Below are 69,482 nucleotides of genomic sequence, written 5' to 3' on the forward strand. Positions count from 1 at the left end.
GGGTGGGGTTTTGCTCAAGAAGAATTAGAGAAGAATTAGAATGTGCAACTGGAAAAGCAACAAAAGCAGCACTAAACTCCCAAACCAGGGAAAAAGTTGAAATATTGACAACATAATAATGATGTCAGCTATTAAACCCTCTAGTGCCAAAAAAAAGCATTCCACTCTCGCCTGAGAAGCCCAAGACTCCTGTGCTTCTGTAGCGAAGATCATGATTGTGGCTGAATAGAAGAACAAGGCCCTGTACTACGATATACCCAAAACACTCAGAGAAATCAAGAGGACCTGAAAGACACCTGGAAGACCACAGTCTCTGTGAATGCAGAATGCAGAGGTATTTCATACAGGTTTGGTTTTTTAAAAAAAATTAGATAATGTTTATACGGTACAGGCTTAGCTTTTAAACAATATCTGACATTACTAAAATGCTCATCTAAATACTAGAAAGGCAAGTGTGAAGCCAGCCCTTAGGAAGGTTCACAAATTACACAGCCTTATGTCTCTTGACAAGAAGTGCCACATTAGAGTGTAAAGCCCAGAAAATGAGTAGAAAGCAAGGTTTTCAGTACTGCTTTCCAGAATGTTTGGGTCACCACAAGTCAAATATTCTCAAGTGAAACCATAACTTGGTCAAAAACATGGTGTGGTAGGCCTGGGGAAAGGAAACGATTTTGTAACATCGGTGAAAAGTACAGGTTAAAGTCCCTGGTCATTGACATGAAAAGGAGTATAGCCCTTTAGAAGGTACTTAGACAAAAGAGCAATTTTAATAGATCAATGTTTAATAGATCAAAGTTTTATGTTAGCAGAATTGAGAAAGCCTTGAAAAAAAATCTGCATCGCCAAAATACATTTGCTACCCACAAAACTTAGCTAATCTTAGTGAATGGCAGCAGTCAATATTGTCCATAATGGTGAAGAGTAAAAAGAGAAACTATTTGTATGTCACAATTTACCTACCACCATGTTAGAAGATAATATGAACCTTACATAAAGAAGAGAGCCAAACAAAGGATTTGAGTATATTCTGGTTTAGTTTCTTCCAGGACAATATGGGGTTTAGTACAAAATTATTTAAAATATTTTTATATAGTATACATACTGGGTACCTGGTATGTACAATTTACCTCTGTAAAATATTATCCATGGCAACATTTTCATTACAATCCTGCATTTGGCTGAAATCTCTGAAGCTTGATCAAAAATCCATGGGGAATGGAACTGCCCAGCCTTGCTTCCCCTTTCTCTGGGGAACCGCCTCTTTCTTCTCCCACTTCCTGCTTGTGATGGTGCAATAACTGTGCACTTTGTCAAGTCCAGCAGAGTCCCAGGGAAAGTTTATAATTCAGATCCACAAAAGCCTGATCTTGTAGGAGACTGCATAAGTCACTTGTTGCTTGCAAGTCTAGGAAAGAGCATGGTGGTCATGGTAGCTAGGAGTGTTAGAGTGCACCAGGATGCAAGAACTGGGCAAAAGGTATGCAGACGTCACAGTGAGGGGCTGGGGCTGCTTGTATGAAACACCCCAATCTGTCCTCAGATACTAAACACTGTGGAAAATTATTAGCAAGGATGGATTACGTAGTGGAGGTGAGGGCAGGCACACCACTCTTGGAGGTCAGAATGATCTCTGGAGGTAGATACAACTGGGGTGAGTTTGTGAGTGACCCTGATGGACGGTCAGAAGAAAAGGCCTGTCTGGTACAAGGCTCAGGAAGAAGTTGCTTTAGCTCCATTTTAATTTGGCAAATCCCTTGTTATTGCAGGGTCCTAGGCTACATGTGGACAGCATCATTTGTCTCTCCTGCTCCCTCCTTATGGCATGCTGTAGGTATCATCTCTTGTGCTACAGGCGTTCAGCTCCCTGTGAGGTTGGGGAAGTGTCTGGGCATGAAGCAGAAAAGTCCCGGAGCAGATGCTCTGTGGGCACTATTAGAGGAAAAGCTTTGCTGTGAGGCTTCCTGCAGTTTTAGGGAGAGTGGTGTTGGTGGTTCCCATGTCCTTTTCTCATCCTGTGTGTGTGCCAATATAGTTCAAAACACAGAACTAGTTTGTTTTATCTAGACCCCCACATTCTACCTTTTCTCAGCCTCACAAAGAAATACAAACTATCATCTTGGTTGCTGGAATATCTTGCTGATGTAAAAGTATTAAGCCAGACTAAATGAAACTAGAAAGAAAGAAATCTCCAAGTCCCCTTGCCAGGCCCTTCAAATCATTTAGTCTTCGTCCTGTAGCAGTAACAATTTATATGTCACCCAGAACATCCAGGTAAAGTGGATGGTGAAAACCATGCTGAGGAAATACTGAGAGGGATCCTTTTCTCTTGGGTGGTTTTGCCTTCGCTTATCTCTAAGGAAAATCCTTTTGAATGCTGAGCTGGGACCAGAGAATGATGTTGAAGAGTAAGGTCAGTAAATCCTAACTTTTATAAGGAAAGGGAGCAAGCACAGAGGTAGAATCAAGTTACTTTGGGATAACTTCCCTGATGTCTATGAAAGTTGCCATGTACTGAAGCAAGAACACAAGAAGAATGTGCTTAAAGAAATGCAATCCCAAGGGCTGAAACACAGTCAGAAGACTAAACGGAGAAGTGCTGTAGGGGTCAAGCAGACAGAACAGTGTCTACCTGACACCTTTTCAGTACTGCCGATAATGTCAAAATACTATCAGCTCCCTGCTAACCCCGTTATTTTAGTGTCCAGCCTCCAAATCAGGCCTTTTTCCATATATAAGAAGTATAAATGCTTTCTGATATAGCCCTTAAGTTAAGGGTTAACTTAGGGTTATTTAAGTTAAGGGTTAACTGTAAGTCTTTTCTAAACTCCAGCTTCCACACCTGCCTGCTGCCTACCCCAAACTTCTCTGAGGTTTTTGACCCCAGACTTCAACCCATCAGTTCTGACTGAACCTCAGCTTCATTCCTTCTCCAAGTACTCTTCATTCTGCTCTCCCAGGTCATGACAGGCCTTAGAAGGACCCCCAATTTCCTGCCTAAACTAAATGTAAAAGAAGAAAAGAGCAGAGAAATTATGATTGCTGCTTGGCAGCTACGTGGACTCCCTGACTGCTCAGTTCTTTCTGCTCTTTTCTCTTGTGCTCCAGATGAGAGCACAGCATGGGGGAGGAGGGATCAGTTCAGCATATCTCTCTGGCAGACTTAATTGGATGCTTCTGCTCTGAAAGTGAGCAAGTAAGGTAGCAGAAGGCACTTAAGAAAAAAAAAATTAAACTAGACAGTCTCCAAAAAAGGAGAGGCAAGCTGAAGGTCCCAGTTCTGATCAACATCCCAAACACTTAAGAAAACTCAAAACACTGACAAGCTAGCCACCTTAATCAGATATTCAGGAAACAAGGGTCAAATTTAGGTCTTCTCAGGAGGAGCAATCAGGCTCCTGGCAGGATGCAAAAACATAGCCAGAAGCAATACTTCATCAAGGACTTTCCACACAGATCTGCTTTCATCCAGAGAGCAGTGCCATTCAGTGACCCCACTGCCTCTGGCAGAAAAGGATGAGAAAAGAAATACCACCAACACTGAAAAAGACAGGAAAAAAACCCACTTAACAGTGCAAAACCAAGATAGGTGGTGAGGAATGCTGTAGAACCAGTGTCCTGAAAACGGATTAAGACAGCATCTTCCACTGTGTGCTGAAAAGCAGCTCTCCAGCATCTTTGACAACATGCATATAATGGTTGCTGCAGATAGGACTTTTCCTTCATATCAAATATTTCTGCCTTACTGGGTTTGTGAACAAAGAGTTAAATTTTTGTTCAAAAACTGAGCTTGCTAAATGCTTGTGTAGAAAGCAATATCTTTTGTTAACGATAGAAACAATGAAGCCCAATAAATCAATGAACAGGGCAACTGGTGCAGAGTTTACAGAATTTAAGCTAAAAAACCAAAACACACAGGAAATTACTCAACTTTCCCTACAAAATGTTCTCCACGCTGTGTACAAAATATGCCACTGAAACTTTTCTAAGCCATCTTTGATTCAACATCTATATCATGTAGCTTTTCATTTGTGAAGATCTTTAAGAACTTTATTTTGCAATTTCCAAAATACTAGTTACTAGTGCTTTAATTAAACATCAACCATATAACAGAACAAATCTCACTTTTACAGAACATAGTGCACATCAATATGCTGTATACATCATTCATTTCAGTCAGTCAATCAGAAAATTGGGCAGCTGAAATGTGAAGTAAACATTCATTTGAGATAAAACTGGAACTGGTAGATTTACATTTTAGTCACAATGCTGCACTTTACTGTGATCTTTTCTAAAAAATACTAGTACTCTGCCCATTTTCAAAAGTATGTACTTCATTTCACTTTTAAATGTACTAGTGTTTACTCTTGTAATTCAAAAATGAAGAACATGGAATTACACAGAAATGCTCAGAATAAACTCAAGAAAATTCCTTGGTAGAAACATGTAGCAGAATACAATCAGCAGCTTCTAAGAGTGGTAAGTCCCTCCATATTAGTGGTGGGTTGACCCTGATTGGACACCAAATGCCCACCAAAGCTACTCTATCGCTTTCCCTCCTCAGCTGGACAGGGGGGAGAAAATATAGCAAAAAGCCTTGTGGGTCAAGATAAGGACAGGGAGAGATCACTCAGCAATTACTGTCAAGGGCAAAACAGACTCAACTCAGGGAAATTAGTTTAATTTATTGCCAACCAAATCAGAGCAGGGTAACAAGAAATAAAAACAGATCTTAAAACACCTTCTCCCTACCCCTCCCTTCTTCCCAGATGCAATTTCTCTACCTCCTCCCCTCCAGACGTGCAGGGGGACAGGGAATGGGGGCTCCAGTCACACGATATGTCTGCTGCTCCTTCCTCCTCACACTCTTCCCCTGCTCCAGCGTGGGGTACCTCCCATGGAAGACAGTCCTCCATGAACTTCTTCAATGTGAGTCCTTCCCACAGGCTGCAGTTCTTCACAAATTCCTCCAGTGTGAGTCTCTTCCATGGGGTGCCGTCCTTCAGGAACAGACCAATCCAGCATGGGTCCCCCATGGGGTCACAAGTCCTGCCAGCAAACCTGCTCCAGCATGGGCTCCTCTCTCCGCAGGTCCACAGGTCCTGCCCGGAGCCAGCTCCAGTGTGGGCTTCCCATGGGGTCACAGCCTCCTTCAGGCATCCACCTGCTCCATGATGGGGTCCTCCACGGGCTGCAGGTGGATATCTGCTGTACCATTAACCCCCATGTGCTGCAGGGGGACAGCCTGCCTCACCATGGCCTTCACCATGGGCTGCAGGGGAATCTCTGCTCTGGTGCCTGGAGCACCTCCTCTGCTCCTTCTCCACTGACCTTGGTGTCTGCAGGGCTGTTCCTCTCACATATTCTCACTTTCTTTCCAGCTGCTGTTGTGCTGTACTCCCCCCCCCCTTATAAAATCTGTTATCCCAGAGCTCAGCCTTGGCCAGTGGTGGGTCCATCTTGGAGCCGGTTGGCAATGGCTCTATCAGACATGGGGGAAGCTTCTAGTAGCCACCCTGCTACCAAAACCTTGCCATGCAAACCCAATACAATATTTTAGGCCTAAATTAGGGGCAGCAGCATATTAAGGATCTGAAATTTGAGTTATGGCTGCAACATGTTAATCTAGGATGGAATTCTTAATCAGGTGTCATAAAAATTAGTTCTTAACACCATTCTGAAAAAAAGGATGACATCTTTTTTTCCTCCTCAAAATACAACTGCTACTGGAGCTTAAGTGATTATGGCATTCAATATGCTCCTGAAGGAATTAATCACTGTGTGCACATACACAAATTGTTCTGAGACAAAAAGCCCTGGAGCCTAATGCTGTACCAGTCCAATACTCCTTGAAAATAAAATATAGACAACCTACAACCGAAGTCTGACATTTGGGTGGCCAGTAAATTTCAGTCCTGTGCTGAAATCACAATTGGAAAGGTTGCATTTTCTAACTGAATGGCTCTCTTGTCATTATACTAGTAGTATAAGTACTTCTGGAAAAGTAAGAGTTTGTTCAGGAAGGAACGAAACCGTAATATATTAATGGCAAGAATGAAAATAGCAGAAGGATTTCACATTATGCTGTGAACATTTCAAATTTTTAATCTGTCCTGCTGACAGAGAAGTGTTCAAATGGGGGGCAGAGGGATGACTGTTTAGGTTTGATTAAAAGACCATTCAGAATAGACTGAACTCTAAAAATGTCTAGGAAACAGCATGAACTTTGAAAATAGATATATGACTGTTTTAGTCACAAAATTCAATTTATCACGCCACCTGAAGAACCAACAATGTGGTATCTGTTGTAGATGAATTCCCTTAAAAAGCTGTAATTTAGAGTGGTAACAAATAATCTCTGCCCCAAATACAGACAACTTGCAAGGAGCTATTTCAAGTAGGACAGAAAAGAATTACATTTGGTTAATGCAAAAGAGATCTCATATGACAGCTAAATAAAATGAAAGGAGAACTGTAACCATGGATGTTTAATTTGTCTCTATATTGAAATATACAAAATGGATTAATAACTATTCCATTTAGCTTTTGAAACTACGATTTTACTACTGCTGTGATCTCTTTCCAAAACCTAAGTGGAATGCAAAACTTAATAGTGCTCTTCTTATCAAGTTACGTTTCAACTACACACGCATGATGGTTCTATGATGAAGGTTAGACCCATTAATAGATTACATAGAGGAATGGAACAAATTCTGCTTAAATTACAAATTGCAGGCAATTGTTTCTGCATGTTATGGCCTTCCCTCTAAAAATAGCCCTTCTTGCTATTAAAAAGTGAGAAGAGAGGGACAAGTATCCAGCTAAACAAGAGTAGATACAAGAAACCAAGGAAGGGAAAAAAGAGAGAAAAAAAAAAAGAAAAAATAAGAAAAGGAAGAAAGCAGAAGGAACCAATCTATTACACTGTTGCACTAAGCTAGCACACAAGTAATGTTCCTGTTGAGAAGATGAGATCCAGGCTAGAACAACTGGGACTGGAGTTAAAAGTAACTATGTCCTAATAAAAAAAGCCTATTGGCTTTGCAGACTTAGGAGCAATGTTAAGGGCTGCAGAACAGTGGGAAGATAAGAATCTACCCACCCACACCCCCCAGACAAAACCAAAGGATCTTGCTGGTGAAAGTGCTAGTGAAAAGATAATTGTAAAAGATGGTAGATCCTTACACTTTCAGCAACGCTTTTCTGCTGAAATAAGGTCATGTCACACAAGAATAAAGGAATTTACACTGTGGCACCAAGACTAGGTCTAGTATTTCCAGCCAGTGAGCTCAAGAAATTTATGGAGTGAGTTCCTGCATATTAGGAAGACCTAGACTTGAAGAGAAAATTGACACCAGTATTTCTGTTGCTTTGAATTATTTATCAAGGAACAGAAAACAAAAGTGAACCATTTTTAACTATCCATTTTATGTGGATAAATGCTAGCTTACATATAGCATAAGAATCTCCTTGCATGAAAAAGCAAACTAGCAGAGCCTGGAAAGGGATGAAGCATCAAGCCTTTCCACACTTCATGAGGGAGAAGCTGCAACAGGAGTGGACCACGTGGCAGCTCAGCAGCCGCAGCCGCTGCTCCAGGAAGGGTAGAGAAGCCAGGTTACCACCCAGCAGAGCACATATCAGAACAGACCTGTGACAGACTTCTCCGCAGCCACCCCAGCTACCCAGGCTGCCAGGTGCTGCCTCCTTCAGACATCCAGAGCAGAAACCCATTAGCCTCTTCTCTGGAACTGATCCGTGCTGAGGACTCCAACAAGCACAGCTAATGTAAAATATTTGAAACTATTCTCTGAGAGTAAAGCCTAGCTTCTGGCAACACCTTCACTGCACGCCCGTGTAGCAGGGCACATCACACAAAACTTCTGCAGGCAGCCACATCCCTTCATTTTTCTCATAGGATAGCTGGGAATCTCAGTTGGCTGGAACCGCCCACAGAGGCTGGCAGATGAGCTGGTTTCAGGGGATGGGCTGTGCTTGGTATTGCTGCTTCATTTTGACAAACAAGCTGCCAGGGAGATCGAGATAATGCTCTCAATGACTTCGTAAAGTCCAGATCGGCATTATTTTAAAGGCTGTTTATATAGGTGCTACGTGTGGAACTAAGTACAGTGAAAATGCAAAATGAAGCAGGATTTTCTTCCAGACAGATATATTGCAAACTCAGAGCATGCCATGACACTCGGATAGAGGTGGCTGACAGGACTTTTTTCCTAATGTGTGCTAGAATAAATTTGTGTACACATCAGAACAGACTGGAGGTGTTTTCTTTAGAGGAATACTTTATTAAACTGCACTTTAACAGAAACACAATACACCAATTACTGTGTAAATTCTTGCCAAAAATGTTTTAGCATTAATTTTGAAGGGCCTGGCACTAAGAAGAAGAAATGAACTCATACCAATTTATAACGCTTGAATTACACTGCAGAATTCCTTGGCTATCAGAGTATTGCTGTATGACTGCATGAAGTTAGACACCACAAAGACAGCAACTACAATGCACTATTCTTTTTACATCACCTCATTTATTGTATTTCAGTGTTGAAAGTCAAACAGCTGAAAGCACTAATCAAGCAAGTGACAGTGCTAATCTATCTCTTCATCTGAGTTTTGAATAGAATATGCCGCCTTAATGATCTCAGGCTCTCAACTCGATTGTTACTGAAAAAGCATGTGTGAGACAGTATATTAATTATGATCTGGAACTGTCCATGTACACCAAATAAGCGTCTGTTTTATAATTTGCCCTTAATTAGCTTACAGAGAAAGCAGAGTGTATTATGCAGCAAATCCTCTAATTTTTCAGAAGTTTACAGTCATTTGCTAGCATTCTATCAAATTGATAATTAAGCCTGGAATAACAGCACAGCATTACCGGGCTGCAGTAAGGCTTTTACAAGTAAGCTTCATCAGAGAGTTTAGAAACCAGCCCAAATGCTGTTTAGTAGACAGGCAACTAATCTTCTGTATGTGGCACACAACTGCAGTCCACTGGACGGAACTCTGGACTAAAATTCCTGGATACCTGGGTTCACTTCATGACCTTCAACAAAGCACTTCATGTTTATGTAGAAGAAAACCAAAAATGCTTGGCTGCTTCTGAGCACTAAGATTAGAAGACAAGTTAAACAGCAGGAAGGCTGCTACACTTTACTAGCTGAAACACCCCTTTTCACTTCAATACAAAATATTGCCAAACCTTAAGCAGTCTATTTCCATGCTTCTTCTCTGCTTCACTCTCTTGCAACTTCTACTCTCCCCACTCTTGCATGCAACTTGAATGTGGTATCATTGAGTTTTTCTGCACCTCCCCCTCATCCCAGATGAAGCCTGACTTTTGCCATACGCAAGATGGAAAGATTCCTCTACTGGGAGTGACCCGCTGAAGTAGTCTTCTGTCTGTGGCATGCTCGCACCCTTCATTACAGGACTTGGAAAGGTCTGTACCAAATGAGTCTCAGGACTGCAGGAGAGAGGATGGTCATGGTTAAGGCTGTGTGCTGGTTTTAACTGGGATAGAGTTAACTTTCTTCATAGTAGCTTGTATGGGGCTGTGTTTTTGATTTGTGCTGGAAACAGTGTTGATAACACAGGGATGCATTAGTTACTGCTGAGCAGGGCTCACACAGAGTCAAGGCCCTTTCTTCTCCTCACCCCACCCCACCAGCGAGCAGGCTGGGGGTGCACAAGGAGCTGGGAGGGGACACAGCCGGGACAGTTGACCCCAACTGACCCAAGGGAACTCCCACACCATGTGACATCATGGTCAGTATATAGAGCTGGGGGAAGAAGAAGGAAGGGGGGCACATTCTGAATGATGGCGTTTGTCTTCCCAAGTAACTGTTACGTGTGATGGAGCCCTGCTTTCCTGGGGATGGCTGAACACCTGCCTGCCCATGGGAAGGAGTGAATGGATTCCTTAAACTGTCTTTGTCTCAACCCATGAGTTTTGTCACTTTTATCCTTCAATCTCTCTCCACCTCCCCACCATGGGGGAGTGAGCGAGTGGCTGGATAATGCTTAGTCGCCGGCTGGGGTTAAACCACAACAGTCCTTTTGATGCCTTCTTGGGAGACATGGCTAATTTTATATTTACCTCCTCAGTCATGGAGCTCTCAGTCTTAAGCAATTAAAATCCTCACAGCTGATCACTGAATATTCTGTGCATCCATCTGCTGAGATCCAGACTTACAGAAATGCTGATCATGCAAAAAGGTACTTCTGAAGACACTGGGAAGTCTATTTTCACAGTAGAAAATTAAAACATTCCAAGTACTCTGGGCATTTAAAGGAGCATACAAAATTAGAGAACATGTGACAATTTCAGCTTTAAATCTCTCTGTACCTCGTTTTCTTCTCTGTGAAATTAGGACAAATTATTTCTTCTCTTAGCATAGTCTTTTCACAGCATCTCTGTGATACTTGTGGAACTCATAGTTTTAGACACTTAGTTTTAGATATTGTTTTTTCAGGAGAAAATTTAAATGATTCATTAAATAAGGCATCAGGTGAGGTATGGATGGGTCGTTATACTTTTTTTTTTTTTCTTAATTCTGGCCATTCAAATGTAACTACTAGTGCAGAAACTGCACTCCTGTTTGCCAAAAACTTACAGGTTTGTACTTCAACACTATCCTAATGCTGAACTAACTTTCCTTGCTAGATTTCCTAGTTTCTGGGTACTTACACTGCCTCTCTGCTGTCCCAAAGCTCAGCAAGCTTTATATCACAAGACAAAATATATAAAAGGGCATGGAAATTAGAAATGTTTTTGGAATATTACAAACCACTGAGTGCAGTTTCCAGTTCAGACTGAACTTTCATAGTAACTTGCTCCTGCTCATCCCTTCTCAATTATAACTTGTACATTTGCCAATAAAGATTTAGAGATCAGCAGTTCATTTATCACGTTTGCCTGAGTTACTCATTTCTAAATCATATGCCCATTCCAGCTACTTACCACACAGCAGTGTTGGAAGGACTGATTAAAGACCATGGTTTCTGTTGCCAGTGACAACTATAAGAGCATTTAAAAGGAGGAAGAATTGGATCCAGAGCTGTGAAAATAGTCTGCTGAAGCATAGCAAAGTTTTTCAATCTTAAGATGGAAGTATTTTCCAACAAGACGGGTGCACTTGCTCTGACAAAACTGAGGCTATGAGAAGCCTGGCCTGCTAAACACAAATCCTGTGAGTTAAGAAAAGTGGAACAGCAAAGTACCTTTTAAACTGAAAAATGTTAAATATTCCAGTAGCCAAGAACCAGAAAGAATATTCAGTTTGTTTATAGTTTTCTAAAGAAATGTTTTCTTCATGTTCAGATTAAGCATGAAAACTCATCACAGAAAGACATGGCAGGGAGCAAGGAATTAACATGTAGAGGGAAACAGAATAACAGAATGGAGTGCTGCAGTGGTAGGCATTCCTGTGTCATACTAATAAAGTAGTCTGAATCAGCTTGCTTGCTACAGAGAATTCACTGCTTAGCTCCAAACAGCTCTTCCTTCCTATTTGCAGGACTAAAATATTTGAAATCTAGCTCTTACTTTTTTCCACGGTAGGGTTTTTTTGGGGGGGGTTGGTTTTGGGGGTTTGGGTTGGTTTTTTTTGTTACGTCAGTCATGCTTTAAGCAGCTGCACAGCACATCCTGGAGAATACCAACCTTTCATCCACTTTGGCAAAAAATCAAACTACAATGACTGGAAAACTTAAGCAAAGAGGAGAAATCAAAGAGTGACATCTGACTCTCCAAAACAGTCTCCAGGATAAAATGAAGCCCTAGAAGATTAGAAGCATTCACACAACCTGTTCAGGGAGACCTCTCTGAAGACACTTGTAAATGAACATCTTGAATAAACAATGTTTTATTTTGTTCTTTTTTTTTCCACTGTAGAAGTACCAGAAGAGAATAAAATACACTCACCCAAGAAAGTGCACATCTCAGACAAGTTTTTATTTTATTATTCAAATAGACATTTTCTGACCTACACCCTCAGTTTCCTATACTTAGCAAAGCTGCTTATGGCTTCACTAAAGTTTCTGCCTGCATAAGTAAGCCTGTGGAAATAGCACACTAGGAAAGTTATGTGGCAATAATAGCTATGGAAGACATCTGAAAGCCATTGAATTAAAAATTCCTGATTTTTCAATGAGGCTCATGGCATTTTGGTAATCAGCTCATGATCAGACTGTTTAAAGGAGACAGTACTGAAACCACAGTAAAAAAGGTATGCTTATATGGCAGCTTTTCTGCATGTTTCGTTGTTTGTGTGTTTGGGATTTTTTTTTTCTCCAAAAAAACCTATTTTAGATCCTGCAGTTGTTTAGGAAAATGCATAATTTTTGTTACCACCCTCTATTACTATACAGGCACTGCTGTATGGCCCTGGCCCAGTAACAAACTATGAAAAAAACAAATGCTCATTTATCATGTTTTTTAGGGACTCATTCCTGGTGAAAGAATTTTTGTTTGTTTGTTAAATAACATACAGCAATGTTAGATTACTTAGTCATTGGTTCAACTATATTTTTCCAGCCTTGCTCTTTTTTCATCTATCCATAAAGCGTTAGTTATCCACCTTCATGCTCAGGACTTAAAACTATGTTTACTATACTGGTGTAAGTTTTGGCATAACATCAGTGTGAAAGTACTTAAATATTTATATGCCAGTAAAAGTCTGGGGGCAAGTACTGACTGTGACTATCCTGTGAATGCAATCACCATGTCACGAATTCCACGTCAAACTGACACCCGAGTACAACTATCTGGCCCTTCCTACCTCTCCTTTCCAAGTTATAAGTGAAGGAAACCAAGCACCTGGACCCAAAGAAGTTGGAAAGGAAGAGGAGCACCCCAAGGTCCCCCTGCTTTTCAGTCCAGACAGCCACTTTTAATGGTGTGTTTATACAAGTAACTTAGTTATTTGAACAATGTGGAAAAAGTATATTTTGGCAAGAGCGAACTGCATCTACAGCCAGTATACTTTGCTGGTAAAGCCAGTATAGATTAGAGCTAAATATCTCTTTCTATACCAATCCCCTCTTACCTTTATCCTGCAGTCTCCAGCAGATTCTTATACTTTATTCAGATGCCCAACCACCTCTTAAAAGTTGGACTAAGCAGCCTGATAGAAAAGATGTAGGCTTGTCTTGGATCTCCTTTTTGCAAAGGAAGTCTCTGGGAGTTCCTGCAGCCTCAGAGGAGCTTAGTCAGCTTTTAAACACTTTATGCAAAACCAGCAAGGAAGAAGGAGGAGGGAAAAAATTTCTCTCATGCAGTTTGATTAATACATCTCAAACCAAACTTCCACCTCAGCAACAATTCACAAATTAACCAAACTGCAACAGTTTTGAGCAAAGGAGAAAGAGGGAGTCAGACGAAAAGTAAAACTGCAGTTAGAAATTGTAGCTGGAATTCAGACCCCAAGCTGGAACTGAGCTGTCCAAAGACAATTTCTACAGAGTGAATTGTTCCTTCTCTAAATACCAAATTCAGTAAGCAAATAAAAATGAAACATAACACTCTAAATCCTTTCCCTGTTAGAAGTTTTGAAGAAAGATTTTGATGTTGGCTTTGGAAAGGAAGAGGTTCCTCCTAAATCATTTTCCTTCTTGAAACTCTATGATATTTCTGTGTTTCCCAGTCAACAAAAAGGTCTTTCTGTTGACATGAAAACCACTAGTAGCATCCAACAAGCAACTGGATCACATTCATGCGGGTGTGGTTTGGTTAAGGTTTTGAACTCAGAAAATAATGAGACCTTAATCCTAGAGTAACAAAAACACAATGGTTATTCTATTTGAGAAGTGGAGGTTTCAGCCATGGATCAGTAAAACCATGCCATTTCCAAACTCTCTATAACAAAATGAATCATCAGTTCTTTGAGTCAGTCAAGCCTTTTAAAAATCATATGGACTGTTTTCTTTCTTGGAGTAGCACAAAAAATTTTCTTGTCATTTCTAGAAGTTCTTCAACTACAGATAGATGAACAGACCCCTTCTAACTTTTTCACTGCCAACAGTATCTCTGCATATTCAAAAACATCTCCTTGCAGGTAAAAGTAAACATGCAAATAGTGAGTACATAGAAATAACACCTTTTAAATCATTGTTATTATTATGTCCTATATATTTTGAAGAAATTCTTTTCATCAAAATAAATCTGATGCTTTCTCCTCAAGAATTAATACTCCAGGAAAAATCAAAATGCACTATCATCTTGTAATTAATATAAATACATTTTCCCAGTCCTTTAAGGAAAAAAGTTACATATTGTAAAAGTATGCTTATTGTTCTGTTTAAAAAAAAAAACTAACAACCAAAAAAAAACCCACAATCCCAATTCCCATTGATAAGTTATCCAAATAAAAGCTCACACTTTCGCAAAAAGGCAAAAAGCGAGATTTCCCAGAATATAAGTGGCTAACATCTCAAAATAACTTTCCTTATTTTTACCATTTGTATTTTAGCATTTTTCAAATATCTCTTCTTATATCTCTATGTTTTTGCACACAAATCCAGATAAAGAAAAGGCACCGTTAACAGTATAACCAACAAGAGGAGCATCAGTAGAAGTAAGATGCTTAACAGGACTTTGATCTCAGTGCCTTAGATGTTTATCTCCCACTGAAATCAAATGTCAGGCACTGAAATTTGTTTAAGAACATGTGACAGGGTTTTTAATACAGACCTAGGCCAATATAAGCCTATACAATAGTACTATACAATAGCATTTTTAAATACCTGATTAAATGAACATTCTTTGCCAACTTTAGCACAGAAATATAAAGAATCAAACTTTATTTTATATCCATTTTCTACTCATACCTCAAGAGAAAGAATCAATTATGCAGTTGAAAAAGCTTTGGTCTAGGACTGCTTCCATGGGCTTATATAAATGGAGAAGAGGAAATTTCAAAAGAAAAAGGAATAAAGAAAATTTCTAGTGCATATCCCATTATAAAAGAAACCAATGATCAAACACAAATAAACTGCTTGGCTGCAACATGTGTGTCTATGTCCAGCCCTACATTTACAGTGAACTGGAGAACTGGGGAAGTGATTCCTATTTCCTTCCCATGAACCATGTCCTAAAGTTCTCCTTAGCTTTCTCAGATACACACAGATTTTGTTTTACAGTGTAGAGGCTCAGCATATCTGCCTTAATGCATGGGTTAGTATTCCACCTTCAGCCAGAGTTGTATTTATCTCCCCATAGCTGGAAGGTAAGGCTAATGCTGCAATAAAAGATGTCCAGATACAAGCCAGGGTTTTTTACTTGTTTGTCTCAACTAGAAAAAAATTGCAGCCGCTCACAAAGTAAAGTTTATAGAGCTTGACCTTCCCTTTCCATCATATTCTCCACCTTTCATATCAGCATGTTATTAGGTGCCCTGGGTTGCTCACTAGTGTAATGGTCTCTTCAGATAGCTCAAAAGTCTCTTGAGATAACTCAAAAGCTAAGGAAGCATTTTACTGAATAAACTAATAAAGTCCAAGATCTCCACTTTACAGGTATCATTGTGCCATGTTAAGGTTCACATCTATCATATCAGGTTTTCTGTTCCCTTACTGCAGAAAGTATGATTTCCTTCTAATATTTGTACTCAAGACAATAATTAGAGTGGAATACTACTTGAGCTGTGAGAATATTTATCTTTGTATCAGATTTTTTTAGAATTCAACACAATTGAGTAGTGATCAACAATAATAATATACTGGTCTCTATGAAGTAACGCAATAGCTTTCTGAAAGTAAATCAGCAGAGAGGCAGAATGACCATCAGTGCCAACTGGTCATGGGTTTGTCCCATTATAAGTGGCACTCTATAAAGGATGCTGAGCTAAAGGTTTCAGCTTGCAAATGTAGCACAGAACTTAAAACAAAATGGTAGCATCTTCAGCGTGCAAATACATTGGGGAGTGAGAGTAGTGCAAGATTTGAATAGCCATGATCTTCCCAGCACAGACTTTGTTGCTAACTTTGTATTCCACTGCTAATTGTACAGCACCAACAGTGCTATTCAGTGCTATTAAATTTATGGCTGATAATTCAGCACAAACAACTAACACATCCATTTGTTACGTTAGCCAACAGCAGAACAGGCTAGTGGTTGCACATAGAACTATACGGAATGGGAAACTGAGTTCAGAGTCCCCTGATGTCATAAAACACCTCTATGTTCATTCCTAAGGGAAGAGGGAAAGGGCATTGCACATGCCAAAAGCCTTAACCGACCTTGAGAATGCAAGATCCCAATCTAGTCCCAGTGATCACACCTACGGTTCCCTACACAATTACAGAAGCCTATGGCTTCTCCCCACACGCACCCTTACAATGTAGTTGTGGGCTGGAAACACAAATGTCCATGACAAGTTAAAACCTGAACATTTTAGACAAACAAGTAAAATGCCTGTAATATAAAGCTACACGATTACTACTAATATTGGTACTAGTCACATTATTTATGTTTAATAATTAACATAAATGTTTGAATTGTAATTTAGTTTTAAATGACACAAGCTTTAGGTTGCAATAATGCTACTGAAATAAAGAAGTTAAAGCTTTGCTTATTTTCCTGTATTTATTACAGAAAGCACTTTCACCATCTCAGGGCTGTTGGTGGATTTCAGTGGCTGAAGAAACACAGAATTCTAAGGAGTCTAAGGTGAAATAGTGTAGGCTATAACCACATTCATCACATTCTCCCCACAGGGACAGTATCAAAAGTTCAATATCTGCCCATGGGGCTTAACTGTGATTTGGAAAATGTTTGTATGGCTTTTTTTAGAAATTACAGTTTCTTCAGTCTTCAGAACTTTTACACTGTGTGATACAAGAATTTTCTTTTTATGGAGTTAACTACTGTTGCGAACTACAAGCCAACCAAATCTACTACTACACGCTAAAACAACCAGCAGATGCCAGAAAACATGTTCATCACAGCTACTGGTTTGTATTCTGATACCTGCACGATGGTTTGGTATTTATTCTTCCGATCCATCAGCTGGCACAACATGCTGCATGACACAAAGGCTGAGTTGCACATCAAGACTGTTGTGGCAAACATAATTAATTATATGCCTTTCACAAATCCATTTATTTGGCTTGACCCACTACCCATTAAGTTCAATCCAATACAGAGACAAACAACAGAAAGATAGCTCAAAGAAGTATCATATTCAAGTAGGCAGAGCAATTATTCAGCTTACAATCAGCCTGATATATTTATATGACCTAGTTTAGAGCTGTCTCTTCAGAAATGGAAGGATTATGGGAAATCTGGAAGATGGTGCAATGTTCAAATAATCTTTTTTAAAAAAAAATAATACAAAAAATATGCTAGAATAAGGCTTCTATGTGTTAATCTAATTGGAAAGCTATGCATGTTGCCTTTGTATTATGCCAGCAATATCTTACTGCATAACAGCTATCAGCCATTACCAAATGACATTGTTTTCACAGTACACAATGTGGTGATACAATGATCCAATCTTTCTCTGCTCAAGTCATAAAACTTTTGATCTTTTCAAACAGATCATTTTTTAAATTACCTGAGCATAAAAACTTCAGGCACGTCCAGCTCTTCACATATATCCATATTAACAGAATTATTTAGAGAAAAGAAATAACAGATTTTTTTGAAACTCCAAAAGAAACATGACACCAGTCTGAAACCACATATAATGACTGTAGACCAAACATAACCTTTAGTGAAATTCAGAAGTTTTTAACTTCTAAAAGCACATTCTCTTCACCTAACATTATACTTTATACCATCAGTGCCAACGTGTTATGCTTCTCAGAATCTATTTTGTGGTGTCAGAGACAACAGCAGCTCCTGATCTGGCTTGCAAGAGTGGATATCGCAGACATTGTTTTGAAATATACAGGAACTTAGGAGCCAAATTCCTACTAGTCTCATAATCTTCCTTGAAGCAAACAAAGATGACCAAGAAATATGAGCTCTACAAAACCTGAGGGAACCATTTAATGGTCTCCACAGACACATAGTAGGTGTAAGAGAAAGCAGAAGACTAGAAAACATTCAAGAGAGCTCAGGAATACTGAGGTTCCTGCAATCCCTTTCCTGTTGCACAAACTCATAGTGATTAGAGAAAGTCCAGCTAGAAAGCTGTGGGCTGGGCTGCGGCTGCCCTCAGCATTGAGCAGCAAGGCAAATGAAGCCTCAGGCAATGGAACTGCACTGGCAGGAAGCTAAATGGAAAGTGTTGTATTAATTACCATGAAATAGATAAGCTCAGGGAGTCAATGATGTCAGCAAGATCCTGTCATTCTCCAGTCCTAAGCAGTTAACTGTGGTTCAAAGAGCTGAGTTCATCTGCTTTGTCTCATGCAAACCACCACTGGCAAATCTTTCTGCAGACCTTTAGTAAAGAAAACACAACTAGAACATTTTAGGTTTAAAATAAAAACCTAACAACATTTCAACAGTACAACTTTCAGCTGCAATGCGTCTCAAGAACCTTTCCCCTCCCTCCTGAAGATGACAATCTTCAGAAGAAAAAAAAACATTAGCTGAGCTGGGCTAAAGCTCCTGCTAAAACCGGAACCATCTTTCATAACATAAGACTATACACAGAAGAGTAATGAAAACATCAGAAAAATATAAAGGTATTTGGTAATCTTTGGTGCTGGCTTACTCAGATGCATTGCTGGTCATGCAAGCACACAGCCTTATCAGTGACTTCAAGACCTGGCAAACCGACACTGCCTTCAGACTGTGCCTGGCCTGGTTTTAGCTTCCCATTACGCCAAGATGCACAGCAGTGCCGCGAGACACTCACTGACTGACTGGCAGAGCTAGAGGCTTCCTTAATAAAAGGCAAACTCTGTCATGGAGGAAAATCAAGAAATAAAATAATGAAGAAACAGGTAAGAAAGGAAGGGCTGAAACTTTGCAGTTGAATTCCTATTATCTGGAATTTAATATAACATCAGTGAAATGGTGGTTAAAAAATCCATCTTCACAAAAAAAAACCCAAAAGGAATTAAACAAAAACTGTAAATGCATGAACTATTTAAAGACTTCTATCATCAGAGTTTGCTGGCAGCAGATCAAAGTTTATCTTCTTTACATTTCAAGGAATAATCTTAAATTGAGGCAACAGGTTTTGCTTTCATAATTATTTTTTTTTTTCAGAGACCAATGCTTTTATTGAACTTTAAGGTTTGTATGGTAAGGCAGTTCTTCCCCCTTGACTACTCAAGTTAACTTTGACCTTGGTTCCAATGGGAATTTAAAATTTGTAAAATAAATCAGATTTAAGCCTGAGTTTTGGTTTTGGTTTTCAGAGTTTCAGTTTATATCAGCGGGTAACACTCATCCCCTCAAAGCTGTTCAAATATAGCTCTCAATAGAAGGTGAGGAACGCTTCGATCTTTTCTAGTCCTTGACAAAGCATATAGCTCAAGGTGGTATGTGAGATTAAGCGAAGGACTATATTTAACACATATGAAAATAAACATGGGAAAATGCTTGTCTAAATATAAACAACAGACAGTTAAATGCTACGCTTAAGCCCCGTGTCCCAAAGGGATCCTGTTTTCAAATCGGCATGTCACAGGTTGCACGCTCCCTGCATATTCAATCTGTTGGCAACACAGTGGTATTAAAGAGTGAGCAGCAAAAGCTTTTGAGCAGATTTTAAAATGACCAAAGAAAGATGTTTCCGCAGAGGAGACTGACAGGACTCACACCATGAACACATTGGAAACCGACTGTTGCCAAAGAAATAATTGCTAATAAATGTAATTCGTGTTGGATATGCTATCCACGCTTTTTAAAGTGGTCAGAAGGAACCGTGAAGGGTTTACAGCTACTGTAAAACCTCCTTTGATGCTTACAACTACTGAAGAGGACGCTTGACCTTTCATAACCCTTTGTGTTCTCCACAGTTTTCTGCCAGTACTTCTAGAGTTTACAATGCCCAAAGAACTGCCAACTGCCCTGACAGAGGTCCAAGTAAAAAGTTTGTGAACGCATAAGAAATAGCTGGGGTTTTTACAGAAGTAGTTCTGAGACAAATTTTGAAAAAAAGAAAAATGCCGCAAGTAGTTAAGTATTTGCCCTTCCCATAGCTGAAATTTCAGCCTTTAAAAAAAAATCTACTTAAGAACTTCAGTACACTTTTATCCATATTTACATAATTGAATTCAATATACATGAATAGTAATTATATTTTTTAAATTAATAACTCATTACTCTTCTCCTAGACTACAAATTGCCAGACATAGCACTATCTCAGTAATCATCTGGATACTTTTAATGGCTTTTTTGAAGTGCATTCACCTGCCTGAAGTAACATAATCTTTCATCTTCAACTTTTAACACAAACTGAGCACAAACTCAATATTCATACACATTATTGGTAGATTACTGAGTTCAGATAATGACCTCTACTCACTTCTTCAATTACCTCATGCAGTTATCTCTTTATTTACCTATATGCATTTTTCCATTCAAAGTTTAAATACGCTTCAAATTTTCTGATGATTACACGAAAATATATAACATTAATGCAGTTACAACTGTATTCTGACATCCAGTTTTCTGAAAACAGATCACATCTCTCACTGGCTAAGCTCATGTCTCCAAAATACTACTAAAAATTTTAATTCCTGGTTATATCAAAGTTTATCCTCAAGTGTGTTAAGAAAACAACAATTTCTGTAAAATTAGCATTATTAAGAGGATATTGTGGTCAGCTTCTATCATGCCATGGAAAAAAACTTAAAGTTCTTATTTTTCCCTTGTAAAAATGTCATCCATATTTTGCACTCTTACTGTCCATTCTTTTTTTGGGGGGGGCTGAACATAATTTTTGAAAAAGTACAAAATTTATCTTGACAAAAATTCAAAGAAATCTAATGTGGAAGCTGATACTTAAACTTCATCTCTTTTTAAGATGCGTACACTGATTTTTCGGCCTTAAGGAAATCAACGACTTTCTTCCAGTTGTTGTGCTTACATGACAACTTAACTTTAGCCAGCAAAATCACCTTGCTGAAATTGCTCTTCAGTAATAAAAAATCCTTTGTTTCCCTGTACCAACATCAAAACAGAGACTTTTTGTTAGGCAACAGATTGGAACACAGTCAGTAAATTATGATTTTGTTCGATGTCAACATGGTTTCGCTCTTTCATGGGAACTCAAATACTAAAAATGTAGCTAAGCAGGCAAGTAGTTAGGGAATGCTTGAAATCATCTTTTTGCAAGTATATGCATGCATGACCTCAAATAATTGTTGTTAAGGCAAAGGTTTCCTAAACAGCTTATTTTTCGAAAAAGCTTTTTACCACAAGACTAAAACATGAGGTGATATACTGCATGAAAACTTCTGATTTTAGAAACATCTTCACACTTACTGGTTTTCCACTTAAAGAAAAACAATCCAAGAACAGTAACTGCTTGAAAACCTTCCAGCTACAGGCTTTTATCAACAATTACAGGAAAATTATGGCTCTGTAAACAATCCATCTTTTCTTTTCATACTGTGCAAACATTTCAGTGAGAAAGTCTCTGTCAGGATGAGCAAATGACACAAAAATAGATATGCTACAAACGGATTTATGTAGGAACCCTTCACAACAAAAAGCAAGCACTACAGCATGCAGGAACTGAGCTGCAAGGTTTACTTTCAAATTATAACATTCTTGGTATTATTCCATTCTTGTTTTCTTATCATTTAGCTTGACATGAGTAGCAAATTTACTGCACTCTGAAATTCTCCTTGCTATACAAAATCATTTCATTGCTACTTCATTGCTACAAGAATTGTAACTTGAAATCTTAGCATACTTTCCGTGGCTGATTTGCTTTCAATTTTTACCTCAAATCCTTTCTTCTCTTTAGCGTCTGGGTTTATTAATTTCCAGATAACACCCATCTTCACAAAGCAACATCATAGTTTTGAGTGTCATTCAATCACAGAATTTGAATTCCATTTGTGGAAAGGAATTGATGACTGACTGTTGAAAGTTTTCAAGTAAATTACATTAACTAGGAAATACCTTATTCACCTTCTTGGTGTGAATGTAAGATGCAAACTTGTGTAAATAAAAAACCAGGCACCCTAGTTCCACCTACTGACCAAGTATTCTCAAGTAAAATGTATCACTCCCTTGTCTTACAAAAGACTGGTTGGAAATTTGTTAAAATTTCAAATCATTTTGAAGATAAATGAACAAAAGTTTTCCATTAATTACCATGTATTACATTTTCAGTTGCAAAGCAGTGGTAGTTAAAGCTTTGTCAGGTTTTTAGCTTCTGTCATCCCAAAACACATTAAAAATAAATTATTTCAAAAGGAAAAGAAAAATTCCACATATTTAAGATACAGTGGACTACAATAAGTATATTAACGTGGTTCTGTACATGTTTTCACTGTGCTGCAACAGAATGATTTACTGAATTATGCATTGCAATAGACTATAAAATAAAATACATCATAAAGGACTGCATATTAAGAAGCTCTTAATTATACTCCATATTTAAATTTTTATATCAATTAGTTCACGCGTAACATAAGATCAAGAAATCAAGACAGTCTTTCCAGTTTACACATACCACATAATTGGTAGTTAGAGCTAAGGCTTTAGGGCATGATCCAAAGTGACACTTTACTGGATAGCAACACAGCGATCTGTCTCTTATTTGTCATTTAAGTCCAAAAAAAGATTTACAATGACAGAAAAGGAAGCCTTATGTTGCCTGAAGTGTTTACAGACAAAAAATGAACAGGTTTGTCCTCATCGCTAATGACACCATTGAAACCTGGGGGCTGGGCGAGGCAAGGAGAACCATGCCCAAAGCTAGCAGTGACCTTTTCCTGCACCCCTCACTTTTTTGGATGAAGGAGGAGACAGCGGAGAAGAGAGCAGTTCCTCTGTGGGGAAACACTGGGGCAAAGCCTCCCTAGGACAGAAAAGTTTCCATGTCCCTTCCACACCACAATAATGCATGGACAACGCTGATTCACTGAAAATACAGGAAACAGGGGACACGAGTGGTAAGAGCAGTTTAAAGGAGTTGCTGCAAGATCAGTTCCTCTGGTGGTAGAGAAATTGCTTCGTCAATGGTTAGGATCTTAATGCCAGGGCTGTCCTTCGGCACTGGTTACTGAGACGTGGGACTCCCAACTTGCAGCTCCTGCAGCAGGCGTTGCTTAATTATCCATACAGAACGAGAGAGATCTGTGCCCTAGCACTAAGGGCCACAGACTTCACATTCCCTCAGACAGAGACAGGATTACAATCCAGGCAACTGGAGCATTTCCCACTAAAACCCAGAACACTTTTTATATTTAATTTCAGCAAGGAAAAGTATTTCAATTCAGTTAAATTTGGCTATAAACAATATAAATCCATATAGTGTTTAGGCCAAAAATTTGGAAAATTATGCAATGTAACAAAAAAGATCTGACATTTACATAAATGAAACATTATTATTCCCATTATATCAAATAGTACTCTCCCAAATAACATATTATCTCAACAAAAATAGCCATATAATAATACATGAGTTCTCCTTCTCAGCTTTTGAAAAACCAGCAGAGCCATCCACGTATTTTAGCAGTCAAAAGAACCCAGCCAGAGCAGAATTATCTATACACTGCTTTGTATGCGATGTTGCACAGAGACCTGTGCAATATTTATCAAAGCTCATTTACTTACAGAAAATACAGTTCCGGGGTCACAGCTGCTTGTGAATTACATCACATTTCAGTGAATACCTCTAACCAAGAAGAAAAAAAAAAACAGAAGTCAGAATGTTTTCCTTCAACATTTTCCTTCAAAAAGTTAAAACCCAAGAACATTTTGTTTACAGGCAAGCTAAGTATTGTGTGTTATTCTCAGAATATCTACACTTTGTTCATTTTGCTACATAAAACCATTTTTGGTCTGCCACTTTCATGGTCTTTGTAATACCTGGTGATCAAAGATTTAGATCTCATTGCATCAACATAGTTTCTTCCTACTGCAAAAGGTAACAAAAATACCTGTGCCGTAGATTCACTTTTTAAAAATATCCTTCACAAATAAGAGTAATTTCAGACATGAATTTTCTTAATGACAGTGAATATCATTAAGGATATTTGCAGGAAGCAAAACACATTCTGTCATTTTTTCTGGACCAGGTCCTAACACATCAGTGTTAGCCTCCACCCAGTGACTATGAACAAAACAGGAATATACAGGAAGAGTCAAAAAATACACAGGAAGAGGCAAAAGTTAAACACTTAATAAACATCATGAACAATTCTGCCTTTCACAGACTTGCTACCCCATTCTCATAACTAAGGTAACAAATTAATCATCAAATAAAAAATCAAGAAAAATAGTTGAAATCCATGTAAGACAACCACCAGCTCAGATATCAGATTTACCAGGAACTGGTAGAAGGAGCAAATGCTTCAGAAGCAAAGACTGTGAAGGTGCCAGGAAGTCAGTCACTGCTTGTGTGGAGGAGCAGCATTACAGTAAGCATTCATATCTCCATTGCTTAATCTTCATTACACGGATAAAACACCAACATGAAACCCCTCATGTTACTACCCAGCAAGTTCTGAGTATATAAAGCAATGGCAGAAAACACCAAGCCTATGCACTGAATAGGAAAAAGAGAAAAGTCTACTGCAAAAATGGAAAAAACACAGCTTCTCATCTAAAATATAAAATAAATAATACTACAAGGGTTTGTTGTGATAATTGCATTGGAATAATGGCTTCAGAGTCAAATATATTAACAAACAACTTTTATTTGGGAACATTAAACAGTCAAATTATGGTCAGGGTTTCAAGCACAAAAGCCTGAGCCTGCCTGGTTATCATGACAAAAACAGTAGGAAATGTAACCAAAAGCGTGAAAACATGGACAAACACACATGCACACACACACACAAAGAGTGAGCTAAACAAACAGACTTTTGGAATGTAAATCTTTTGCAGAACATGGTTTAGATATGTAAAACTTACATCCTTTTTGGTTGTTTTTTCCCAGAAAGAATAGTAACACCCTAAATGGCTCAAACTAATGAAAAGCTTAAAATCTTATTCAAAGAAAACACAGGGCTGTGCCTCATCATTAGCTTTTGTTACACCTGAGAAACTGATGGCTTGTAAAAACAACACTGAAACACCCAATCTCAATAAATTCTGATTCCTCATTAGCCAACCAGTGCGGACAGACTGACAGAGGTCAGTCTGGCAAGGGGCTCACAGGACAGATGGAAGTCCAGGGCCAGGAGGGAAGCAGACAAGGCAGATGACAGCTCATAACGAACAGGCATCGGGACTGAGAACCAGAACTTATATTAGACAACACCAGGAGCCACGTCATGAGGAGCAGACAAGCAGAACATGGGAGCCTCCATGGAGCACGTCCGCAGGCCAGTGCGATGAGCAACAAGAAGCAGAAACCTCTTACCTACAGGATGGATAAAACAAAACTACCTGCCAGGGCCAGAGCCCCACTTCCAGCTAGTGATGTCTGGGCCTTCAGGTACAGGTCAGTGTGGTAAATAGCTGATACTCCTGTGACTGCTGAGTCCCTGCCCCTGCCAGTTGGTTAATGAGAACTCTGACATTTTCTTCAACCATTTGGAGAAATTATTAGAAGCCTACTGCACTATAAAGGATGGCACATACTCTATCTGCCCAGAGAATTTCACTGACCAAATCATGACTTTTCACTGGAAATAGCTGAAGTGGACACTGAGGGCCTCTGTGCTTACTACAGCTGGCAAACAGTTGCAACCATCTTCATTATGTCAACAAAGTCTCTTCAAATACTGCTATAGGTAAAGACTAAAGAGTACAACAGGCTTCAGTCACAGTTCACTCTTCCAGTTGGTACTGAAATACAAGTTATAGTGGATAAAATAATTTAAGTATGGGCATTTATCTAGAGAAATTTGTGACAGAAGTATAACATCTGTGTTGTGTTCAATTACTTTCAATATCTCAGAGTCCCCTATTTAAGGAGGCAGAATTGCATACTACAAGAAAATTATTATTTGGCTACCTTATCATTAACAATTTGCCTAGGAAGAGAGATTCAACTACAGCTAAAAAGGCTTCAGCACAACGAACTGAACATGCTCCATAAGGATTATAGTGTAAAGCATATGTTGCATTACAAATATTGTGATACCAACCAGTAAAAGGCTAAGAACTGCTTTGCTGCTGTTTAATCAAATATCAATAAAAAGGTAGTCTTCTAGATACAAGGTTTAGTATTGATTTAAAAGTCTGCATCTCAATTATTGTTTCAATTTTCTTTCCAACAGGTTCAAATGTTACTAAGTGACCTCCACTAAGGTTCATGTACAAAATGAGAGCTGCAACCCACTGAGACAGGTTATTTATTTCCTGTGTTTTTATATTATCCATACTGAATAAATACTAATAAAGGAGAATGTATAGGTTATGCCAGGAACCATATAAGCAGAGTAACAAAAATGAGGCTTCTAAATGATCTAAATGCACGTAAAAAGTAGACATAGAACATTGACCAGAGTAAAACTAAGTTAAGTTTTGTTTTTGTTAGAGTTTCATTAAATTCTGTCAGAGTAATTTGAGGAATTCAGAGTAGCTCAGTAGGATTCAGCATAACTGCATATGATCATATCAATCCCCACCTGCAGAAGTTGTCTGCAACCTTGGTGTTGAGATCAGCTTAATTTTCCATAGGCCAAAGGACAAGGAACTGTTCAAGCAGCTAAAAGCCAGCAAATATAAAAGTGTAGTAGGTCCAGACCGATTACATTTCAGAGGGATTTAGCACTAGGAAAGGCTAATTAATATCTTTACTCCCTGCATCTATATTTATTTTAGGAGATCGAAAGTTAATTCTACTTTGTAAGTCATCAGAACACTACCAACAACTAGTGTCTTGCCAATAATAAGAAAAAAGCTCTGAGCTGCTCACTGTAGGGTGCCATTGCTAGCCACCTGTGCAGTACGCACTTCAGAGAAGGCTGCACCTTCTCTTCATGTCTAGTTGTATTTCAATCCTTGTAACTAGTTCTCACGCTTGGATTTGGCCTGCTGGCATGCTCTTACCCAGTTTGTTTCAGAAAACACCAGGGGACAGCAATTAAAAGAGCCTGATCCTCCCAGAAGAGGCAGAAGCCCATGTGAAAACTCCTGTGTGAGCACGCAGGTTCTCGCTTGCTGCAGATGCCCTGAACTGGGGCTTTCAACTGCTCTAGCTGTGGCTCTGCCAACACGTAGGAACAACTCAGATCTCTGGCAAAGGGACAAATGCCACCTTGTCGGTCCGTTTCGCAGATGGTCTCTGATCCTCCTATTCAGGAGAGCAAGACTGTTTAAGAAAGAGCAGCATTAACACGAAGACCATTCACTAAAGCTTGTATATTCAATATTTCTTTTTTCTCTGCATTTTTTGATGGACATCTGGTCTAGCAATATTCAGGATAGCCATCATCTGATTTTCAGTCTCTGCCTTTCCCCCAACCTTCTTTAACTGAGGCAGTCAGCAACTCCAGCCTGGGGTGTATTTTAAAGATTAATTTTGGCCATGCATTGAGACAGTCCTTTATAAACTTTGTGCACTAGAGAATACTGTCTACTGCTTTTTCGATCTGGCACTATGAAAAAGATTTGCCAGAAGGGGCTTTTCATCCAGGAATAAGGCTGCTTTAAAAGACACTTTAACCTATTTGGTGAAGGCAGTGACTTAAATCCTCCTATGGGTATTTTCTAAACTAAGAAATTGTATCTAATGTAGAAATACAAATTGTATCAATTGAGCTAGAACTCCATAAATGTAGCACCTAGGAAGGAAAAACAAAGGTGGGGGGCAGGCAAATGGCAAACAGGGCACTGCTGATATACAGGTAAAAGTCTGGCCTCTATCTGGACACCAACTAATAGAAGTTTACTCAGAAATTGGAAGGCAAGTGAAAGGACCAAGAATAATTTCAAAGAAGCGGGACAAAGATTAGTGTCTTTGCAGGTCCTGCAACTTACAGCTCCCCTATAATTAAACATATCAATCAATTATAAATAGATCATTCATGGAACATGCCAAGATTTTGAAACACTATTTTAAAATGAGATGGTATCAAGTTATTCTTACAGAACAGGTGCATTAATGCCATAGTTTCAGAAATTGTTGTGCCTTCAATGTTAAGAAAGAGAAGAGCTGACATCTGTTTCTGAAATCTTTGGTGGCAATTGGTACCATGTACCAATAGCATGCCCAGCCCACAGCACAGAAGAAAATATATTTTTATTGAGACTGACTAGCATACGGTATAAATTCAGAGTGCTCTGTGCAGTAAACAAATTTAAAAGATAAGGATTGTCATCTATTCCAGCAGATTATCCATCTAAATGTGTCAAAAACTGGCATTTGCAGTACAGATATTTGATCCTTGAAAATTAAAGTTCTGTTGTACAGAACAAAACAGCTTGCTTTGCGCAAAACTACACAACAAATAGGCAGAGTTTATAACCAATTTCCTAGATTTTTTTTCACCCCTAATGAACGGGTGTCTTTTTTTTTTTTAAATACAAACTGCAAGAGAAATATTTATTTCAAATAGTTTTTATTAGCATAATCCCTTACTATTAAAGCAGTCTACAGAACAGATACTCCCTAATGCATGTGGATATAATAGATGATGTAACAACTCTGTTGTAAGGAAAACAGTTTAAATCAAGAGATAGACATTTCCTCTCTATCACTTTTCAATAAACATTTTGCAAAGAGGTAGCATATAGGCTTCCTGCTCCTCGGAAGCAGATTTAATCTTTTTCAATTCAGTTTGCCTTTGCGTTGTTCATTCCCTTCTTGGCCCAAGCTGAAAGACTATATTGATTTTTACCTGATCTAATGGCTTTTGCTGTACCACCCACATGGCATGACAGAAGTAGCGCAGGCTGAACATCCAAGCGCTCCTACAGCTGGATAACACTACCTAATTGGTAGTAACTATGGTTCTCCCTAGAACCTTTCCCTATTTTATGTAACTTCAGCACTCTAAGTTACATGTACCAACATATTGAAGCAAAGCAGTATTCTGCATCAGGCAAAGCAGAGGAAAGGCTGTCACTAATCTTTCAACGGGGGGGGGGGGGGGGGGGGGGTAGTGGAACCCCAGATAATTTATGTTGTCATGTAGAAAAACAACTTGAGCAGCCTTTTCTGTATACCCATTCTGAATTGCTTTTTTATTTGGTAAGACTGGTCTGATTTTATGATTGCTTTTCGTGATTCAGTGGTAAGAGGCAGAAACCAGCAATGCTCTTCACTGTGTTGTTCCTGGACTAACAAACTTTTGACTATATGTGCTTAACTTGTAGATAAGCTATTTGATTGCCATGGTAGAAGTAGTGTAATTTTTCATACATTGCTCAACATGCATTCTCCTGCATGTAGTGAAAGAAGTATATTGTCATGGATTTGTTCATAGTCAGAGATAAGGTCAAGCTGTTGCCTCTTATTTTAGAAAAATTAGTCAAAGCAACTAATGTAGTAAGATTCCACACATGATTTCAGCAGTCTGTTTTCCAAGCAGATAAATGGAACATGCATCAGTGCTGGTTTTGAGCTGGTTAAAAAATTCACTATCAAACAGCTTCTGAAACTGAAGACCAAGACAGTAACTGCACTTAAAAATGATGTTATGATGGTAAAATAAGTTTAGGCTTGTCAGGACAGAAAGTTATAACAGCAAGAGCTGTTGACAAGTGTCATGGCTTAACCCCAGCCAGCAACTAAGAAACACGCAGCCGCTCGATAACTTCCCCCCAGTGGGATGGGGGAGAGAATCAGAAGAGTAAAAGTGAAGAAACTTGTGGGTTGAGATAAAGACAGTTTAACAGGTATAGCAAAAGCCATGCACACAAGCAAAGCAAAACAAGGAATTCATTCACTACTTCCCATGGGCAGGCAGGTGTTCAGCCATCCTCAGGAAAGCAGGGCTCCATCACGCGTAACCGTTAATTGGGAAGACAAACGCCATCACTCCAAACATCCCCCCTTTCCTTCTTCTTCCACCAGCTCTATATGCTGAACATGACGTCACATGGTGTGGGATATCCCTTGGGTCAGCTGGGGTCAGCTGTCCCAGCTGTGCCCCCTCCCAGCTCCTTGTGCACTCCCAGCCTGCTCGCCAATGGGGTGAGGAGCAGAAAAGGCCTTGACTCTGTGTGAGCCCTGCTCAGCAGTAACTAAAACAACCCTGTGTTATAAACACTGTTTTCATCACATATCTAAAAACACAGCCCCATACTAGCTAGTATGAAGAAAATTAACTCTATCCCAGTTAAAACCAGCACACTGCTTTAACCCCTTATTCCATAGCATTTACATCATGCTCAGGTCCCACACTATCCAATACCTCCTCATCAACCACCACCCCCCTGTGGAATAATTACTGGAGGTGACTTTGAAATTAAACTTACATTTTTAGGAAAGGGACAGCACTGAAGAAGCTGTCAGGGTGAAGTGCAGCTGTTATGTGAGGAATCCATTCCATGGAAGTTCCCAAGTAATCTTAGATGTCAGCAATGCCAGGAGAACTTGGTGTACTGATTCTAAGAGGAGTTGTCTGGAGGGTGGAGTGGTGTGGAGGCATCGTGGCCAGGCTCTGTGATAAATGGGAACTCAAGGTACCACGGAGATGGTACGCTGCATATTTGCTACCCATGGCCAACAGTCCATCATACTTTTGACAAAATGCTGTCCTTTTGGTGAACTTTGCTCATTATAATATCATTATAGTACCAAAACACACCTCCATCCCAAAAGTTACCCGCCTCTAAGGTGCGACCACCCCTCACTGGGCATGCGCCTTGAATTTCTTCTAGGCTATGCTTTTAAAAAAGTAAAGCGAGGAAATTCTACACCAATCATAATAAAGGGATGTATGACTAGAGTCACTCAAGCTCCACCTGAAAGGTGAAAAATAATATAAAATGTGTGAAAAGAAAGAGGGTGTTGGGGAAGATACCATCGCATACCACTCTGACTTCTGGGACCAGTCGACAGGCTGGGCCTCCTTCCCGCTCCCACTGGGATGCCTTTGGGTAAGATCAAAACATCTGGGTATACCATCGGTTTCCCCAGGAAACCTTAGAAACCTCTCTATAGCTTCACTTTAAATCTCCAATGCTTCATATTTGCTTAATGCATTTGTAGCCTAGCAGTGCTACTCATCATCTTAGTATTTGTGTGTGTCTTGTAACCAGCAATCTTAGCACCAGTAATCCAAAGAACCTGTCTATCTGTTGCTTTAATGAATTGTACTATTCATTAATCTAGCTGTGATCGTTCTCATTGAACACCACCAGCCGGGGCATCTGGCAAATTAGTTACTAACAACAAATACTCTAATGAGTGGTTACTTCTACAACCCTTAGAAAATAAACCATTGACCAAGTCTGAGACTAAGACTGGACTTAGCAGCACCTAGACTCCTCTCTGAGAAGGAGTTTAGAAAGCAAGGGGGTCCTGTCTGAACCTCGTGACTCAACGGTAAGGTGTCCCTCTAGCCACTCCTCAGACTCTTATCGTTAACACAACACCCCTTTCCCATCCTTTGACACAATACACAGGTATCATTCCCTCAGGCTATGGACCACCCCTGTGAAATGTCTGTTAAGTGTCCACAAATGTCCACAAAATGTCCACTGAGTTCATGCAGTCCATGACTTTGAGCTCCATCTCTTATGGTGGTCACTCAGGACAGGAGAGGTGGGGTGTTATGTGGAGTTACTGGGCACCAAAGCCAGCTCAGGTCAGGTCACTGCTGCACTTGCGCAGCTTCTTGTCAGGCTTGTCCTCCATTGGTTCGGGTGGTTCCTGCTATAGTAATTTCCATAACATGCAACTCCAATCCCAGGTTACAACCTTTTAAAGGTATTTCCATCACAGTCTCCACCCCTGGTCCCTTTGGACCAGACCATCAGGTTTAACATTGCAAGATATGAAAGTCACATTACCTATGCTGGACTGCAGCCAATTTATATTTAATACTCCCATTAACAGCAGATTTAATTGCTCAAAGATTTGAACTTTTCTGCCATAAAAAAATGGAAATAGTCAAAACAGAGAAACAGATTGACTCCCACAAAACTAGACCAAGATGGGGTACACGACAAAGTCATACCCTTCAATAGAAGTAAGTATTACTATAAGTAGCAGGTATAAACAGTGACAGAAGGATCCAAATGCAGTTAAAAGTAGTAACCATGAGACATCAAATGTGGTAACAGCTAAGAGAAATGAAAGACTGAAGAAAACAAAACCAAGATCATGAACCTGACTGACACAACCCGCTGTAGGTGCTATGTCTTACAGTCATAAGCAGTAAGAAGGCACTGAATGGCATATGTGAGCATCTGACCTTTATATCCCTGTTTCCATCAGTTGTGAAAGTGCACAGGCACTGCCACCCTCAGGAGTAGCCATTTCAAATATACATTCTTCAGCTGTAGACACAGACACACAGTTGCAGTCTTAATCATTTTAATCACAGCATTGCCACTGATTGCTTTTGTGGTCTTGAACAAATTAGCTCTTTGCTACAGTTTTTGCAGTTGTAAAGGGTGAAGATAATACCAGACAACCCTACAAAAGTGTTGCTAGATTTACTATTCAGTAGCAGTTTGAGAACAAATGCTGCTGTATAAACATTGCATTTTAATGCAGGACTGAATGCAAACTAATAACTAGCATTCCAACTCCTGTCTTCTATGCTTACTTTTTTTTTCCAAAACATATGCAAACAAATTCCCTAACAGTTACTAGGAATAACATGTACTTACTGAAGGGAGAACAGGACTGTGTCTCTTTCTCCAACTTAAAAATCTCCATTCAGTAACATTCAGCTTAGCCTATTGCGAGAGTATTAGTATCAATAGATTATTCTTATATTTTCATTATACTAATATACTGTGATATTTTTACTGGTATATAAAGAAATTATGCTACTGTAAGGAGCAAAACTTTATTTTTGACATTCCCCATAAAGGCAGACAGATTGAGAGACCCCTGCTACTCCAAGCCTCCATACCAGAGTCAGCATCAACCCCCCCTGAACTAACCTTAAGCCAAAGGTAATTATACCAAGTCTTTGTGGAAAACCAAGACGTTCCTAGCAGTGGTCCTGACAAACAGCACCTGTATCAGCAACAGCAATTTGAGAGAAGCCTTCCCATCTCTACTGGTACAGGATCTTTGTGCTGCTGAGAGACATTCAAAGGGGAAGCCCCTCAGTGAAAGAGCCTTGCTCTTAAGCATGTGCTGGAGAGGAAGGACTCTGGCTTTAGTTCCTTCCCTTCAGTGAGGTAAAGTTCATGATTAGGCTGTACCAGAAAACAACAGCATTGTAAAACTAAAGAACAATGCTCTAGTACTATTAGGCAGAGTGAAAATTGGAGTGAGTTTATCTAAGTTGGGGGAGAGATCAAACTCAGCAGTGCTAAAGCAGTCCTTATAAAAGCCTGATAAAAATGTTGATGCTGTGTCCCATCATGTTAAGACAGCAAGCTTCAGGAAATCTTCAGCACCCAGAGCCTGCTTGTTTCAGTGCCTTCAGAGGCTATGAGGATTTCTTAGGCAGACCCGTGACTGAGACAGCTGAAGTTAAAATTGTGCCTGCTTACACTGAAGCACAAGCTGGGAAGGCCTCACTAGGCCCATGGCCTAGACAAAGAGGGAAAGTAATGCCGCCATTTACACCAGCAGCTGAAAACCAAAGAACACTTCTGATGGATGAGGTTTGGTGGGAGGCTGTTTATTTGGTGTGGGGGTTAGTGATCAGGGAGAGGAGGAGGCTGCTAACAACAACAACAAATGCAAAGCGAAGCTCAATACTTTTGATAGGGCTATCTGCTGTAGAGCTCGAGGTCCAGTATCCTTGGGTTCAGCGCTGCTTGGAGCACCCTAACAAGAAAGCTGCATCATTCACAACCCTGGTAATTACAAGCTCAGACAGTGAATGACCTGCATATCCAACACCTGGAGGGACCAGGAGGAAACACTGTCTCACCACAGTAATAAAGGCTCTCAAGGCCAATAAAACATCCACTGTGTATTTTGGACAGAAATGGAAAGAGACTTGTATTGCCAACATAGATTCTTCAGGCATACAACAGAATAGGTAAATGAATCATAAGCAACATCTACTTTTTTCATGCAGAAATGAAAATGTTACCAGTCAGATTAAGACAATACCAGAGAAAGGATCACTTTTGATTAGTTGTCCTGAAAGGGATTAAAGGTATGTTTCAGCCTCTAATTTGTTCTTTGTCCTTACACATAAAAGTATCACCCAAGCAGGCAAAAGTCCCTACTCCAATTATCTGATGTTCACAGTCATCCAAAGTACAGAAAAACATGAAGAAAACAGCTATAGACAAAGCCTCATGAACAATCCAGTGTTCAAGTTTCCTGTTTCCTGGAAAGAGCTTAGACTACCTAATTTTCATGCAGTAGACAAATAATCCTGAGAAAAGTGCTGTTTGATCAGCATTTATTAGAATAAGCAAACAACCTAATTCAGATTGCATGTCCAGGAGACCCACAAGAAGTGCTAACTTTTTCTGAGAAACTTAAAATGTTCGTTAAGTCAGTCTGGATCTGACCTACATTATACTCAATGCACTATGGTAAATAAGACCTAGTTGCTGAAGCGGGCAACTTTTTTCATATTAGAAGGTGTTTCCTAATCTATAATTTCTAAGGGTGATAAATGTAGTTGCCATTTTAAATCTGCAATGTTGTCACTCTAAAGGTATCTTTTTGGGGGGGGAAGAGGAAAGGGTAAAGAAATTATCTGAAAGTACTATAGAATACACACTTCAAGATGCTCTCTAGTTGTATTAGCTCAGCCAATTATATTCTCCCACCAACATACTCTTTATCAGAACAGTAACAGTTCTTAACAATTTAGATGAAACCAGAAGGCAGCCTCTGTTGACAGTGTTAGAAAATATATTTCTTTTAAATACCACACAACAATGCTGCTTTGCTACTAGTCTTTGCTTGACATATCAGACTGACAACTGAAATTAAAAGAACCTCAATGGCAGGAGACTACCATCCCTGTCACTAAGTAACATTAGTATTTTCACGTCATGACCATTACTTGTCCTGTTCCTGCTCAAAGTCTTTTTAGAACTGCTTCTGTGTGAGATCTGTGTTTGCAAATAAACGTAATTGGTATTGATCATACCCACAAAGCTTAGTTATGCATTGAGCATAAAGGTAGTCCAAGTATAAATTTGGCTAATGTGTGCTAAAAAAAGGAAGAAACAATAAAATATACCTGAACACAGATGATGAGGGTCCCTGTAGACAATTTAGAGAACGGTACATCTGGACATATAAATTATTTTGATCTGTGTACACTCTGAAAAAGCTTGAAAAAAAAACAATGGGAAAGACAGAAAAAGAGGTATACATTCAAGAAGAGCTACATAATTTTCTGGAAGAAAAAAGACAATATCAAACCTTAGGGGCTAGAGTGGTAGTGACAGAGAATACCCCTTGGATTTCAGCTATATGCCACACCACTCACATTTTACTATCCCAGAACTTAAAACGACCCTCAAGTTTTTAATCACTCATTTCGTGTCTTCTCCTCACACTTCCACTTTCAATCAAGAAATCAAGAATAAAGAGAGCTTATGCAAGAGCTATGGTCATTTCTGCTCATCTGGACCAGAGTTCTGGCATGGGCAGCTGCAGACATTACAGCATTAAGGAGTTTCAGGGGATCTGTTGGCTTTTTAAACAGGCTTCAGTAGCAGCTGGTCAGGTGTTTTGAAAATATAATTTTCACATTTAAGCAGTTCCTAAAAAAAAAAGAAAAAGGCAATTAGACCCTTAAACCAGATATAGATTAATTAAAAAGCTAGAATTATTATAAAGCAATGGGAATGCGCAAAACCATGCAGCTGCTCTCCCATAGCAAAATATGAATTTTTACCTTGAAGCTTACCAGAAGAAACACAGAAGCTCATACATTCATAAACTGCAGAGGTTCAAGGCTCAACAGTCCATGCAAGCAACAACAGAAATAGACACCTCACTTTGATAAACTAATTTCCATTTAGCTAATGTCTTATGTAAACCCATACTTTTAGTTCAGGGATTCTCAACCGATCATTTCAGATGCATTAAAATTTTCCAATGGAAGGACACAACCACGGGTAGCAAATATAAACGTACTGATAGTAGATCTGCTTTTTAAGTTACTTTTTGTGGATTCCTCAGAAGGTACCCACAAACCTCAGGTTGAAAGCCATTAATTTACTCCTTCTGACCTTGCAAAGACCTCTGCTCACCTCAAAACTTTATCCCACAAGCTTTATCTTCAAAATCCTACTTTATTTTTAAAAACCACAACATATACAGTAAGTTGAAAAATATCCCACACATTTACTGGTAAGCAGATTTTATTTAATTTTTACCAATGGCAGCAGTTCACTGGATTGTATTACAGTGATTCTTCAAGGACTACACAGCAATTTGCAGGAAAAACATCAGTCTGACATTTCAACCAAAGCCTCTAAGAGAAACTCCAACATTATACTAAGAAAAAGAAATGAGCAGAAGTCCCACCTGAACAAATAACCCAAACCCAAAGAACTAATGAATGGAGAAGAGGCCTGTATTCATTTGCCAAGTGATGAAATATCATAAAAATGTGAAATTAAGTCCGTAAAACTACTAAATAATCAGACTTGTAGAACGAGGCTATTTGTCAGTCTAAGTACCAGATGGGTGGATGTTTTTCTTTCATTTACTGGAAACAAAATTCATGCTATGTCAGCATACAGACTGCTAAATAAATCAAGGAGGTTAAATACATGTTAAAATGTTAGAGAGAAAAAGAACATTCCTTAACATATTTAGTCTTCCTGAAAAGTTGCTGGAAGAACAAAGGCAACTAGTTTACAAAAACAAAATTAAAGGAAATTAGAAGATCTGATGAATTTATTAAGTCTGTCAAACTGTAAAAAGACAATACAAAAAATAAAAGCAAATACTGAACTAAGAGCGAGAATTCAGAATAAAAACCGAGAAAAAAATTACAACTATCCATATGTAAGTCTCCCTCAGCAAAGTATACAAGGATGAATAGAAAGATTATCATACAAAAAAATACTGAAAGTATTAATTCTGCACCTATCTTACTCAAGGGTGATTTTTGAGTTAAACATGGATATCACACCGTCTTATCAAGAACTCAAGAAGCCTCCTAGAAGAAACATATGTTACTTCTGAAAAACAAGTTGGGGCTACATTATAAAACTAGAGAATTGCAAACTTGGCAAATGTGAAAGAAAAAGAACTCACTCGAAGCAGAATTTACTGGCATTAAATATGGTGTTAGGCTGCCCTCTTCAACCACAGATTTGAAGGATTCATGTCCTTTCTTGAATAAATGCTTCAGTATTTGTAAACCATCACGAAAAGTGAAACTATGGAAGTATGAGGTGATGTATCAATAATTAGTGTAATGGTATCAGACATGAACCCATTTCTGAGTGAATGCTCATCACAGTCCATTCTTAGTATGGGCGCAACTATCCAATGAGAAATATGCACAGCTGATGTGCAAATCTGTCAAACTGCTTTTGAAATAGTTCAAACTGCCATACTTGCACCATAAGATTCCCTTCCTCCTTTCCTCCCACAGCTCAAAATATAAAATGCTACCTCTGCTTACTTCCCTTGTAGACCTTAGAACGGTGTCACAGTGAAAAATTTTTGAAGAACACACATGAGAAATGCAAAGCCCAAGTTGTTCTCAAAAAATTTATGCAGAATTCAGGAGACCTCTGTCACCTCCTGAGCTGTGCCCTTCATTAAAGTTGAAAGACTTTCCCAAAGCCAGGGCTTTGGAACTTTTTTCCAAACCATACTCATTCAGCTGGCTTGTGAAATATGGCACTTTATTTTAAACTTGATTCTGTACCGTCTTACCTGGCTACAACTCATGAGTCAGAAATAAACAGCAGTTCAGAGACAAGGATTAATCTAATAATGCTCCAAGGAAGTTAAGTGGCAGCATAATCAGTCCATAGGATAGGTCAAGAACTTCAATACACCCAGCAATACAGAAATGCCTGAAGATCACAAAATATGTGCACGTTTCACGAGCAAGTCTGGACAAGCTTGGTTCACATTGCTGTGGAGCTGTAGTGACTGTGCAGTATGGTGAGCAACCTGTGTATCAGATGGCTCTCTTGTAGCCATACCCCTCTGTTCTCCCTAGAAAGCCAATTAATGCAAAACAGACAACTACACAATTAGAATTGCAACACTCAGATGCTGCATTCGTACAAGTGACCGTGCATCACAAAGCCTGTGGGGACATGATGTAAAAAAAAAAAAAAACAAACAAAACCCAAACAGTTTGAAAGTCTGACTCCTGAAGAACTCTGACCTGTATTATTTTCAAACAGGTCAAATTCTACAATATTTCAGGAAAGCATTACTCATTCAGCAATGTAGCAGCTTCTTTGCTAAGATCTGGCAGGGCAAGGAAGGAATAAAACAAGTAACTCCCAAAAGGCAAGTGATTTACTAGAAGACATAAACAAAGATAAACTATAGGTTTTTATGTGTATCTGAATTATTTTGGTATTGAACAGCATGTGTAGCTTGAAGGTTTCCTTCTTTTGGCTTCAGACCTACACTATAATTTGATTAAGCCATTTCTCTAAAGTCTTCCTGGTTTTCAGAAGAAACAAATTTGTACTCTGAAGTAGCATATCAATAAAATCATAATACATTACCCTAGCAATTGGAAGCTTTTCAACATAATAATCCATACAGTGATAACTGAAGTCACAGTTAAATATTTTATCTTGTAAACTATCAAATGAACATAGCAAGTGATAGAAAAATTGAGGACAATATGACAAGAGAATGCTTTCCCAGTCCCCCTGTGTCAGTGGAGCTATTTGCTTTCCATTTCACACTTCAGCCATGGAAACAGGAAATACAGCACATTACCTTATGTAATAAGGAATTCCTAACCTTCAGATCACTATCTCAGCGTAGGTGCCCAAAAGTAAATGGTCAGAGCAAGAAACAGCCCTCTGCTCTACTTTAAAAGCATTCATAAATCTCTCTGCCTTGAGGACAGCACTTACTGCTCCTAAAGCTCAGGCCATCACAGCATTAATTCTATCTCACCCTCCTCAACAAATATTTCTGGAGCAATAGGTGGTAACTAAGAAGTAGATGCCCCGCAGTCTTTACCACAGGTAGAATTGAGAAATTCAGTTTTACCTTTTAACGAGCAAATGATAATGCAACAGACAAATATATAGTCAAACACAGCAGAAAAAGTAAATATCTGCTTATTTCCCTGCAAACTAACTTTAATAAAAGTAGGCAGTAGAAACTTGGGTCAAAGAACTGCACTGCCAATGAGACACAATTCACCGCATCAAAATCTTTTGCCTCCTCTTCTCTTTTATAATCATTTGAGGAAGGACTTGGCTTAATTAGCTAATTTCCTATTTGTATGGTGTTTTTCCAATAGAAATAGTTTCAGATTTCTTTTGTTCGAGGTTCCAGTTTTATTGCCTTGGGATATTAAAGTCAGCCATTTGAGATAAGCCACTGTAGCCCTGTCCTGTCACTGTGTAATAATTGTTAACACTTAAATCATGGAAAAGAGTTTAGTGCAGTTTTACAAGATGTACTTTGTTACACCGCAGTGAAAAGCTGTAAAAGACTGCTTACCAAAAATCAGTGTTCTTCGACATATACAGTCTCCACATCTACAGCTGTGCCTTGCCATGTGAGGCTGAAATCATCTCTCCTTTGTAAACTCCAGAGCGGATACATTTGCTCCGTTCTTCTGCTCTGTATACGTTATCAGGACAAAACCATTTGACAGCTCCATTTCAAATCTCTGTGTAGATTTGTATTTTAAATTCTCCTTCCTCCTCCCCTCTCGCCAAAAATAAAATACACATCCCAAATAACATTTAACCTCTCTTCAAGTCAGATACTATAGTAGAGCAAATGCACTTTCCCAGTGCCTAATAAAATGTCACAGGCTTTGTATTTACCTGAAATTGCAGGGTCTCAGCACTTCTCTTGGCCTGAGGTAATTTAGGTGTGGTAACTTTGTTAGGTGACAATTTCCTAGCCTGTTTGAGCTTTGTTCTATGAGTATCATACAAGCAAAGGTCTGACAAACTTACATAGTCACTGTTTAACAGTCTATATGTTAACTGGGGCTAGGGGAGGCTAACTATGAACTTTGACTAACTGTTAATGGGTGAAAACAGTAAAACTTTACCTGGGAACCAAACGAAGGACCAAGTAATCAGACTGTTACAAAACAGAAAAGTGCTGTAACCATGTTAGAAAAGGAAAATGTCAGGGCAGTGAGAGTACTCCACTGCAAACCAGTATCAGCAAAAAGATGAAGAGAACTTGCTTCACTTCCAAGGAAAAGCCATGCAGCGATGCAATGAGTTTGAGATCTCATGAGATGGCATAGAAAAGTAGAGGGGGCAAAAAAAGGCTGACTGAAAACCTTTCCCCTCTCACTATAAATTAAATGAGGTCTGATAAGATTTAACTGAACTAGTCAGACCAACGGGCTTAGGAATCACAGAGCGCCTTCATGACATATTCCAGTAAACAACTCTTACCCATACCTTATCCAAGGTTTGACCACACAGAAGTGGTGACACTTCGCTGCCAAGTAGGTGACTTTTGAAACCGTTCCCAAGTCAGAGAGGTTACAAAAAATCATGGTCATTTGCAAAGGCTCAGACCAGTAAGTGTTCAGTAAGAGCACATTTCTGAAGTTTTGTCTTCACATAACAAGTTAAATTAAAATACATGAAGATAATCAAGGGCTGCACTTGTGTTAATGAATAAGCAACTTGTTATATTTGCTTGTTGTGTCATATTCAACTTTAAAAAGTACACATTCAAGGCTGATGTGTAAAACATTGGTATCGTCATCACACTCAGTCTGCACCAGTTTGATGCATGCAGCATTATGCCCACCTGGCATAGATAATGAAGACATTTGGGAACCACAGCTCATTTGAGAAACCAATTGCACACCACTTCCAACACCAAAACCAAATGCTATGTAGGCTCAGAAAAAAAGCACACTTTAAGTTTGCCAATTTGAGCATTTTAACTTGCACATATATTCCCCTGAACAGTAGCAAACCATGTTTTCTCCCATTTTCCATGTTAAAGTTTTCTGCTTCTATAAAACTTTCTCATAATTTTTACTAACTACATTAAGCCATTTAACTACACCTTTCACTAACCTTTGTGTGCTTTCAGATAGCCAGTATACTTCAGTTATTTCAGTGAATATGCATCTCCAAATGCTGGGACTCTATTCACATTAATCTTATCTTTAACAGGTGAAGTCAAAGCCAAAAAATTCAGTACAAAAACCCAAATTAGATGTTTAGGATTCTGCCTCTGGTGTAATTTCCAAGCTTTTTGTTTCACATCCTCTAGAACACTTCAAATCATAGGCCCACACAGTGTCTATTCCCTCTCCAGTAGTATGATCTGGGATCCAGCAAGGGAAAGGAAAACGACAGGCAACGATTCTGGCATTACACTCAAGTTCTTCTTCCAGCTTCTTCTCCAACTGTGGCATCTGTTGAGCAACAATAAAAAGCTTTCAGAAGCAGTAAAAAACAGAAGCATTCTCTTTAGAATCTAGTACAAGTGTTCAAGAGAAGTCCAATCTCTGAGGGTTTTTTGGAAAGAAATTTAGGTAAGTATTCATGATATACATTTTGGCTTTGATGCCTTGACAAAGAATATCTAAAATTAGGAAATGGTCATTGTGCCCTGATTGGTGATATCAAGAAAACAGTAACCCTAAATTCTAAAAAGCTGATCAAAAACTGTAGACAATCCCTTAGATTAAAAAAAAAAAAACAAACACCAAACCAATGCACAAATTAAGAAAACACTTTGCATGTTTCAATTCATTATTCTCTTCAGTGGGATTCTTCTCTGTAGAGAATGGAATTTCAGCTCCCTGAATTTATGCTATTTATGACACTCCAAGTCACATCAACCATTTTGTGATACTCAAAAGCCAGTGCCTCTCAATTTCCAGTCTAATCCCAAGACAGATCCTGGGACACTCAAAACATCACACAGCCAACAACCCAAAGCAAATATTCTGCTGTCACTGTATGGTAAAGTACTGGTATGTTAAATACTACTGAAGCTAAGCTTTGCTGGCTCCAGCCTGGTGACATACACATGTAAGCCCCTGCAGCAGCACTGTATGGAACAGCATACAGAATTATAGAATCATAGAATAGTTTGGGTTGCAAAGGACCTTTAAAGGTCATCTAGTCCAAATCCCCTGCAGTGAGCAGGGTCATCTTCAGCCAGATCAGTTTGCTCAGAGCCCCGTCCAACCTGACCTTGAACATTTCCAGGGATGAGACGTCTGCCACCTCTCTGGGCAACCTGTTCCAGTGTTTCACCACCCTCACTGTAAAAAAATTTCTTCCTTATATCTAGTCTCAATCTACCCTCTTCTAGTTTAAAACCGTTACCCCTTGTCCTATCACAACAGGGCCTACTAAAAAGTTTGTCCCCACCTTTCTTATAAGCCCGCTTCAATTATGAAAGGCCACAATAAAGTCTCCCCAGAGCCTTCTCTTTTCCAGGCTGAACAACCCCAACTCTCTCAGCCTTTCTTCATAGAACTGTTCCATACCTCCAACTATTTTTGTGGCCCTCCTCTGGACCCGCTCCAGCAGGTCCATGTCTTTCCTGTGCCGAAGACCCCAGAGCTGGACACAGCACTCCAGGTGGGGTCTCATCAGAGCAGAGTAGAGGGGCAGAATCACCTCCCTCGACCTGCTGGCCACGCTTCCTTTGATACAGCCCAGGATACAGCTGGTTTCATGGGCTCTTAGTGCATTGTTGGCTCATGTCCAGCTTTTCATCCACCAGTACCCCCAAGTCCTTCTCTGCAGGACGACTCTCAATCTCTTCATCCCTGGCCTGTATTGATACCAGGGGTTGCCCCAATCCAGGTGCAGGACCTTCACTTGGCCTCATTGAACCTCATGAAGTTCACATGGGCCCACTTCTTGAGCTTGTCCAGGTCTCTCTGGATGACATCCCATCCCTCAAGCGTGTCAGCTGTACCACTCAGCTTAGTGTCATCTGCAAACTTGCTGAGGGTGCAGTTGATCCCACTATGTCATTGATGAAGATATTAAACAGTACTGGTCCCAATACGGACTCCCAAGGGACAGCACTTGCCGCCAGTCTCCATCTGGACATTGAGCCATTGACCACCCCTCTCTGGATGTGACCATCTAGCCAACTCCTTATCCACCGAACAAGTCCACCCATCAAATCCATCTCTCTCCAATATGGAGAGAAGGATGTTGGCAGGACCGTGTCAAATACCACTGTGCAACTCTCCTTGGTTAAACACCTACAGTCTAGCTTTCCTCCATTTGCAAAAATTGAGTAGGTATGCAAGTCAAGGGAAATATCACTACTCTTCCAGAACACAGCAACACCCTGCCTAGTCAGATACTCTATCTCCAGTAAATACTTCACAAATTCTGCTATGGATTAAGTGAATTAACACATCTAGACTTCAAAGTAATTTTCTTCCCATCCCAGAGAGTGATTATGTTCTGGGAAAAAGAAAAAAATGAAACTTGACAGATTTAGCCATTTTTGTCCTCTGGAAAAATCTGATGTTATGCTTAAGCAGATCAGTGAACATCCATTTGGAATTCCTTTTATTCATACTGTGTCTATTTCAGGGAGTAATTATAACAGCAAGCTCCACAGGTAACTTCTATTACATGTAAATATCTATTTATTTTGATATCATGACACAACATTTAGATTTTAAAAGGTTAAAAGAACAGTAATTATTTACAAATACAGCTCAATTCAAGTCATGAAGGACATAAAGTACATAAAACTTTCACCAAAAAGCAAAAAAACACAACAGAGCATTATTAGAAAACAAGACTGAAGAAAATATATTTCCAAAGGCTGCAGACAGCTTCCACTATCACATACGTACAGGGTGTGCCTTTGATGTAACATCCTATTATAGCTACATTTAAGCTTACAATGGAATATTTCACAAAAATTATAGCCATAGATCTAATATATAAAAGAGTTACCTCTGAGTATTTTTAAGCATTCTATGCTCTGATTTCATACACACAGCAAATGCTTTTAAACATTTTTGCTACTACACCTTAAATAAACTAGAAAAATAAGCCCTCTTTGGCATCTCAAACTGAGCTGAGACACCAGAAAAGGATGAACTAAGTTGTTATAGAAATTACAAATATAGCCTAATTTTTAATGAGTAATTATGAAAATCAGTGACATCTCATGTCTCTATTAGCTCAAATTAGAAAACATCATTAACAGTTCAGCCAAAAAGAATTGTATCCTTGAACCAAACAGTAAAACTAGTTTTTAAGCTAAATCTCTCTGTAACATTAGGTGTTATAATCATACTATGTTTTATATCAAGCCAGGGTTGGGGTTTTTTGGTATGTCTACATAAGTGAACAGTTTAGTAAACCTTTTGTACAGAATATAATCAGTTAAGATACACAGAAGCTGTGAACATGAACACCTGTAAGAATTCTGTCATTCCACCCTGAACAAGTAAAAGTCTCTCTGCAATGACTCATAAACACACTTTCACCCCGATGCTTGCAAGAACAGAGAGGTCTCAGTCTTCCCTGAAGATCAATAAATCCAAATTCTGTGTGCTAATCTTGGATATGAAATAAAAGCACTGTGTGACAGCATCAAATCAGACCAGTAGCAGTAAAAAAGCTAAAGAGATCTATTGCCCTCAATAAAAAAACAAAACACAATCCCCAAACAGAAAATGCATTCAAGTTTCTAGAAAACCAATGCTTAATCATTCAGGAGGCTAAGCATTTACAACTTCTGAAGTAAATTTAAAGGGGATCATGAGCAAATGAATGCTCAGGAAACACAGTACTTCACGTGTTTGGATCTGTTATACTTATGACAGTATTTTTACTGGAATAATTTAGCCTACTACTTACTGAATTTACTGAAGTTATTCTGAGCCCTATAGCTACTCCTTCTATCGTTATCTGTTACTAATCTATCCCACTTTATACTATCACATTTAAAGTTAAGCCAGTATTTCTGCTAGGTTTACCCACATTTTCCCAGGGCATTTGTTTATTTCTAGTTTACTGAAATATCCTTTTTCACCCTCACTTTTCCCCTCAGTGCAACTGCAGAATTTCTGACTGCAAATTCAAATATTTATACTGCCCCCTCCTGGAACTCAAGCTAGAGAGCACGTAACATCCAAACCTGGCAACATCTGCCGCACAAGTAACATCGTAGTTCTCACTAATACACCCCCCACAAAAGTAGAGGGGCAAATGCATTTTTCCTTCAGTTTCCAACACACATTACAATTTGAATCTGGAGTAGGTATTTAATTCCAACACTTTAAAAAACAAGCAGAGAATAGGGAAGCTTTACTATGCTCCTTGCTGCATCTTCCCGTTACTACTACAGAAATATTACCAGTGTATACTGTACAGCATAGCATCACATAAAGCTCTTCACTCCACCCCACGTCTGCCTTAGTAGAGGAAGAAGCAATACAGAAGTATATTTGTTTTACTCCTCCATATGCATTCAACCTATATGGAAGATTCTACTAAATCAAAATATCAAGAATATTTCAACATTTAAGATTTTTCTCTCTTCTGGTGAAAAGAAAAAGAAAACTAGATCAAGCCAAAAGCCAAAGGGAATGTATAGTCTGGCTGAATTTATCGAATATATCACTCAAGCAGTCACTACGCAACTCATTTTATGCACCAGTTTTGAAGAACGCATTTTCCCCAGGGGCACAATGAACGTAGGCTGCACATCTTTCCTAAAGGGCAAAGAATTTGTGGACTTGCGCTCTAACAATTACACCTGAAGTATTTGTCTCCCTTCCTAAACTCTTACAGCCTAACATGGGCATGAGATTATTTCAATATGCCAGCTGCTGGCCTATTTGAGGTGATCTGGTTTTTTGAGAACCTCATTAGCAAAGTTCAATACTCTCCTCTAACAAGGTTCCCAAAAATCAACTGTAGACACTTTCCTACTCCATCCTCTCCCTGCAACCTCCTCGTTTTTTCAGAATGAAAAACTGAAATTTTCAAGAACCAGTTTATCACCTTCCCCTCAAGCAACTTCAGCACAGCAGTTTTCATTTTGGTTCTGAACTAATGGACAGAAAATACCTATCAAAAAAACATGCATATTTTCAAAGCTCCAGTCCACATGCTGTCACATATTTTATCACGGACATTAGTAAGCAACAATGAAATAGCAAAATATTAGTACTGACTACCTTTGACATTCTGCAGGTTGGTTCATTTTGCAGTTGAATGTACTAACACTGAATGCCTTGGTATTAAAGTAATTAAACGATGTAAAAATAGTAAACTTACCATTTGAGGTACCCCAAAAACAACAACATTTGTATAATGGGAGAAAGAAACCTAAAAAAAAAATTCAAGAACAAGTCTTAATGAAAATGGCATTTATATCTGGAGAAGTTCTCACTATTCTTTTCTCCTAATCCTTCTAACTGCGCCCCTTTCAACAGGGATTTAAACCAAAAAAAAAGGAAGGAGATCCCATATCAACTTTTCATCACACAGATTTCCAGATAAAGACAACTTTATATTGCTGAACAGCAGAAAACTTCTACCGCCTGGCCAAGAACATGGCACCAATTCTAATGGCACAGAAAGTATTAATTTAGAAAATACCTACATGATTTTACTCATGACTATGTTTTTTCATAACTACTGTATATGTTAAAATGACATATGCTTTTAAGTTTACCCCCACTTTTGTAAAATGTTAGCTAGCTATAAAAACTTGCCAGGCATTCCAATGCCTGGGTTCTTCCAGTCAGTGCCATGAAGTTTTCCTGTGCTCCTCTCCGAACAAAGATAAAGACAGTACATTCACACTTCTCCCCAGAATTCCTGGTATCCACTTTACCCATTACAAAACACCATTCTTAAAAAAACCAAACCAAACCCACAACAACAAAAAAAAAAGTTGAAAACCCCATATCTGACACAAATAGCAGGGGAGAGGCCCACCTAAGTATGACCCAAAAAAGTGTGCCCTGTTAAAGAAGGGATTGTGACTCAAATGATTGAAAATTATCAAAAAACCTCAGTCACATGTATGTAAGTTACCCTAAAGCAACACTCAAAACCAGGTAACACATTGCACAGCTAGACAAGAACATGTCTAATGAAACGTCAGATGAGGTTGTGATCTTGCATATTAGGTAAGTCTTGTTACTGACTCCACAGAATCAGCTCCCAGTGCCTGACATTACGGCACCCCATGTCATTCTTCAGGCACAAGCATGTCTGAGCACGCTTGAGGAGCCTGTACTGAAAAAGGACAGCACTTCACTGAAGCACAAAACCAGCAGAGCAGTGTATTGTGCTCTGAACTTCGTTTCCACAGGCTTGAGTGCTTTTCTCAAAGTCCAACACAGCACCTTCTGGCCAGGCAGCATTCTGGTTCTTTCAGGAAACTACTTCCAAATAATAGAAATCTCTCAAAAAATCCAGACTTGTCTTACATACTGCACTACCTACCTTCCATAAGTCTGAAATATAAAATTTGGTGTTCTGATGTACCCCATCTCTCCAGGCACGGTATCTGGAGTACCAGACTAGCCAGGGATTTAATTCATAACCAACAGCTTTGAATCCCCTTTTTGCAGCTGCTATCACCTACAAGGAAGAAAATAAATCGTCACTTCGAACCAGAGAAAGTATATTCGTCTAAGTAGGAGCGTATAGTTTTATTTACAATATAAATCAAAATAATACACTTTTGTAAGTCACTCACATTTTAATCCCCAACAGATTATTAGTATAATGAACAAAAACTCAAACTATATTTTACTAATTGACTAGTCCCTTTGAAATTTTTATAGATATGTATATAGAACAAAAGGAACCACTTAAAACATTCACAAGGTGTCCTGATTTCAGCTGGGATAGAGTTAATTTTCTTCCTAGTAGCTGGTAGAGTGCTGTGTTTTGGATTTATTATGAGAATAATGTTAATAACACACTTATGTTTTAGTTCTTGCTAAGCAGTGCTTATACTAAGACAAGGACTTTTCAGCTTCCCATGCCCTGCCAGCAAAGAGGTGCGCAAGAAGCTGGGAGGGGGCACGGCCAGGACAGCTGAGCCCAACTGGCCAAAGGGATATTCCATACCATATGGCATCATGCTCGGTATATAAGCTGTGGGGAGTTGGCCATGGGGCAGCAATCGCTGAGCAGGGACTGGCTGGGCATCACTTGGCAGGTGGTGAGTCGTTGCATCACTTGTTTTTCCTGGGTTTTGTTCCTCTCTTTGCTGTTGTCCTTTTCATTACAATTTATTATTATTGCATTTTATTTCAATCATTAAACTGTTCTTATCTCAACCCACAAGTTTTTTCACTTTTACTCTTCCAATTCTCTCCCCCACCCCACCGGGGGGAGGCTGAGCAAGCTGCTGGGCAGTGCCTGGGGTTAAAGCACGACACAGGACAAAGCTGAAAGCCCGCAGTGTATCTATGATTTATATAAAAGTTTAATTAAACATATTCATGACACTGCCTTGGAATTAAACAGTACCAAAAAGGACCATGGAGAGAACAGTGAAATACACAAGCAGAAAAACTCAAAATTAGAGCACTTAAATTATTTGAAAAGCAGTGATGGGTAGACACTCAAGAGACCCCTGAAACAGGCAAAATGACCTCCCAATAGAAAGAGTATGGAAGTAATGTGTTGACCTACATTTTAAAAAAGGTAGGTCAAAAATTTAAATGTAGGTTAAAAAACTGAAAAAAACCACATAAATCTCCATATAGCTTTCATCCAATGCTAAGCTTCATATATCATTTTAAAAGGCAAAAGGTAATTCAGATAACAGATTTTCAAAGACATTCCTCTGAATTAGACATTAAGATTTAGAATTGTGAAACTATATTGCAAGGGTCTTCAAACAAGATCAAAGCCTACTGATTTTTAGAAGATGAAAAAGGTTAAGGAAAATAGAAAAAGGCACCAGTTTCTAAAATTAAGGTTTAAATGATAATTTAACTATGAATTACAGAACAGGCAAGGTGAAATCAGGAAGAAGCACACATTTCTTAACAGAACTTATCAAACACAATTACCTGGACAGTGTGTTTCACGCTATTGAAATAATGCGCCTTCCATCATGCACACAGCATTTGCAAATACACTAAAAGAATCTGACATTTTTACCCATATATGTGCGTGTGTGTATATATATAAAATCAGAATTAAGCACGCAGTAACCAGTCAAATTAGATGCCTCAGATGAGGATCAGCTGCCAGAATACTGAGCAGAGAGCATCAGAAACTGCAGTTCTCTTGTACCTACGGGCTTTTCCGTTTCTTACTCTGGCACAATTTCTTCTAAGCCACCTTCACAGATTTGGATTTCCAACTCAAATTTTTTAGTATGGCAAATGATTGACTCATTCACCCAAAATATGGACAAAGGTAGTGTCATGGTTTTCACTGGGATAGAAATTTTCTTCACTGCAGCTGGCACAGTGCTGTGCTTTGGACTTAGTATGAAAACAATGTTGATAACACACCGATGCTTTAGTTGTTGCTGGGTAGTGTTTGTACCAGTCAAGGACTTTTCCAGCTCCCCATGCTCTGCCGGGTGCACAAGAAGCCGGGAGGGGAGGGGGCACAGCTGAGAGAGCTGATTCAAACTGGCCAAAGGGATATTCCATATCATGTAACGTCATGCCCAGTATGTCAGCTTTTTCCCTCACGTACCCGTGCCTCTAAGGTCAAGGTAGGACTGCTGTGGTTCAGCCCCAGTCAGCAACTAAACAGCACGCAGCTGCTTGCTCACTCCCCCCACCCCTGTGGGATAGGGAAGAGAATCGGAAGAGCAAAAGCAAAAAACAAAACTTGGGGGTTGAGATAAGAACAGCTTAATAGTTAAAATAAAATAATAATTATAGTTATTATTATAATAATAACAAAAATGACAATATAACAAAAAGGAAAAGGGAGAAAGAGAAAAAAGCAAACACAAATGATAGAACCACTCACCACTCACTGACCAATGCTGCCGGTCCCCAAGCCACGATTGCTGCCTCCCTCCCCCCACCAGCTCCTCCCAGTTAATGTACTGGGCATGATGTTTCATACTAAGTCCAAAGCACAGCACTATGCCAGCTGCAGTGAAGAAAATTAACTCTATCCCAGCTAAAACCATGACAGGTAGCATTCGAGAACTTACTTGTTTCCATCAAAAACCCACTTACTGCATCATCCTGTAGCTAAAACTGACTTGGAGCAGACAGTTATGAAATAGTACACAAAACATCAGAAGCACACCATCCTCCACCATACCCTCGCCACCACATTTCACAAACTGTGTTTCAGACCATGTCCTGGAAGCACACTTTGGCCATTTGGTGATTCTCACCATTTCTCTTGGTAATTATTCTAGTTCCACCACACTGATTTTGAAGCCAGGCAGCCAGCACTGCACAACAGTGTAAAAACTACAGGTCTAACAATACCAGGATTTTCATTTTTTTTAATCTCTCACTCATTTCTCATTCTCTCTTGTTCTTTAATCACATTTATATAGTAAATATAGAGCTGCATCTCCAAAAGCACAATGCTGTTTAATCTCACAGCCTCATGTGCTGCAGCTATGAACCTGAGTAGAATCACAGCTCTTTGGCAATCACAATGCCAATACTTTGATCGCATCTTTTCATGTGAATGAAATTCCCTCCAGCCAACAGGATGAGGTTATCATTTTGTACACTACCTTGTCAAGCTGCAAGGAAGACTGAAACAAAAAAATATTGATTACTCATCTAAACTGAATGTAACCATTTCTCAGCTTTGAGCCTTTTCATAAGGCTCAAGAACACCAGATGCCAAGGACAAGATATTCATTAATATGAGCAAACAGCAGCCACGACTAGAGCATGTGGCACTTTTTTGAGAGGCAATATAAAAGGAAGGCGATGCCCATAACTTACAATACGGCCATCCCCGCTACCAATGTCAACTAAAGAGCCGCTTCTGTTCTCTAACATTTTCAGCACATTCTGGATCTGAGCGGATGTTGCAGGAACAAAGGGCAGGCACACTTTCCTCAGAGCCGGGGTCACGAAGGGGGTGACCACAGCATAGAGTGCCACCAAGCTCCCACCGACACCGGCAGTGGCCAACAGCCCCCAGCGTCGCCTTCTGCGGCCGCCCTCACAGTCCTCCCGCAGGCCTGCTGCCTGCCTCTCGCTCGCTGGCGCCTGGGACATCACACCTAGAGACAATGTTAAAGAGGGTTTTCTTTAAAAGCTTTATTATGGGCTTACTTAAGACAAAGCAGTGTATTATATCAAGGAGATACAGTACCAGGAAAAAAATGTACATCCCTTTAGCTGATCCCTAGACCCGAGGGAAGCATTACTACCACCGCTTTTGAGATGCTGAAGCACTAGGTCAACGTTTCAGGGCAGGAAAGCCATTTCCATTTAACCCCATGGTTCTTCCCAGCCGGCCGGGCAGCAGCACGCCCCGCAACAGCGCGGGCATAGACCGTCCCGCCCGCCACCCCGCGCTCAGAGAAGCGTCCCTAAGCAGTTATCCACCGCTCTGCCCTTAAGGAGGAACCTTTTCCCCCCCCCGAGAACCACACCCCCGGCTGCCGGACCTCCCGCCCTACCGCGGCCCGCTCCCGCGGAACCGAAGCACCCCCCACCCTGTGCCCCGCCGGCAGTATTTATCGGGGAGGGCAATACCACTTCGCTATGCGGGGGGGAACACCGAAAGCTTTCTGAAGGCGCTTCGGAGAGGAGCAGCGCGTACCTTCCTGCCGTGTGCCTGTCCGTACCCTTCGCCTTCACGGCACCCAGTGCAGGCCGCTGCTGCCGCGTTTGGCGGCCGGATTCTACCTAATACAGCACCCTTGTCCTCCTCCTGCCCCCCCCCCCCCGCGCTGGGGGACGGGGCCGCCAGCGCCGCGCAACTCCCACCGAGCCGGATGCTTCCAGAAAGGTCCGCTAGAGGCGCCACATAAGTCTCGCCCGCGAAATATGTCTCGTGGCTGCCGGCTGCGCAGGCGCGGAGCGGTGCGTGAGGGTGCGTGCTGCGTCAACGGGGCGGTGGGCGCGGCTGCGTCCGGCTCGTGCTGGCGGGGAGTGCGGGAGAGGCGGCAGCGGCAGCCATGTCGGCTATGGGGACTTTGGCGTTTGATGAGTATGGGCGCCCCTTCCTCATCCTCAAGGACCAGGAGCGCAAGACGCGCCTCATGGGGCTGGAGGCGCTCAAGGTGAGCGGGCGGCCGCCCATGCGCCCGCGGGCCCCGCTGCGCCGCGCCATGCCGCCGTTAGGGGCGGGGAGCGGGCGCCCTCAGGCCTGGGCGGGAGGATGGCGCCTGTGGGGATGAGGCGGTCCCGCGCGTCTTTTCGGCCCTATGTCCGGCGCAGGGGGACTGACGGCTGGGCTGGGTACGCGGGTGTGGGAGGGATGGGGGAGTGGGGAAGGCATCGCCCCCAGAGCCGGGAATCCGCCACCCGCGGCATGGGAGCTGTGGGGCCGCCGTGGCGTGGGGCCACTCCCGAGCCGCGTGGGGCTTCGGGGTCGGCTCCCCTGTGGCGCCGGTGGGCCACTGCCGGTGGCTCCCCGCAGCCCCCTAACTCAGACACACACACACACACACACCCAGCACCCAGCCCTCTTCTGAAGCCCGTTCGTCCTTCCCGAGAAAGGCCGTGGCTGAGCGAGTAGGCGGCCTAGCGTGAATGCGTGTGATTTAAATACTGATGGAAGAACAGAGCAACATTATACTGGCCTTGACCTCCTAGCACTGCTTGCTTCTCTTGCTTCCTTGCTTTAAAACTCGGGGTTGTCTTTTTAGCTGCTCTTTTCCACGCTTTAGTGGTGCAAGTGCAAGATGTGCGAGAAAAGGCACAGGAAATGTTTCTGGCATAAAAAAAAATACTAGTATATTGATTTTTTTTTCCCCAGTTATAGTTGTCAGTTAAATTACAATATTAGTGTTAGCTCTTTCCCCCCTGTATTTTTCTTAGCTTAATATTATGATTTCGGGATGCATGGTAATGATTTAACTTATTTCTTCTTTGTTTTAATAGTCTCACATAATGGCAGCAAAGGCTGTAGCAAGTACTCTGAGAACATCCCTTGGGCCCAATGGTAATAATAAAATAATTTTAATGGTTCTTTCTCAGTAATTGGTTTTTGGGATTTTCTAGATTTTTCCTTTATGCTTTGAATATATTTTTTGTTAGGCTTGGATAAAATGATGGTGGACAAAGATGGTGAGGTGACTGTGACAAATGATGGTGCTACCATCCTGAATATGATGGATGTGGATCACCAGATAGCCAAACTTATGGTGGAGCTGTCTAAATCCCAAGATGATGAGATTGGGGATGGAACTACTGGAGTTGTTGGTAAGAAAATATTTTTGAATTTAACTTAGCTTTTCCAGCTTTAAGATTCTTGAGTTATTTTAAGAAATTTTGTGTGAAGTAACACACAAAATTAGCTTTTCTGTAGTACATTTCTAGAGTATTTACTGCTTTGGTATTCTTGTCAGTTCTTGTATTAGAAGTCTTTTAATCAGAAATACGCTTTATTGTCTTTTCTACATATGGTTACAGTTTAAGTTGGTGTTGAGAGTCCTCTTTGTACTTCCACAATCACAATTTTGCATAATTTTCTTCCATAATCATCTACCTGTCCCGCCTTGGTGCCCATGCTTCTTTTTGGCCTAACATAATGCAGTTTTCTTTCTAAGCATAACAAAGAGGGGATTGTCTAGAGTAATTTTGTCATTTGAGAAACCTTGAACTCTTAGAATACTTAGAATATGTCATAAGACATATTTTTTTTAACCTTTTGATACTGTATTAAAAATTATTATTTGATCCATGGAAGAGTAAACATTATTCTAAAATTTTGCTTTATAGTTCTGGCTGGAGCATTATTGGAACAAGCTGAGCAGTTACTAGATCGTGGTATTCACCCTATCAGAATAGCAGACGGGTATGAGCAGGCAGCTCGCATTGCTATTGAGCATCTAGACAAAATCAGTGACAGCTTTCCAGTTGATCCACAGAACATTGAACCTCTGATCCAGACAGCAAAGACAACGCTAGGCTCTAAAGTGTAAGTCACAAAAACTTCAGAAGAATATTTAAGTTTCCCTTAAAACCACTTTGAGTTGAAAGGAGATATCATGTTGTTTTGACGGATTATTAAATTGTGTTATTGGAGTGGCTGCTGAAGGCTCTTTTATGTATGATTTTGGCTAATTTCTCAATGGACTGTTGTCTCTGGATATGAAATTGTGAACCCTTTTTCTCTAAAGGGTCAATTCCATGCAGTTAAACAGCTGCAAAATCAATTTCATTCTAACCTGTTAGTTCCAGATTTCTGCATCATAGCTAATTCCAAGAGTAGTGTGAACCTTTTAAAAATAATTATGTGTTATATTTCAAAGGTTTGGGGTTTTTTTGTTTTCCCTAATAAAAGAAAAAAGAACTTTGTAGGATAGTTCCATAAGTGTATATTTCATTGTAGATGCTATATGTAGTGTATAAATTCAGACATTGTAAGGGCTTCCCTTGCAGAGCTGTCTTAACAGTGGTTTCTGTGACGTGAATGTTTCTTAGTAGTTGACTCTCACTTGTTACAAATGCGTACCTTGACACTGTCCACAAAGACTACTTAAATGAACCTTATTGCATGTTCTGTTTTCTGCCATATTTAGCATCTTTTATTTCTGTGAACAAACAAGCAGGGCTGCTCTCTTTTAATAGAGCGTACAAAGGTTGTTAGCTATAGTGATATGGTTTTTTGCTCAAGATGGATAGAAGCACTTTTTCTGCCAAATTGTGGAAATTAATGCAACTTTATTGTATTTGGTTTTTTACACCTAGAGTTAACCGTTGTCACAGACAAATGGCAGAAATCGCTGTAAATGCTGTACTGACAGTAGCAGATATGGAACGTAAGGATGTTGATTTTGAGCTGATCAAAGTACAAGGCAAAGTGGGAGGTAGACTGGAAGATACACAGTTGGTTAAAGGAGTGATTGTGGATAAAGATTTCAGTCATCCACAGATGCCTAAAGTAAGTGATGTCCCTGTGCGTGTGTCTCATGTGTAATGCCTTAAATAAGATTGTCTAGTCTTCTTCAAATGCCATCCTACCATTGTTTAAGTATTGAAATAGTGTTGTGATTTGGCTTGGTCTTTCACCCATATATCAACAGAGAAAGGGGAGAGGAGCATTAAATTCTTTGTGTTGGAAGAGACCAAGTCAGAATTTACAATAATCCTGAGAAATTGAGAAATGATGGGAGGACAGGGTGGGTTTACTGCACAGGTAAGTGAGGACAGGTGCAGAGTTCTGTGTTGAATCAGAAATAATCATCCGTAGTGTCTAATATGCTTAAGATTCTGCATGCAAATTAGTATCAGGAAATGCTTTTTAAGCTTTATGAGTTGCCATGTTGTCCTATTTGGAACACCCTGGAAGCTGTCCATTTATTATATTTGGTGTAGGTAAGGTTTCCCAAGTCTGTGCAGCGTACTTCAAGGAAGACAGAGGAAATTTAAAATTTCTACTATTCTAAAATATTTTTCTAGTAGATGACACTGCTTATCCTATAAAAAGGAAGACTAGTGGAATCAGTCATGTAGTACATAAAAGGTGGCTATGAAGAGGAGTATGTAGTAGTCTCAATGGTCACAGTCAAGAGGGCAAATAATGGTTTCACTGAAGGTTTTTTTTAAAACAAACTATAAAAAGATCATTGGTGGAGGGTGTTAAGGGCTTAAACGGTGTCTTGAAGCTATAGAATTTTTTTGTAAGTGGGTTATAGAGACTTTTGATGGTATTATTTGGGTATAGTTAGTTTCACTTTAGAAAAAGTCAAACTATTTCCTCCCATGTCTGTGTTTTTGAAGATACGTCTGTATATTTGGCAAATACAAGGAAGAGGGGTTACCAAGGTCAAAACTCAACCTTCTTTTTTTTTTTTATTTTACAGGAGCTTAAAGATGTTAAAATTGCAATCCTTACTTGTCCATTCGAACCACCTAAGCCTAAAACCAAGCATAAGCTTGATGTCACATCTGTGGAAGATTACAAGGCACTGCAGAAATACGAAAAGGAGAAGTTTGAAGAAATGGTGAAACAGGTAGTCTTTAGGATTATTTTTCTGTTTTCTATGTTTTTTTCATAGCCTTTACAGAGAATAGCACAGCGCATCGATTTATTTCTAGAAATGAGCTAATAATCCTGATAAGAGGCAACATACAAGCTATTGTGAGGCTATCAATAAAAGTTGAGTTTATGTAAGAAAGAGATACCACTCTGGTTTGAAATATACTTTGATCTCTATGTATGCCAGGTGGGTCTTTTTCAGACTTTTGGGAAATTCAGGAGAAATAAAACCAAGAAGAGATTGTTTTTCATTCCAGTGTTAGTTCTGGTCAGAAGGTTGATGGTGTGTGTTGCTTTCAGATAAAAGACACTGGTGCTAACCTTGCTATTTGCCAGTGGGGTTTTGATGATGAGGCGAATCACTTGCTGCTCCAGAATGAGCTGCCTGCCGTTCGTTGGGTTGGTGGACCTGAAATAGAAGTAAGTAAAATCTTCTCAAATTGGACTTTGTAGCAGTTCTCAAACATTTGTTAAGTAATAAGCTGCATCAATTAAAAGTTCAGGCTTTCTGGGTAGAACTGCGAAATTGTGCACTGGTGGGTATTGGAGACAAACTATTGGGGATCTGTGGGAAGAACCCACGATGAATGGGGTTATGGTTTGTAATTGTAGTATATGTGTATTACTTATTAGAAGTTTTACATGGGTAGGGATGTTTTTGCTTTGGTCTCACTGTTTCCAGAAACAAGGCATCACCCGAAGTACTTTGAAGTGATGGGAAGATAACCTTTTGGAGGGGGCATTTAACAATTCTCTCCACTGGTTTTGTGTTACAAAAAACAATGGAAAAGTCTTCTCAAAATAATTGGTGGTTGTTTAACTGCAGTTAATCGCCATTGCAACTGGAGGACGCATTGTTCCTCGATTCTGTGAACTCACGGCAGAGAAACTGGGTTTTGCGGGTATTGTCCGAGAGATCTCCTTTGGGACAACGAAGGACAGAATGCTTGTCATTGAACAGTGTCAGAATTCCAGAGCTGTGACCATTTTCATTAGAGGAGGAAATAAAATGGTGAGATGCTTAGTTTGGTATGAATGTTTGATACATAAATTGCAGAATGTGCAGTTTGTTTCAAAAGCATATTAACTCTTCTTGGTTTTGCCTAAATTTTCCTTGCAGTATGGACAAATGGGGGGAGGGCAGGGTTGTAGGCACTTTTTTAAGGTTAGCATAACTTGTTAAATCCTTATAAATCTGTTGAAGCTGGGAGTTTACACAAATTGCAGTCTGAAAATAATGTTGGCATTTAAATCTAAGTGTTTTGGGTCATGGAAATACAGAAGATTGAAAAGCTTATCATGTAAGTTTATGTTGTTTCAATTTGAGGATTTAAAAAATAACATTGAAAAGGTGTGTATGGTTTTTTTTTATTCCTTCTCTGCCAGTGGGTGTCTAACATCGTATATTTTGAATATACAGGCGAGATTTAGAGTGGATGTTAAGAAAAAATTCTTCACTGAAGGAGTGGTCAGGCATTGGAACAGGCTGCCCAGAATGGTGGTGGTGTCACCATCCCTGGAGGTGTTCAAAAAACATGTAGACTTGGCACTTCAGGGCAGGGTCTAGGAGGCCTGGGGGTGTTGGGTTGATGGTTGGACTTGATGATCCTGGAGGTCTTTTCCAACCTTAATATTTCATAGAACCATAGAATCAGTATAACATGTGAGCAGTAGCACTGCATTAGAGCCATGAAAAAATCCTACAGTTCATTTGCAGTTTCCCTTTCTGTATTAGGAAATACATCTTCATAGCCTTCAGTGGTGTATGTTGTAAAATATATGCTATTCTATAATTCCAGATTATTGAAGAAGCAAAGCGATCTCTTCATGATGCATTGTGTGTCATCCGGAATCTTGTTCGTGATAATCGTATTGTATATGGTGGTGGTGCTGCTGAAATTTCTTGTGCCTTGGCAGTCAGTGAAGCAGCAGATAAGGTAAGAATGGAACAGTTACAACTGCCTTTAATTTGTGACAGGGAAATGAGGATTAAGTCCGCCTTAAGAGATTCCAAAAACACTTGAAAGAGCTTCCAGAAAGTGCATATTATGAAACTTCCTGGCATTCACTGATAACCAATATTAAAAGTTTTCCTTTCCCCTTCTGTAAAAAGTTGTTACCAGACCTTTTTCCTTTTATGATAAGAGCAGCATAAAATTTTTTTAATTTGCAAGTAGTTGTCATCCAAAGGTATTTGTTCAGTTATTGAGATGCATATTCCCCAGAAAATCTGCATATTGTGTATATTTTATAGCCAGTGTGAAAATCTGCTTTTGCTAACGTTGGAGTTAATAGCTTGAAATGTCGTTTTCCCCTAGTGCCCGTCTTTGGAACAGTATGCTATGAGAGCTTTTGCAGATGCCCTGGAGGTAATTCCCATGGCACTTTCAGAGAACAGTGGTATGAATCCAATACAGACGATGACCGAAGTGCGGGCTAGGCAAGTGAAAGAGAATAATCCTGCCCTCGGCATTGATTGTTTGCAGAAAGGAACAAACGGTAAGAACTGCAGTGTGGAGGAGGAGCATAACAGGGTTTTCTTTCTCAGAAGATCAAAACACTTCATGTTTTGCCCCTCAGCCTTTTTCTTTTTTTCTTCTCTGTTAACATGTGCATCACTTCAGTTATGAGCTCTTGCCCCTTGTCCTAATAAATAGGAATGCAGGTGGAGAGATATATGCATGTCTGCCAGGTAGAAAATGTATAATTGCTTGAAGACCTTTATTTGGTGGCCAGATTAGTTGAAGATGTTGGCTGACCTTCTGGTACAAGAATAAAGGCTACTCACTACGAGGCAGGAGCAGGCTGCGTTTTAAATACTGCAGTTCTAGTGATCCAGTTTGCACTGCAGCCCTATAAACAGTTGTTTTGAGCAACAGCTTGTGAAGAAGAAAGGAAAGGTTGGAAATGTCTTTAGTGTTGTTCGCACCAGTACGTGTGCATGTATAGACCAGTAACAAGCGTGTGAAGACTAAGAAAACAATGTATGAAAACTTAGTTTCATCTGGACATACATTTTTCACGCTCTTATTCTGTTGCTTTTTCAGAAGAAGAAGGAGGTAGATTTTGCAACACAATGTAAGACGTTGTGGTTGTGTAAATTTGTAACCCATCTTTGAGGCGTTTCTGCTTTACGGCATTTGAACTTGATTGCGCAGCCCTTAAGGTGCTTCTAATATTAGTATATGGAAACTACTCTTCAAAAAATAACACAGAAGGGTGAAAAGCTACAAATGGGGAAGACTTAGTTGGGAAAGAGTTCAGATCTTAATGTGCCAAGACCTTTGGCAAGAACCTGGGCATAAAACTCTAGTTTGTACAAATAGCTTGTCAACTGTGGTGGCCAAGAGTAATAATTTTTAAATACTCTTCAAAATTATGTGGAAATTACTATCTCGGGTTAAATGTTATATCTAGATTTGCAGAGGGTATCTTAATTTTTCTGCTTCTTTTTGGCAGATATGAAGCAGCAGCATGTTATAGAAACCCTGATTGGTAAGAAACAACAGATTTCTCTGGCGACTCAGGTTGTTAGAATGATTCTGAAGATCGATGATATCCGTAGGCCTGGAGAAACTGAAGAGTGAAGGTTGAAAAGCAAGAAACATTAAGGGGGCCACAGCAGTAGCGAAGAGGGTAGTATTCTGATGCTTCACCCTCAGCTATTTATTTTGGACACTCTTTGTTTCAGATACTGTAATGGCTAATTGTTGGAAATAAAACACAATTTAGCACTGGTGGTTTCCAGGCTTCTTTCAGAAGTATCGTTGCATCTTGTCTTAGACAGGTGGGAATTTTGTAGAAAACACGTCTTGAAAGTATAGGAAGCAAGCACTGATAGCGCAGGAATAGCATTCCGTGGGTCCTTTTCCATTGCTCCTGCAGCGAACTTCGTTAGTGGCTTGTGAGCAACGCCCAGATCCTCATTTTAAGAGGTCATCAGTGAAGCAAGCAGAAAATTAGTGTAGCCTCTACTTATTCTCCTATGTTAAATATATCAAGTATGAAGTTTCAATCTGAAGATTTAAAGGACCTGGATTTCATGCTTCCAGTTGCTTCCAGTTTTCCTCTTGTGGTACCCTTTAAGTGTGTTCTTGATCTATGGACAAGGAGGATTTTTTTTCCAGGGCTATACACATTCAGCCAAGTGGAGTTTTTCTTCCAAAATTTTTGTCTGTGCTGCCACCATTGAGCCCGCTTTACTTTGTAAGTCCCAAGTATGATCTTGGAGTAAAATTAACTAGTAAGGTGCCTGGCTTCTGAAATTATTAGGAGGAAACAAGTGGTAGACCAGAGCTAAGGTGCAGGTTTTTTGCAGATTTCAGAACATGGGGAAGTATTGAAAATATCAACTCAACATTATTTGCATTACGTTTCACCTGCATAGTTTTGACGTTTCAGAACATAGTAGTACAGGGGAAGCTTTTTTTACTGACGACTGTTGGCTAGCAGGTCCTGTTGTTATCACTACTTGCTGTGATAATACATCACTTATGTCAAACAAATCCTTCAGTGAGTGTTAATAGAGGAAGAAGGGTAGAAATAACACGTTTGACTTTTATGGTAGAAGGGTTTCAGGGCTGATTAAAATTACATTTCCAGACTCTTTGCAGGATTCTTCCTCAAAGCTTTGTTTTCATTGTTAGAAAATGAGTACTGGGTGTTGCATTGTTATTTTGCCTTTTCCCAAATTAGCTTCATTTACATGCATTTATATTCATTTACACTGGACGACAACAGTTTAATCAGTTTTACTGCTGCTGAAGTCTGGCACTCTGAATTGAGTCATGGTTGTAATTGCGAATCTCAGATCCCATAAATGCATTGGCTCACGTAGAGCCAGCTCTTGCTTTGTTCAGGAACACAAAAAGAAAACAGGTGTAACTGGAACTTGAAAGGGACTAATTTATTTGTACAAATGTAGTGAAGTTGTACATGTGATAGACAGGATGTGAGAAAACAGTTGCTCGCATTTTGTTAGTTTTTCCCTTTAACTCCTGTACCCTGTTGTGGTATAACCCTAGCCGGCCACCCAGCACCACGCAGCCGCTCGCTCATTCCCGCCAGTGGGCTGGGGGAGGGAATCGGAAGAGTAAAAGTGAGGAAGCTTCTGGGTTGAGATAAAGACAGTTTAACAGGGAAAGCAAAAGCTGTGCGCACAAGCAAAGCAAAACAAAGGAATCCATTCACGACTCCCCATGGGCAGGCAGGTGCTCAGCCGTCCCCAGGAAAGCAGGGCTCCATCACGCTTAACGGTTACTTGGGAAGTCAAACGCCAAAACGGAATGTTTCCCCCCTCCTCCTTTCCCCAACCTTCCATTGCTGGCACAGCGTTGGGTGGCAGGGGATGTCGCTTTGGTTGGTTCAGGTCATCTGCCCGGTTGTGCTCCTTCCCAACCTCTTGTGCACAGCAGCCTGCTGCTTGGGGGGCAGGGTGAGAAGCAGAGGCGGCGGCGATGCTGTGCAAGCGCTGTTCAGCAATAGCTAAAGCATTTGTTTTCAGCGTTGTTTTGGTCACAAAACTTAAAGACAGCACCATATGAGCTACTATGAAGAAAATTAACTCCATCATAGCCAGAGCCAGGACACCTGTCCCGTCTGCATCAGTGAATCCTGTTACCAGATTGTTTCCAAGCTTCACCTACTGACTCTCCTTCAGTTAAATTTTCTTGTGGCATGGCTTAGAAATCGTGATTCCTTTAAAACATGAGATGCTGCGAAGAAACGGGCTGTAGTGCACACCACTTCACTGCTCTGCTCCTGACCAGGAGACGAGCGGAGGAGGGAGGGTTCTCTGCCGGCAGCGCTGCCGCTGGAGGGCAGAAAAGCTGCGACTGCTCTGCAGATGGCACGTGGGGTTGCTTCACAGCAACCTGGAGCTTACAGTCAGTAACGCACAGGTCTGCAGCGTGGTGTGCTGATAGTTTCTAGGGATGCGTGAGCCGAGACCTGGTCAGAATTAGGTGGTGGTGTATTGGTTTGGGGTTTTTTTCCTCCCAAGGACAGGTTTTGACTGTAAACTGCCGCCCAATTCGGAGGCCTCTAGGAACACGGGACAATTAATTTTTAAAAATGTGAAATCATGGTTTTGCTGATGTGACTTACAGAAATAAAGGGTTTGTGCTGCATGTGTAAATACTTTCTAACGTCAACCAGATCTTAGTATGGGAATTCTGAAGTTTGGTGATGGAACTTTGATAAAATTTTAAGAAAAGGAAGTCATCTTTTTAGAGGCTCGTGCTACTGCTCTTCAACGTAACAAATGCATAGCGTTGGCATTGTCCGTAATCGTTGCATGGAGGCGGTTGGAGGACAAGCAACTTTCATCACAGCATGCAACACGCAGCTGAAAGTATTAAACAAAATTAATGAAACCAGTGCAGCTCAAACTGGTACGCTGTCACAGCTGAGTTTCCGCTCTGACAGAACAGTGGGAATACCAGCATCGTGATGTGCTGTGGCCTGCCTCTGTCAAATAAAATTGAGTGAACGTATCTCAATAACAATAAGGTGGTGGGAGACAAACGGTGATACTCAAATTAATCATGGTATGCTTGTAACCGTTGGGAAATAAAAGCCTTTCCTAGCCGGGGGGGGGGGGGCTGTGGGGTCCATGGATCCAAGCTCTGCAGGCTCCGTGGTCCCGTCAAGTACTGCTCCGTCGCTCCAGGGAAAAAGCGAGGTTCACCGCTGGAGGGCAACGTATGCGTGTCGCTGCCTTCCCAGGCTGCATCCAGATTTTTTTAAAAGCGAGCTGAAGCAGCCCACCAGGTCTTTCCCAGCCATCAGGAGAACCTGAATCTGTCCGAATTCCTCTCAAGGGCTCAGTTATTTGACCTGGTTTCGTGACTGGCCCCGTGTACCCTCTTAAATCCACGTTTTCGCATCTTCCTAGGACCCTTACCCTGGCCCTGCCTCTTTGTCCCACTAGTTCCAGTTCCCCTGTTACCAGCCAGCTTTTCCCAGCCTCGTTTCTTTGTCTCTCCTGCTGCGTTCCTGGGCCTGGGCTCCTTCCATAGAGTCATGGAGTGGTTTGGGTTGCAAGGGACCTTTACAGGTCATCTCGTCCAGCCTCCCTGTGTGAGCAGGGGCATCTTCAACTAGATCCTCCTCTGACCTCTTGCATCCCCAGGCTGACACAGCGCTTGCGTCAGCTCTGCAGGCGCAGGAGGTGAGGCTGCCAGGAGGACAGCACGCAGATTCCTCTTGCTCCCTCCTGGTCACACCCACCCACAGCAGCTGCAGGGTGCCGTGCACCCAGGTCTGGTGCATTCCAGGTCTGGAATAGGGTTATTCCAGAACTGTGAAACAACATTCGTGTTTCCCTACAAGGCGACATTTCTTAATACAAATGTATTTTTCCTTTGCTTAGGAAAAATACTAAGCTGCTTGATCATTTCTGACTATGTTCTGCATGGGGAAAGATGCCTCATAACATGAGCAGTTCCTGTTCGAACAATCTGATCTGACAAGCTTACAGGCAACCACAGATAGGGTCTCAAGTGGAGCAAGTCAAGCAGTCTCGCTAGCGTGTGGGTCTGCTAGCTGTCTCTGTAATACCAAGACACCTGGATATTAGGATACCTAGACCCAGACCTACCTCAGCTAAGCTGACTGGCTCCAGAACCTGCCCAGGCTGTATGTCCTTATGCTAATTGGGCTGTACAGAAAAGAGGGCACCATGGGAGCTGCTCCCCTCTGTGGCAGAATGGCATGACCGTCCCTCGCACTGTTAAAGATGACTCTCATATTGGCTGTGGGGATGGTTATTACATCCCCCAGACTCTTACAATCATCCAAGGAGGGATGATTCCATTGTGAGGTTTGGGTCTGAGGGACTAGCCTTGTTTGTCCTCCCTGCACAGAAGTACTTCTCCATTTCACATCTTGGAGGGTTTCCTGGGAACTCTCTGCCAGGGAACATTTCTCACCATGTTAAAGAGCCAATTAAATGGACTGACAGTGTTTGCTTTGTAAACAGCTCATCTCTGTGATACAAGAGAGACAGTTTGCTAAACTCAAAAGACTGGGAGGGTAAAGCTTGAGTACGTTCTCTGTGAGACATGGACCCTGCAATACCTGCCTGGTGTACGTGTACTAGAATCCGTAGCCTCATGAGATTCCTCCCTGAGCTATTTGGGACCAGTAATTGTGTGATGGTGAGGCTCCTGCCCCACAGTGCTGAACGGCAGCAGCATGGGCATGGAGAGAAATAGGCCTCTGCCAGCTCTCTGGTGTCTGGGAGCTCATGGAACATGGGACACTGTCAGGGCCCTGAGTGCGCTCCCCTTGCTCCCCCCAAGGGCTACCTGTGCTCAAGGCCAGCTCTGCCATGGCACACCTGTTTCACCTTGAATCAGACTGCTGGGGAAAATGCTGGGGGGTGAGAGAGAGCTCGGAGAAGCCCTCCCACTTTTGCTCCATAGCTGCATTTAAGTTCAGGCCCATGCCTTTTCTCCTTGCCTGAGCTATGTTTCAGCTATGCCTGTGCCTTGCTGATACCGATGCTGGTTTGACTTTCTTCCTGGCTTGTCCTTAGCCTTGCCTTGTCAAGTTGGTCTTGCCTTGTGATCTTGACCCTTCACTGACCCTGGCCACCGTGGCTGGACCTGCTCTGCTTTTCTTGCAGCGATGTCGAGGAGCTCTGGAGAACAGTAGCCAGAAGTTGTCTGGAAAGAGCTCCTCAGAAGGCCACTGAAGGAGCCCTTACTCTTCAGGATGGGCAGTGGGAAGTCAGCTCTCCTGCAGTGTATGAGCAAGAAGGTCTGTGCAAGCAAAGGTGGACTGAGCAAAGGAAAGGTGGGGAACTTCAAGGAAATCAGCACAACCTGATCACTTGCTTACAGTGAATGGTGGGCACTTGGGACTTCAGTCAGGGAAAGAAAAAAAACAAACATTAGAATTAGGAAAACAGATGTCAATGTAAGTAATGATATCAAGGACTGCTGCAGGCATCAGGTCTGTGGGATGGGCTACTACCATAAGCCTTCTCGCCCTCTCAGAAAGGTCGAGCAGCTGAGTAACACAGGATTATAAATGCTCTGTGTGGATTCTCTTTTTTTGTTTGCAGTAGGGTCCATAATGGGAGACACTGTTTCCTGCCAACCTGAAAAGATCGCAACTGTAGCAGCTTCATCTTCAGAGTGTCCCAATGCACTGGCTAAAGACAGAGCAGCAACAAGGAACTTCAAAATACTACGAGTGAACTAAGACGCTGGACTTGGTTACTCATCTGGACTGTGGTCATGTCTCAGGGATTCACATTCTATTTGTCTGGAGCTTCACTTCTTCTCTGCCTCCATCAAAATCAAGGGAGAGTTCTTTCTTCCTTCTCTGCACCAGCTGGCTGTGCTGCCAAGGACTATCCATTCCCTTCCCTGAACCCCAATGTGTAGTTTGGTTCTCAAATCCATGGGGGAAAAAAATATCAAGGAGCACTAAATGCAAAGTTTCCATCTATTTGCAGGCACCTCTTAAGTCAAAATCTGTTGAAAGCTGGAAAGTGTCTTTGAGGAATGATCACCCTATACTTGTCTTTATTTTTATAAAAGACAGGTCATTGGATTATGTTAGACCTTTGGTCTGATGTGGTACAGGCATTCTTATTATCTACTTATTATCTACTGTGGCAACTATGTTGCCACAAGCTTTTCAATCTCTGTGTTATAGATAAAACTAGCTGATTTAAAGAACGCGGAATAACTGGTTGACACTGGTGAACTGGCAGGTTGTTTCTGATTCTTATAAGGCAATTGTCAAAATGCGCTAGTTTTGACTGGGATAGAGTTAATTTTCTTCACAGTTCACATTAGCTTGTATGGGGCTCTGTTTTGGATTTGTGCTAAAAAAACAGTGTTGATAACACAGGGTTGTTTTAGTTACTGCTGAGCAGCGCTTACACGGAGCCAAGGCCCTTTCTGCTCCTCACCCCACCCCACTGGCGAGCAGGCTGGGGGGGCACAAGGAGCTGGGAGGGGGCACAGCCGGGACAGCTGACCCCAACTGACCCAAGGGATATCCCACACCATATGATGTCATGGTCAGCTTATAGAGCTGGGAGAAGAAGGAAGGGGAGGACGTCTGAAGTGATGGCGTTTGTCTTCCCAAGTAACCGTTACGCGTGATGGAGCCCTGCTTTCCTGGGGATGGCCGAACACCTGCCTGCCCATGGGGAGTCGTGAATGGATTCCTTTGTTTTGCTTTGCTTGTGCACACAGCTTTTGCCTTCCCTGTTAAACTGTTTTTATCTCAACCCAGAAGTTTCCTCACTTTTACTCTTCTGATTCTCTCCCCCATCCCACAGGCGGAGAGTGAGCGAGCGGCTGCGTGGTGCTTAGTTGCCAGCTGGGGTTAAACCTTGACAGTCCCTTTTGGCACCCAATGTGGGGCTCAAAGGGTTAAAGATAACGACAGATTTGATTGAAATGTGCTAGATTGAATTTACAGCTGTTATTGCCATTTAGGTATTAATGGGCAGACTTCTGTGCTTGCCATGGGGCTTGCCTGCCTTGCTGTATATTAGAGTCTAGTGCTCGTTAGTGGCTGCTTTTTTGCTTTCACTGCTTGCTGTCCTCCTGTGCTGCTGACCACCTTACTCTGCTCTGCCTGGGGACATTTTGATAACAGCCATGGCGATGCGCCTGAGCTCACAGGTGGCCAGGGCATCGCCGCTGTTTCTGTGCTGCTGGACAGGCTGGAACTCCAGTGTGAACTCGAGTTGAAGGCACTGTGACCTGTGGATAAATCCACACAGGAGCAGGACACCCTGAAGCATCTGTGGCTGTGGATGAGCCCATGCCAGAGCAGGTACATCTCAAAGTGGCTGTGGCTGTGGTTATGTCTGTGCTGCAGCAGGTTTACCTCTGATGGAATTGTGTCCCAAGGATAAGTCCGCGCTGGAGAAGGTGCACCTTGAAGCATCTGTGGCAGTGGATAATTCCATGCTGCACCAGGTACACCTTGAAGCATCAGTGGTTGTGCATGAGGTCATGCTGGAGCACCCCTAAGCATGTGGCCATGGATAAGCCCATGAAGAGCACATACAACCCTGGAGAGACTACAGCCATGGGCAAGGCCATGTTGGAGCAGGTTTACTTCTGAAGGGACTGTGGCTGTGGGTAAGGCCATGCTGGAGTAGGTGTATCTCTGAAGGCATTGTGGCCCATGAAGAAGGCCACGCTGGAACAGGTGCACCTCAGAGCGACTGTGGCTGTGGATCAGCCTCTGCCACAGCAGATGTACCCCTGGAGAGGCTGTGGTGCATAGATAAGGCTCAAATTGGTGCAGGTACAACCCTGAGGGCCTGCAGTCTGTGGGTAAGTCCAGGCCAGAGCAGGGGCAAGGGGAAGATTTCATTGCAATGTTAAACCTGATGGTCTGGTCCAAAGGGACCAGGGGTGGAGACTGTGATGGAAATACCTTTAAATGGTTGTAACCTGGGATTGGAGTTGCATGTTATGGAAATTACTATAGCAGGAACCACCCGAACCAATGGAGGACAAGCCTGACAAGAAGCTACGCAAGTGCAGCAGTGACCTGACCTGAGCTGGCTTTGGTGCCCAGTAACTCCACATAACACCCCACCTCTCCTGTCCTGAGTGACCACCATAAGAGATGGAGCTCAAAGTCATGGACTGAATGAACTCAGTGGACATTTTGTGGACATTTGTGAACACTTTACAGACATTTCACAGGGGTGGTCCATAGCCTGAGGGAATGATACCTGTGTATTGTGTCAAAGGATGGGAAGGGGGTGGTGGTTGATGAGGATGTATGGGATAGTGTGGGACCTGAGCATGATCTAAGTGGTATGGAATAAGGGGTGGAGAATGCAGTGGTTTTGGCTGAGGTGGAGTTAATTTTCTTCCTCTGTATAGGGGTGACTGATACCGGCACAGGTTGGTTCTCTGGTTCAGCTGCAGTGATTGTCACTGGGGTTGGAGCAGCCACAGTGACTCTTGCTGGTGTTTGTAGATGTCTAAGACTTTTGAAGAGGCCTTCAAATGTACCTCTTTTGCTGGAACATAGTCCAAAGTTAGAGGAACAGTACATTCTTCCCATAGCCTAATTTCTGGCAGAAAACAAATAAAATTGGTTTATATTTGGGTCACTATTGTACCACTTCAATAAGCCAACTCATTAAAATTAACAGAGATGCTACTGAAGCAGCATTGCTTTCCCTCTTTAAATCTTTTTATTAGTTGGATATTAAATGAACAGTCTTGAAAATATTTTCTTGAATTCACATTTAATTTGAAATGGTTTGTTTTTAAAAGAAAAATAAATATTACCCAAATATTTAAAAGCCTGGTTTGAATTTAAAGATTTTGTGATTTCTGATACAGTATGGTGCCTATTTACACCATGCAAAGAAAGCCGTCTGTTTCTCTAAAACTCCTAAGTAACCAAGCTGATTCCTCAGAAATGTCATTTATTTTTTCACTCCAGATCAGGAGGGAGTGTTTTCCCTGCTGGCGCGAACAGAGCCCATGTACAAAGGGGGCTATCTGGTGTCACCTCAGCTGCTCTGATCTCAGGGCATCAGGGTCTCAGACTGTCTCAGTTTCAAGAAGCTGCTTTGATTTATGTGCCTTATGGCACCTAGTTCTCAGAGTATCGTAAAAACCCTGTCCGACATTAAAATTGCTGAGCTCCCACTTTCTAACTGAACTGTCTTGTGGTGAACTTCTCTGCCAGCTGCTCATATTCATCACTCACTGACCCTTCCCATCACCCATCTTGCAAGTGAAAAGCCCTCTGCAATCTCCTGACCTTTCTCCCACGCGTACACCACTGACTCCTCTGCTGCCTGCTGCCAGGTATGTGTCCCTGTAACCCACTGTCAGGAGCTGGTGGTCCTCACACTCAGCTGGCTTTTCCAGTGAACATAACACTTCTCCAGGGACCCCTAAACAACCTCTTGATGTGCTTGCCCCAGGTGGCCATCGATTCTCCCTGCTCTCTACTGCTGTTTGAATTTGAGTCTTGGTCTGAGCTGACATTAGCTGGTTTCCTGTTCTTCACATCCAGCTACTGTGCTGTCTGGCATTTTGCAAGTGCCTTGACTAGACGG

General features: G+C 40.8%; 2 protein-coding genes across 6 annotated transcripts; one reads left to right on the forward strand and one right to left on the reverse strand.

Moving 5' to 3' along the window:
* Positions 1–34,110: 34,110 nt before the first annotated feature.
* On the reverse strand, positions 34,111–52,217 carry ATPSCKMT (ATP synthase c subunit lysine N-methyltransferase). Of its 5 annotated transcripts, XR_010371560.1 has the most exons (6): positions 52,022–52,217; positions 51,193–51,476; positions 47,735–47,872; positions 46,556–46,606; positions 39,783–41,688; positions 34,111–35,872 (listed from the first exon to the last, which is right to left on the reverse strand). XR_010371560.1 is itself a non-coding variant. In XM_064443367.1 (5 exons), exons 2-5 carry the CDS (start codon positions 51,469–51,471, stop codon positions 41,491–41,493), a joined length of 666 nt encoding a protein of 221 aa, XP_064299437.1. In that variant the 5' UTR covers positions 51,472–51,476; positions 52,022–52,217; the 3' UTR covers positions 38,456–41,490. The 5 variants fall into 5 exon arrangements, 4 of the variants coding, with proteins under 4 accessions (XP_064299437.1, XP_064299438.1, XP_064299439.1 ...); XM_064443367.1 differs by lacking the exon at positions 34,111–35,872 and having other exon boundaries at positions 38,456–41,688; XM_064443368.1 differs by lacking the exons at positions 34,111–35,872; positions 52,022–52,217 and adding an exon at positions 51,879–51,905 and having other exon boundaries at positions 38,456–41,688.
* Positions 52,218–52,315: 98 nt separating this feature from the next.
* Positions 52,316–60,147, forward strand: CCT5 (chaperonin containing TCP1 subunit 5). The gene is made up of 11 exons (XM_064443366.1): positions 52,316–52,484; positions 53,308–53,368; positions 53,464–53,628; positions 54,148–54,346; positions 55,120–55,312; positions 56,235–56,384; positions 56,711–56,830; positions 57,237–57,422; positions 58,210–58,347; positions 58,729–58,909; positions 59,870–60,147. Exons 1-11 carry the CDS (start codon positions 52,380–52,382, stop codon positions 59,995–59,997), a joined length of 1,626 nt encoding a protein of 541 aa, XP_064299436.1. The 5' UTR covers positions 52,316–52,379; the 3' UTR covers positions 59,998–60,147.
* The last annotated feature ends 9,335 nt before the right edge of the window (positions 60,148–69,482 follow it).

Source organism: Phalacrocorax carbo, chromosome 2, assembly GCF_963921805.1.
Source record: "Phalacrocorax carbo chromosome 2, bPhaCar2.1, whole genome shotgun sequence".
Lineage (NCBI taxonomy): Eukaryota > Metazoa > Chordata > Aves > Suliformes > Phalacrocoracidae > Phalacrocorax > Phalacrocorax carbo.

Bases quoted from the DNA above. Each gene is read 5' to 3' on its own strand.
- ATPSCKMT (XM_064443367.1), bottom strand. From the start codon at position 51,471: ATGTCCCAGGCGCCAGCGAGCGAGAGGCAGGCAGCAGGCCTGCGGGAG. The intron at 47,873-51,192 runs GTAAGTTATGGG...TCTTCCTTGTAG, and splicing joins GTAGCGGGGATGGCCGTATT to GTGATAGCAGCTGCAAAAAG. The intron at 41,689-46,555 runs GTAAGTTTACTA...GTTGCTCAACAG, and splicing joins TTTTTGGGGTACCTCAAATG to ATGCCACAGTTGGAGAAGAA.
- CCT5 (XM_064443366.1), top strand. From the start codon at position 52,380: ATGTCGGCTATGGGGACTTTGGCGTTTGATGAGTATGGGCGCCCCTTC. The intron at 57,423-58,209 runs GTGAGATGCTTA...CTATAATTCCAG, and splicing joins TTAGAGGAGGAAATAAAATG to ATTATTGAAGAAGCAAAGCG. The intron at 58,348-58,728 runs GTAAGAATGGAA...GTTTTCCCCTAG, and splicing joins TCAGTGAAGCAGCAGATAAG to TGCCCGTCTTTGGAACAGTA.